This window comes from Ceratotherium simum, chromosome 31, assembly GCF_057802395.1.
Source record: "Ceratotherium simum simum isolate JZ-2026a chromosome 31, ASM5780239v1, whole genome shotgun sequence".
Classification (NCBI taxonomy): Eukaryota; Metazoa; Chordata; class Mammalia; order Perissodactyla; family Rhinocerotidae; genus Ceratotherium; species Ceratotherium simum.
In genome coordinates, this window is record NC_141930.1 from 10,895,703 (window position 1) to 10,967,791 (window position 72,089).

Below are 72,089 nucleotides of genomic sequence, written 5' to 3' on the forward strand. Positions count from 1 at the left end.
CCAAAGCTGTCTGCCACTCAGCCACTAAAGCTGGAGGATGCATTTTCTAACAAATAGACTATTTTGATCAATATGCTTTATTGTTACCTTGAATTTCGGTTTACAAAGAAATATGCAAATAGACTTAATGACAACTTTCAGAGGGTACTCCAAGATGTTAGTGAAAGTCTTCAAGTAAAAAATTTAGGATAATATGATATAAAGATCCCTTTTTTGATAGCTAAAGCTTTTATATGTAAACCTTCACTTATGTATTACACAACCACTGAAGAATTTTAATGTATTGCAGTTCATTTTGCAATATTTGCACAAACATTCAGAGTAGTATTATGTTGCTTAGTTATTTCATTATATTATATTTCACATTTAGATGTTCATTTGAATTTTCCTGTCTTCGACATTTGGATATCATCTCATTAACTATCACAAACCAGTAGTTTGAGGAGGAGTAATTCTGAAATGTAAACACTCCTTCTAGAATTTTACAGCATTGCCATGGAAGAGAAAAAGGGGACTAGCATTACTTTCCCCCAGAACATTTCCCTGTTATGATTATAAGAAAAGATCAGATGCTGTGGCAATTTTTTTCATATGTGATCTTTCTTTAGAATTATTTTCAAAGTCAAATGTCCTTAGACCTTATTTTCATCTCCAAAAAGCATTAAGTTTTGCTTCTTTGTAAAATATTTCTTCATAACCTATCTTAGTTTAATTCACTTTTAGCAAAAGAAACACCCAGACTCAATCTGGAGACCTCCTTCCAACATAATTTAGCTGGACTTTTTCTTAGTAAAGGTTTTCTGGTTTTCATTTTCACTTCATATTCTCAAATAAAAGATCCTTTGTTGTCTACCATTTGATTGGACTTAATGAAAAACACTCCATTTTAACTTAACAGTATTTCCTTTTGAATTTATTATATTTAAGAACACTGTCAAAAATCAAACATTTAATCTCAGGTTTTTATATTTCAAAATATATTAGTATCACATGGCTCAGCGAGGTGATGTAAAAAGTATACGGAAAAGGTTTCAAAAAGAAAAGCAAAAGCGAAAAAACCCGGTTTCATTTTAATATGAAACTAAATACTATGGCTAATGTGCACATTGGGTACGGCAGCTGACTGTAAGGACTAACATGTGACAGGGTGCCAACAGCGGAATTGTGCAGTATTGACTAAATGAGGTTCACTGATTTGTATTGAGGCTAATATCTTCTTTAAACAATTCCGTGTAAATTGTGCGTATAAAGTCATTGGAAGCTATTTCTCAGGACAGCCTCGCTGGCTAGCTACCTGCTGGAGTGAGGAAGATAATCAATAGGAAGAAATAGAGCTGAGCATGAGCCTAGGAAGCTTCAGAGCAGTTAATGCTGATAAAAGTAGATGATGTCAATATTTGGGAATAGCACAACTCGAGGATAATAGACAAAAGAGAAGTGCATATGTTGTAGGGTGTTCAAACAGGGGCAAAATTAAAACCTAAGTGGCACATGATGCCCTAGGCTGCAAAAGACATTATTTATTACAGGTATTGCTAACTTTCTACTGAAATCAGAAGAGAGCAAAATGTTATATGAAAAGGGTACCCAACTTTTATCAGAAGCTTAAACACCCAATTCCATTTCAATGGTCAGTAGGATTCTGCTGATGATTAGGATAGGAAAGACTGTCCTCAAAACATTCGGAAAATACATATTTTTACATATGTAGTAGTACATGTCTCATTAAGAAATTGGTTTTTTTAATTCTCGAAGTTGCTTCCAAGGTATAAAAAAATAAAATAACTTACAAAAGAGAAAATGGAAATAGGCTGTCAAGGGGCGATACCAAAGATATAAACAAACCTAATTGCCTTTTGCATATTCTTGTGATTATAGCAGACACCTTATTTTCCAAAGGTAGTAGACTTACTGGAAGTGAGGTAATGGTATATTTTTACTAATTTAATACTGAAAATCAGTTTTCCTCTTGCTGTCAGGTGATGAAATTTTGTTCTTCTGTGCTGATCTTTCTGTTGATGTATTATGACATAGTCTGTCAACATGAACAGATATGTGAGAGGAGATTGGGTGACTGAGACGTACAACCTGCATAGAACTCTTCTTGAATTTTAAGCATGCTATCATGTTTGGTTACAACAAGTAAGATTGTGCTTCCTTTAAAATGCTGTACTTTTATACAATTTAAGCCCAAGCAAAACAGGTGGACAATGACAAGGCTCTAAACCTGAATGAATGAGCCAAATCCAAAACATGCATTTCAGAATACCTTTTTAAAAAGCTCTTTCACATCATAAGTTGATTTCTTTAAAAAAAAAAAAAGAAAAACAACACCATTTGCAAAATATAAAAGTTTCTCGACAAAGAGGAGAAATCAATTTATGCACATGTGATTATCAAACATATCTATTTTCTCCCAAATTAAACAATTCCACAACTGTTACATGCTTTTATTGTCACAGATGTTTTTATTGTTTGGTGTTAGATATCTGGATTATATCAAACACATGATTCTGAGGTTAGGTAAAATAGCCAAGCCTGATAGTTTTTACTTAAAACCAAGCTAAGAAACCAAGTTTGTTATTAGAAAAGCAAGTATATTTATCTAGAACCTAACATTTTGAACATTACTTTTACCCATAAAAAATACAGAAATAAGTAAATTTTACCCCTGCTTTTCATTTTATGCTTTTATTTTGGGAATAACTGTTTATTTTGAAAAGAATTTTTTATCCTTTCCAAATCACACACTGGAGTTATTAACCCAAGACACTAGATTACAATCAAAATAATTTCATATTCCAAATATATCATCTTTGTATGCTGTCCTACAAATAAAAAAAATTTGCTTTTTAAAAAATGCTAGTATATTGTCATACTTCCCGTCTTTTCATCTTAAATACAGAAAAATAAAAGATTTTTAATCCTTATTGAATTCTAAAGAAGGTTTCATTTCAAATAAAGTATGAATTTTGATTTAGAGACAGAGAAAATCTTCTAAGATCTATACTTCAAGTAATTTGTTAATCTTGTGCTACTTTCAGCATTTGTCACACATATAGACCAGGAAATTGGCTCCATCTCATTCTAGCTCTGTATTGAATTAAAAACCTCCACTGCAAAGAAGAGCATGATGTGGAGAAAGAATAAATTTAGTTCTTTCTTTAGTAATGCACATATATTTCCATACATTTCACATCCTAAGGGAGCCTATGAATGCATTCAATAAATACAAAACTATAAAGTATAATTCCAGAAAAGGGAAAGGTTTACATTGTTTTCTGATTTTAGTATACCGTTTTAAGTTTGAAGACTGAAAATTAAATAATTTTATACATTGTATTTTATTCTTTTTTTTTTTTTTAGCAGACACCTTCAGTGTGAGAAATAAATCTAAAATAATGAATCTTAATTTCTCCTCCCACTTGGATAATGTTAGCAGGTTTAGATCAAAGCAAATTAAATATCAGCAGTGGCAAATTGAGAAAAATGTTTTATGCCATTTGAGTCTGAGTTTGGATTCAACTCAGCAAAGTCCACCTTAGTTAATTTAGTAGACATTGTATGCAAACTGCATCTGTGTATACATTAAAAGGAGTGTCCATGTCTGTTTCATGTTTCTAAGCTAACAGCAAAGGTGGTTTTCAATGAAGTATGATAATAATGGGGTAGCTTTTAAGCATCGTAGGTGCATTTCTATTAAGATTCTGTTAAAAATGCAATATGCCCCACAGGTGAAGGAGATTACTGACTCTGATATAGACTTGCTGTATGTATAGTTCACTATACTTTCAAGTATTTGAATCTGTGACTATGTTCTGAGGAGGCAGTGCAGTGGGGTAGATTTATGATGGCCTCACGGAAACAGAGCTAGCAAAGATTATGGCATACTTGTTTAGAAAAACGGTGAACTGAAGGTTCCTGATTTACACTGACATATATCTAGATGAAACCATAGTTTGCAAATTGCCTTGAGGAGTCATCTTTTATTAAGTGTTTGATAGGTACCGAAATGTACATATCTATTTTAAAACATACACATGAAGAATGCTATTATATTTGCAAGGATTCTCTTTCACATATTTAGGTTAAAAATATTTTTACTTATACATTTCTGTTTTCTAAATACCTTAAAAATTAATATCCAGTAAAAAAAAAATCATGTCATGTTAAGAAATGCATTTTGTAATATTTAAAAACTAAAAGGTCCAATAATAAGAATTTTGAAAATCTTCACAGTAAATCTGCGTATTAAGAGGTTCAAAGTCTTTAAGGTTTTTGTTTTTGTTTTTTACATTTATGTTCTTATTCAATGATAAAGACATAACCTTAAAAGACTGTGCCGAAATTGATCATCTTAAAACCTGTCATTCTCTGGCTCCTTCCCATTTTGTGTTTAATCAACATCGTCTTCATTTGAAAGATGTGGTTGTTTCTTCCTTGTTTTATAAGGCCAGTGAAAGTACTCTCTGACTAAATTCAAGACTGCAATTGTGAGTAGATGTGCTTTTAGACTTTTTTCCTATGAGAAGTCTTACCTGTGTATGATCAGAAATGACAGAATGCATGACACAAACTTGCAATCATTCTGCTATGCATTTCCAATTCCTGCGACCATTATTCCTTGCCACCCCTTTTAAATTTCTATAATAGCCCATAGTGTCACCATTCATGTTTAGGAGAACCACAAATTGTTTTTCCGGATCCCACAATACCAACTTATATGCTCCTACATAATCTGAGAAATAGATGTTTGAGAAAAGATGAGAGTGTTTTACAACTAAACAAAACATAGCTCTGAAATTGCAGGAATCACATCCCTTTTAAAATCCTCAGTCTATTGGTTTGATTATTCTTGTATTTTACAGCACTAAAGTTTGGATGCTCAATGCTGGTATTGTGTAAAGTGGGTATTCCTGAAAGCCACACTTGTGAATTATCGTGTGCCCCAACCGCTTCAGGGCGTAAAACTTCTCTAACAGACAGCAGCTGACAGATTGGAAGAATCTGGTTCAAAGCGTCAGACAACTTTTAACTCTAATGTAAGTATTGAAAGTATCTTTTGAGTCTCTTTTCTTAGGGATTTCATAAAAACAAATGGAATGTATAGAGAGCAATTATTTCCACTGTTGGCCTAACCTCTTCAACACAGCTCAGGATGCTCCTTTTTTTATTGTAGTAAAAACACAAAACATGAGATCTATCCTCTTAACAAATTTTTAAGTCTACAGCACAGTACTGTTAACTATAGGCACAATGTTGTACAGCAGATATCTAGAACTTTCTCGTTTTACATAATTGAAACTTTATAGCCATTGGACAGCAACTTTCCCATTTCCCCCTCCCTGCCCCTGGCAACCATTTGTTTCTGAGTTTGACTATTTAGATGTCTCATATAAGTGGAATCATGTACTATTTGTCCTTCTGTGACTGCCTTATTTCACTTAGCATAATGTCCTCCAGTGCATCAGAATACCTTTCTGTGTCCAGTCATTATCCCCGCCTTCGTTGGAGGGTCACTGAGAAGGGGCTCAGTTGGAATGTTCAACATGAAATAAAAGAGTTTATTTACTAGGAGGTTGTGGGGTGGGGGTGGGGTAGTCAGAATAGAAAGATGGATTAATTCTTATGGGAAACAGGCACAGTGAGGCTTTTTGCCACCATTTTCATCATTGTGGACTATTGAGAAGCAAAGTTAATGGTTAATTGATTGTCCTCCGAATGCCAGGCATGGAGATCAGGGCTTCACTTACATTGTCACATTCATCCACGCAGTTCTCCACTGAGGTAGGTCCTGTTATTATCTCCACTTTACAGATGAAGGAAATTGAAGCACAGAGAGGTAAAGTAACTCGCCCAAGTTGATAAAGCAGACAAGTACTAGTGGTAGGATTCAGCCTTCTCTTTGAGTGCTGTCATGCTGCTTCCCTAATAGTCACTTAGTAAAAAACGCTTTTTTCTTTGAATGCAAGGGAGTAAAATGTAGACTGTATCAATGGAGGAGAAACAGTCCTTTGTTCTCCTCTCCTAGCTACAATATAAGGAGAAGGTACCCTTGGCCAGAGTCTGCTGACTTTGCCTGGCGATCTTGTTCTGAAGAAGGGTAAATGTATTGGAGTTAGATGTACAGCCCAGGTACAGATGTCAGAATGTTTGAGGTGGTGTGTTTAATCTTTGAGGTTCTTTTCTGGTGGTATGGTGTCTGGACTCCCACCACTCTTGGCATAAATTTACTGATGGGTTTGTAAAGATGCACAAATTTAGTCAAATCCAAATATACCATGTGAAAGTATCTGTTTTGAATTACATGTTTCTGTGACATTAATAAGAGTTATTGATGGTGTGCTCCTTCCCAAGACTGTGTTCTTTAGTTGTGGTGTTGCATTTACATACCATTGTGTGGGATCAAATATAAACCTGTGGTACTGTGGGAGAATTTATTGTTTTTACTCCTGAGATAGGATTTAGTGGCTAACTTTCTATATTCTCATCAATGATTGCTTTTATTATTTCTGTTGCATTCACTTTTATTCAAAAAGATATTCACTAAAAATTGCTTGTTTCATTTCCTCCTAAGAGTTGCAGATTATGTGAAAATTGGCCACACCCATCAAGCCAAATCCTATTATAGGTATATACTCTGCTGAGGTAATATAAATATTTTGCATCATTAAAAAATTATGAAATCTACTCATGTGTAGAGAATGTGTCACAAATAGTAGGTGCTCAATAAGTATTAACCAAATAAATCCATATTTTCTTTGATTAAAATCTAATTTAAAGGGGCCATAGATCTTTGATCCCAACATTGGTCATTTGGATGTGTGAAGTTAAAAATTATTTTGTTTTCTCCCCCTAGGTTGCCATGAAGACAGAGATCTAAGCAAATGCAGTTTGCTGGCATCTAAAATGGTGGAAACAGAGAATGTCAGAGAGGTACACAATTATTATTAAGCAAGCAATAGAACAAAGTACCTAAGAGCGGAAGTGTTGGAATCAATGAAAAGAGGGTTAGAATTCTACCTCCAGTTAATATGGTGTTCTGACCCTAGACCAGTTATTAACCTCTTCATATCTAGTTTTCCTTTTCTATAAAGTGAGTATTATAATAACGGTGGGAGATACCTCAAGAGATGGTTTTTAAATATTCTATGAAATAGCACAGGGCCTGGCACTGTGTAAGGACTCAGTAAACATTACCTACCATTTTTAATTTACAGGATATTTTGATGGCTCTAAGTATATATTGGTTTGCTATTTGAAAAGTTCCATTTTTGGCATGTTATACTACTGAATGATATTTAAAATTGAAAACTATTTTATTTTGAGGATTCTCTTAAGAATCAAAGTAGACCCAAGCTGAGAAGAAAATCTTTAAAAACAGAGATGTAATTCAGAATATCCTGATTATGTAAACTTGTTGAGTTTATAAACATTAAACTTGAATAATTTGGTTTTATATGTGACAGAAATAATCTGTAAACAAAATTTAAAATTAAGTAGAGTTTTCTTTTCATAGTCAGCATGGGATTCACAGTTTTGAACTGCGCTGTGGCTACAATGGTGAATGAAATGCTGTCTCTATGTTTAAGAAACTTACAGTCCAACGGAATATTTAGTGACCAAAATTATGACATAAGAGCAGTAGGGGAAATATTAATTCCGTGAAACTAATTCAAGAGTGTAAAGCCAGCCATTTAATTTATGTTGTAGGCTGCTGAGAATGCCATGCTTTTCTCAAACCTACTGAAACTCTGCATCTGTCACTATTATGTATGTATGCCTGTGTGTGTGTATATGTGTGTTCATGAATTAACACAATGAAAAAGTCCTCTTTTATTCCAATTCTTATTGCCTTATTTGTAGGAAGAAAAATAGTGTTTTCTTTTCTCACCCTTAAGCGAGGGAACAATTATGTGCATGCATAAACTGACATGCAAGACTTCTATAACACAGTCATGTAAACAGCAAAATCGTTTATAAATAGCAAAATGTCTTCAACAGAAAAAGTAATATTTGTGATGCTTTCTACATTTTTTCATTTTTAAGTTTTCCGCTTTCTTTCAAAGTCTGCTGGACAGTGCCGTAAGTAATTTTAGAAAAGGAAAGGCAAAAATCTTTTCCTTGAACACTGACAGGAATAACAAATATTCCATCTCTTCCTCATCCTTTGACTTGGGTGACTTGTGCCCTCGTGTGTGACCAGAAGGCGCCCTTTCTGTTGACAGTTACAAGCAGAGGATAGAAGCTCTGACGGACTGTAGGCACAGTCCGCAGAAGCCAGGATGTTCGGGGTGAACACAAAAGTGTAGCTGTATAGGGCACCGTAGAGCCGTTCCGCTGGACGCTTGGACGAAACAGACAAAAGGAGAGAGAGTGAGCACTCCTAAATCTTCTACCGTATTTCATTCATGAAGGAGATGAAGGAGATGAAAAATGAGTTTAGACTTCACCTCGTATGTCATTACTTAGGACTTTCCAACTGCTAGAGACAAAAAAATTCTCAGATTAGATTATTATTGTTGAAATCAAACCCAATTTCCATAGTCTATAAGCTGTATTTAGTAAATTCTCTTTGTTTTCAAGAGAGATATTAGGCATTATTTTTTATTCTAATTTGGTATTAATGTTAAAAACATGTCTGACTGCCATCTGTTATCACAGGTGTCATCAGATGGAAATGCTGTTTTTTTTTTTAACAATTTAGTTTTTTGTGTGTGTGAGGAAGATCGGCCCTGAGCTAACATCTGCCAATCCTCCTCTTTTTGCTGAGGAAGACTGGCCATGGGCTAACATCCATGCCCATCTTCCTCCACTTTCTGTGGGACGCCGCCACAGCGTGGCCTGACAAGCGGTGTGGCGGTTTGCGCCCGGGATCTGAACCGGCGAACCCCGGGCCACCGCAGCAGAGCGCACGCACTTAACTGCTTGCACCACCAGGCCCGCCCCTAGGTTTTTTTTTTTTTTAAGGAAGATTGGCCCTGAGCTAACATCTGTTGCCAATCTTCCTCCCTTTTTCTCCTTTTTTCTCCCCAAAGCCCCGGTAAATAGTCGTGTGTTATAGTTGTACATCCTTGTAGCTGCTCTATGTGGGACGCCACCTCAGCATGGCTTGATGAGTGGTGCGTAGGTCTGTGCCCAGGATCCGAACTTGTGAACGGTGGGCGGCCCAAGCCGAGTGCGAGAACTTAACCGCTCCGCCACCGGGCCAGGCCCCATGCTGGTTCTTGACCTTGACTCTGACCTTCTGTACACCAAGGCAGATAGGAACTAAATAGATCTGTGGTGGTGACTTCCTCACCCTGAACTGTTGCTCTGTAAATGTAACCTCATCATAAAATTAAGGTGGCATATTTTCCAAACCTCTTGAAAATCATTTGTTCCTAACTCAAAAGTCCAAGATGAAAGAATTAGCTTACATGCTAACAAGAGAAAGAAAAACAACTAACTGGAAGAAAAAGAGATGAAGAACATGAGCAAAGCTTTGTTAATCGTCTTTAGTGTTTTCATTAGCAGATTTACTCAGTCAATCATATAATTGGCATAACCTGGGTGCCCACAGCGTGCCTGAAAAAGAGGCATTGCAGAACTGGAGGTGCAGGGCACCCACAAGCCTGGAATTCTTACCTATTAATGGGAGTAAGATGAACATTTAATACTGGTACAATGGAATGCACCAGGCGAAGTTTCTTAGAAGAGCTAAACTCTGAAGTACAATTTGATGGATAGACGTTGTGTAATAAGCATATTTCCATCATATGTAGAGTTTTTATTAATTTTTATAGCTAGATGTATTCTGTTTTAACCATTCATGCTATTAAACTTTTAGATTGTTTCTGAACTTTTGCTATTATAGAGACCATTATTATTTAAACAGTAGAAATTTGAAGATTGCCTCAATGTCCAATAATTAAAAAAAGCTGAAATAAACCATGGCATGGAAATAGCATAGAGGATTACATAATATTAAAATGATTCTTGCCAACACTTTTTAATGATTTAAAATGAAAAAGTAAAGTAAAAACTGTATTATACACACATTTATATATTATGAGCTCAACAATATAAAATTTTGTATATGTATGAAAATATCAAGGAAATTTTACCAAAATTTTATCTGTGGTTCATTCTGTATGGGGAATTACAGATTATTACTAATGCTTTTCCTTCTTATTCTTTGATTTTTAAAGTTTTTATCTAAATATCATGTCATTTTAGAATCAGAGAACATCTATATGCCTAAAATTTCAAGAAATTTGACTTTGGATCAAAAAAATAAATATTTTTATAGTTTTGAAAGATATTTCTAGTTTTTTCTCCAGATGACTTTTATGAATCTAAGCAGGCACCGATACTATCAATAATACTAGCATTGAGTCAAAATAAAATTAAAAAAAATATTTGCCTGATTTAATAAGTAAAAATACTCCTTTGTTACTTTAATTTGCATTTCTTTGACTCGAAGATATCATGATTATTTTTCCCTGTTAGATTTCTAATTTCTAAAAGCTATTTCCTTTAGCCTGAATTATATGTAATGCCCTTTGTCAGTACTTCTTCATTATTTTCTTCTCTTTGTAAGAATTCTTTATGTAACATTAACATTTGATGCAAATATTCTCCTTTGGCTGCATTCTCTTAATTTTTATATTTTTTATTCTTTAGCAGTTTTAAATGGCCATATTTGTTAATATTTTCCTTTGTGACTTTATTTATAATATTAAAAGTTTTTAGTCCTCCAGCGTTCCATAAATATTAAATTATTTTTGTAGTTTTGCAATTATTTGGCTAGTGTCTTATAGTTTTGAATTGAATATTTAAAATTAGCGTTTATAGATTATTGTTTGTTGTATTGCTCTATGTTTTTTCAAATTCTAATAAATTATTTTATCACCATTTATTTACATTTTTATGATGCTTCCTTTAATTATATATAAGTATATATATTCACATACATATACACATATATGTATATATATTCACGTACATATAAACATGTATAGATATATATAGAATGTGTGTATGAATATGTATGTATAGTGTTATTCTTGAATTTATTATTTTATTCTTTTAGTTTGTACATCTGTCTAAAATACACACTTTTAATTAGCCTTGCTTTAATCTTAATGAACTGTAATAGTCTATATGTTAGTACACACTCATTACTCCACTTTTCATACATTTTTAAATATTCTTGCCTCTACACTTCTAGATTAATTTTACTACCAATTTCTCTCATGCTCCAAGAAAAAAAATCCATTTGGGGCTATCTAAGATTGAGAATTATATTAAATGTACAAATTAATTTAGAATAATTGAATAACTTAAATAATTATGAATAACTTAATAATTTATTTGAACTCAACTGAATTTTCTGACTCCTTCTACCAAGAAAGATTGATAATCCCTGCAGAGGCATGAATGGAAACACAAACCCTCAAAACTCCTTTGTCTTTACCTTCTCCCTCATAAGGCTCTTGGTAGCAACAGCCCTCTACAAACACACTACAACTCACCTTCTCTGTGTTGCTAACAGTTACGAATGAATGTTCCACAACTCATGGGATTCGTTTCCCGAACGTAAACTATTTAACCAATTAAAGATTTCTTAAGTTAACAAATATCTTGAGGAGAAGACGTTAAACCTACAAGTGCTTCTCATCTCATGATCAATTATGACTTATCAGATTTCCTAATACTTGAGATTTCAAAATAAGGGTGTTGATTAGAAAGGAACAGTTAATTCTGGGTCACTGGTCAGTTGTGGGAGAAATACATCTAATCTGTATCATAAATGTAGAACTTGGAGTAGTCAGAGGGAATCACCGTGTCTGCAGGGAGAGGCCTGTGGAAGGGCTGTTAAGCAGGCAGCCTTTTTCTGTTGCAATTTTGTGTCGGGCCCAGGTGTTAGGGTAGGTGCTTATATTTGAGCAATGATGTCAGTTCATGCCTTGATTACCAATTTTCTTTTTATCCCAGTTAAGATCTCTGATATCCACTGCATTATATCTTAGATCCAACCCACTTCTTGGGTCCATCTTATTAGAGGCATGATTATCAGTAACTTTCTCCGTATCATTTGTTATACCACACATATACTTTGTGCCAAGCACTGGGTTGCATATTTTACGTATGTTATTTTATTTACTCCCTGGAATAAATCTGAAGAATACATATGATTCTGGATTCCCACCTAATTTTTACTAGTACTCTTGTTTCCCATGTGCCTCAGAACTTGCAGTTTTGCTGTTCATGGACAACTTTTCAGGTGATCTCTACAGCTCCATTGAACTCCAGAACCTACAATCCCTTGTTAGATTCCATCTGCTGGTATTGCCAACTGACTGACTCAGCGAGCTCTGGATGAACTGGTGTTCTCTCCATGGTTAGCATCTGGATCTAAGTCAGGTGTCTCTTATCCCTCCCAGATCTGTTAATAGTCTTGCTATCTTATCTAATCTTGTCTTGTCTTGTCAGTCTATCCATTTGTCCATTCACCTATTTAATATATTGTCAAGGAAAAGCAAAAGAAATTCTAATTCTAATATTTCCAAAGACCCATAAGGAGACAGTCCTTAAATTCAGTGTTAACACTAACATTGAAAAATGTGACCCATTACTAGTACTCATAGTTAAATATTCTTGGCCTAAATTATAACTAGTCAGATGCACTCTGTTGCTCCTATAGACCTAAGAATTTAGCTGGATACAGTTTCAATACATTACAATGTTCTATAGGCTCTCGATAAATAGTCATTGATGGTTGTTACCAAGGGAAAGCCATTTAGGAAGGAGTACGAAAAAACTGAACAGCAGGTAAAAGAGTACTAGACTTTGAGTAGGAGACCATGATCTGATTTTTGGCTATACTATATATTAGCTGACTGTCTGGGAAAATTTATTAAACTTTCTGAGTTTTTGTTTCTTTGTGTATATAATATGGATTATATTATCATCTTATTCATAAGATTCAACCAAACAATATATAGAAAAGACTGTATGAATTCAGGCATAGAGTAGGAGATTTTATCTCCCATACAGATGGTACGTTCAGTGGGACAAGTAATGAGATTTATTGAAAAATTTATTTACAAGACATGAATGCGGTTAGGAGAAACTGACAGAGAGGGAGCTGTTACTTAGGCGGGAAGGTGCAAGGGAAATCAGGAGTTACTGGAATGTGGAAAAAAAGTTCTACCTGTAGCCAAGGGCTGCCTTATAGGATATCTGGCTTAGGTAGAGTAAGCAGCAACTTCAAACTCTAACTTCATGCCAGTACCATTGTATTAGTCCAATCATAAGACAGAGGGATTGGAGCTCAATTGATCCAGACCATAAAGGCCAGCCTTCTAAGGCGATGAGGGAATAGAGAAGGATGGAAATTGGATTTGGAGGGGCAAAAAGACTGCTAACAGAATGTTCAAGAAATATTTGTTGAATAAACAAGTGGTTGAATCTGACTCCCTAAATCATTCCAAAGACAAAACAGTATGCTACAGACTGAGAATTGGATGGTAAAACAGAGAAAAAAAAGATGGGAGAAGATAATTAGGAAAAGACACTAACTTGTTAAGGATTGAAAAGAATGGATAAATTAAAAAGCAATGAGAAAAAGATTTGAAAAGATAAAAGGCAAAAAAAGGGACTTATAGTAAAAACAAGTATATTACTATAATAATAATAAAAAATAAATTAAGCATGGACCTTAAAATGAATATATCATACTATACAAAACTATACAACACTCTACTCTACTCTACAATACAATAATATACAATACTGTACTATACTATAAAATACTATATCATAATATACTATACTATTCTGGTAACCCTATTATTGAGATTAATAAAGGAAAATTTAATTTTGAAGCTTAAAATAACTCTAAGTAGAATGTTGTTTATTGTGCTCTTGGCTGAAAAGCGTAGTCTTCGTTCTATATTTACATAGTCTTCAAAAGTAGAGCAAAATTTTGAGTTAGAATTTGGAAACTAAATTCAGTTTTGCATTTCGTGCAGCAGTCAAATGAGATAGGTGTCCATGTTCTTGCATAATATAAGTTGAGATAGTTCAGCTTTCTAGGATGGTTCCACAATGAAGCTTTTTCTTAATGAGTGAAGTGAAGATTTTGCTAATTAAATTGTTTTGTATCTGTGTATAAAAGGGAGATTAAATTCCATTTAATTCACCTGTTCTCTGTGTATTTGATTAAATAAATATTGAAGTTTAACTGGTCAATTTCATAAGTATATATAAAACCTTGGTGTATGCAAGGCCTGGTGCTCATTGCTGTGGACTGTGCAAGGATAAATATGTAGGAGACCTTGCCCTCATGTTGCTTAGAGCTTTGCTGAGAATGGAAAGAGAAAATACATTTTATATATTATGAAAATGCAAAGGCAGAACTGGACTAAGCCAATGAGATATTTAAAAAAATTCTATCAAAGATTAGTAATCACTTTGATCTGAGGAGAGCTTCCTGAAGGTTGTGGTATTTGAGTTGGCTTGTAAGAAAGGACAAGATTTTGATAGAAATGGGGGAGTAGGAAAGGCTTTCTACATAATTCAGAACAATAATAATATTTACTGAGCATTTACTGAGTGCTTACTTTGCATCGAATACTAAATACCTAAATGCTTGACATGCAATTAACTAATTTATTACAACTCAAATTTACGTAGAAATGAATCATTGACTACGCAAGACTTCATGGATACCAAATCTGCATTTAACAGCATATTTTCCAAAACAGCAAACATATTTTTGATAGGTGGTAGAGTTTTTATTCTAATTACAGTGAATTTTATTTTATTCCGTGTTTGAGAATTATTCTTCATTGGTGATTTTTTTTGAGTTACTCATCTAATTTCCTTCCTTTTGTGATGTTTATTTTTCCTAGTGGTATCAGAATTAAGGCTACCAGAACTTAGCATATAAGGCAAAGAATATTTTTAATATAAATTCCCAAAAGATATTATTTTGTAGCCTATATTCAGATTTTGCATAGCTTTGGTGCAGTATTCAGATGAGACAGATGTCTATGTTGTTGCAAAATATAAGTTGAGCAGCTCAGTTTTCTAGAATGGATCCAAAATGAAGGCAGCTTATGTTTCACAAGAATTTATACAACTAACTGCTAACACGCGTTTTTTCTTGAACACTCTTAAAAACAAAAAGCTAAGAAATTATTAAAATGTCGACAATTGTTCAGAGAAATTCACCTGGAAGGAAACAAAGAAAGAAGTTAGTTGTCATAAAGAAGTGCTACATAACCTTATTTCAAAAGACCCAGGTACCTGCCATTTGGTAGGCAGAAAAATAAAAAAAATTCTTTTTTTCCAATAGCCAAAACACCTATTTCATACTTCATTATGAAATAATATTTCATAATTCACTGTATATAGTTTCATGATATCAGTATTTATCAAGTGTGGAAAAAATGTTCATAACATCTTCACTGCAGATGTGGCTTTTTCTTTTTTTACCTAAGTTAACATTCTCAATAAATAGAAATGATTGGCTTCACGCTTATAATAAAATTGGTTAAATTAAGTGGTTCGTGAATTCAGCTGAATTACCTTTAAGTATGAAGATTAAGCAAAAGTGTGAATCACAAGATAACTTGACATGGAATCTCTGATTATATTCTGTCAAAAGGGATAGCGTTTACAAAAAAGGGGAATTTTCATGAATCACTACATCTCCCAAAAAGTAAATATTCTGCTTTCCCAATTTTAGAAATCACGTATAAGTAAATTGAACAAAAGTACAATTCCTCAACATAAAAGGATGTTGTTTAAAAGGAAGTGTGGGGTAAGCTCTATTTACAGTCCCATGTCATCTACTTCATTTATTTATTTTTACCTTTAACAAAGTAGCTCTTCTGATGCAGACTAACTCTGGTGTCAAATTTAGACATGAACTGAGTAAATATTTCCAGAGACGTATCAAGAAAAGTAATTAGCAGGTAGTGTAGCTACCAGAAGAGAATGGGAGGTAGGCAGTGGGGGGAGAACAGAAATAAGCTTTGAACCAACAAAAGGACTTTTCTGTCCCTCTGATTAACCAAAGGTAATCTGCAGAATTTTTACTGAGAGACAATTATTGTTGATGGAATTTTTGATTAAAGGAAAATTATGGTGCATTTTGACTTATACTTAAGTCTCATTCTCACTACGTGAGTTTCAATATTTCAACGGGATTGAGTCAACTTGAAGTCCACATGAGTATTTCCTAATAGGGGAGATCTCTGATCTAGAGAGCTATGTGGATGCATTCTGAATTGCATGAAGTTCCGTGCAGATTTTGACAAGTTTATAGATACACAAAGAGAAATAAAAAATGTATAATCTGATGATACAACTCCTACAATCATTTTTGAATAATTACCCCTACCTATGAACAAATATGATCATACTAGAATGATTTTACTGATTGTTTTAACCCGGAGGATCTGATCAATGTCAAAAGTGGGCCCTGTTTTCCTTGCCTCACACTTTTTCCTATTTTTCTCATGCAAATTAATCTCAGATGCAAATTAATCTCAGTGTTGTTGTGGTGGCGGTCAGGGGTGGGTAGAGTGGAGATGTTTTGTTTGTCGTGGGAAACAAAATATGTGGTTGCTGACTCTCTTTGACAGCATCTCGGTATGGATGGCAAGGATAGTGATCTGACGTACAGACACGAGCAAGTGTTTCCTTAATTGTCCACCCAGCTGGTCCTCTCAGAATTTTCCCAGCTTTTGTGTTTTTGATCACATAAGCAGTGAAAAATGAAAATGCCGTGAGAGAGGCATTGTAGAGCAGTCAGTTGCTAATATATTGGTCCCACAGTTTCAATATATACAATACTTACAATATACAATATATACACTGTTTCAATATATACAGATACTTAGAAAGAAGAAGAATAGAGGAAGTGGGAAATTTTCTATAAGCTCATGAGAGCAACAAGAACTGGGTCTTGGACGAGGAGATGAGTGGGTAGTAGCACTTTAGTGACAAGAGCACCATCAACCAAATGGGACGAGGGCAATGGAAGAAAGAGACAGAGCACAGGAAACAAACAAACAAAATGTCTCTGTACGTTAACCTTAAAGGTGGTGGTGAAAATATATAGGTTCCAAATATTAGGTCCACGTTTGAAAAGCTTTTTGAGGTTGAAGATTTTTAATTAATTTCTGCTATGTTTGTTGTAATGAGACAATACTTACATTACACTTAGGAAATAAACCAAATGCAGATACTGTTTTATCTTAGGCTCTTTTGATTTTATTCACAGCGACAAAATGATACCATAATTTTTATGTGACTCATATGCAAAATGAAATACATTCCTCTATGTGGTCTACTGATGGGAAATAAAATCAGATATTTCACTTCTAACTTCATTAAGCAAGAGAAAAATCAGTTATGATTCCAAGAAGAGATGAACTCAATTGGTAAGGAAATATTTGTTTTACAATTTTCAGAAAGAATTATCAATAGCATACTGTAATAAGTGTCAAATGCCAGAGCATATTATCTATTTGTTTTTTAAGAAAATCATAACTGCCACGTGAAGGAACATATTCATATTTGACAAAGATCCAATTCCATGAATATTTAAATTTCCTTCCGTGTACATGAAAAACAAAGTTCAGGTATCATTGAAAAACATCATCTCCTATATTTTGAGCTCTTCATTAGTAAGCTGTCAACTTCTTGAAGACCAAAAAGATACTTTGGCTTCTGCTTTCTTGTGCTTTTTTTAAACTTACTTGGTTATATTGGTCTTATTTTGGTATATAGATAAAACCTCAGTTCATTCGTTCTGTTTACTTTAATTTCTAAAGTTAAATTCTATAATCTAAAAGTATGTGTCAACTTAAGACGGTGTTTTTTTCTATTTTGTTTTCATTTCTGTTTTCATATTTGTTTTCCTGGGACTAGGATATTTTGTGACAAGATGGCACTACATATGCATAAGTTTAATTACTACTTGTTTGATCAAATATTTGATTTGGGGATTGGTCAGAGGGATTGAGAAGAAGTCAGCCACAAGAGTTTTATATTAAAACTAATTTAGGAGACAGCTTCTACTTCCATTCGCTTCTGCTAGTCAATGACAGAATGAAATCTGAAGTCTTTCAGACACTGGGATGTAAGATGAAGATGTCAATCCTACCCTCAGATGTTTCTAGGTGGTTGTGTTAGACATTGTAGATGAAGCCTCTACCTATGTCCTCACAAAAAGATTTACTTTGGATGGCAAGTCTAGAAACTCAGCAATACTGACTATAGGTCTAAAGGCACATTCACTCAGTGCTATTTAGAATTTCTGCGTTTAATGGTTTGGGATGGGTAATTGAAATCATTAACAGAAGCTCTTTAAATTTACCTTTGGCACACAGGTTTTTGTAAACCGGTTTTCAGGAAAGAGGTGGGACCTAAAAAAGGAGAAATAAAATATTGTTTAGTATGCATGTTTGACACTCAGGTTTATTGATATGTTCTGCCTTTTATAAGATGAATACTATGACAAATGACAGAGAAGAGATTGCACATTACTATCTCTGTTCTATCTATGTACTGCCAGTGGGCAAAGATTTCTCATTTCATACATCATTTACAACTTCCTACAGTAATTTTGCACAGTTCATATCCTCAGTACAGGCATAGCAATTATCTATACACATATATGCATGCAGGCATACTGAATATGGAAACCATGCAGTTCTAAAGAGTTCCGAAGTTCACACGCTCCAACCAATAAAAGTTGGTAAAAGCCAGTAAGTTGCCCAATTAAAAAACTTTCCTATTTTAACTGAGGCCCCAATGTTACCTCTGAAACAGGTTGTTTCAGGAGGTCTTCTATTAGAGTACTGTTCGTAAGAGTAAAATACTATTTTCAGTTTTCTCTATTGCTTTTGTATTCCAAAAGTTACACTAAGAAAACAAAGTCATATTCCTTTTTCTGTCCACTTTTACTCTTTTGCCTTTAAATAGAATAAGAAAAATACAATATTGCATTCTGGAATGGAAAAAAAAAAAAACCCTAAAATAGGACCAGCCAGGTGGTGTAGTGGTTAAGTTTGCACGCTCTGCTTCGGCGGCATGGGGTTCATGGATTTGGATCCTGGGTACAGACCTACACACTGCACATCAAGCCATGCTGTGGCAGCATCTCACATACAAAAGAGAGGAAGATTGGCACAGGTGTTAGCTCAGGGCCAATCTTCCTCAAAAAAAAAAAAACCTAAAATATACAGATTTTCAATTTTAAATGTGAATAAACATCAAAGTTTGACAGCATTTGCTTATTTTGGAATTTCTAAAATTATTTTATCATAATTTTTCCACATTTCATCTAGTACACATAACATTTAGAGAGATTGTGAATTGTTAAATTGATACATAATTCATAGTCTGCAGAAATAAATTCTGAACTTTTTGTGTTATCAATAACCCATAATTAATTTTTAATTTTTGAATTTCTAATTATTTTCAAATTTCATTATTTTTCATTTTCTGGCTTTCATTACGTGTGGTTAGAATAATAAATAGTAACCATCTAGCTCCTTTTAAAAGTCTAGAAAATAATGTTTCAGATTCAGCAAATGCAATGAATCCTACTAGTTGTTTATTAATGAATTAATACCCTATCTCTTTTCAGAAATTATTGATATATTGACATAGTGTACTGCTACCCCTCCACAGCCATGACTTTTTAAAGATTCTTTTCTTTCTTTTGGGAAATTATTGTTCAAATTTCCTTTTGTTAACCTTTAGTTGGTATCCACCATGCATCAAAAAGCATAAATCTATATATAGAAGCTAAGGTTTCTCATATCCAGGGGTTTGTATTCTAAGTCAGGAAGATATCACCGGTACAGTCTACCTTTGTGACTCTTTCAGTTGCTAACTTTTGATAAATGCACAAGAAATTAGAGGTCTGTGTTCATTAGTTAAACGCAGGAGAAGCGATTTCCAGTACTATTCTGTCGCTGACCCCTGTCTTGTGCTTCTGTTGGTCTCTCTCTGGGCTTCAATATCTTCATCTGTAAAATGAAGCAAACTGGATAATTTTTAATTTTCTTAATATAGCTAAGATCTTTTATATTAGCCATGACACCAAAAATGTTATATGTCTGGAAACCAAACAATTTGGCAAATTTCTTTTCAGGGTACAAAATGAAGACCCTATTTTTAAAAATCAAGATTATTTTAATGGCTCTTATATTTAACTTCATTTGCCTATAATCCTAGTAATGTTACAGTCAATGACAAATAGTAAGTCTAGAAATAGTTCCATTTTATCTTAATTTTATGGATAGTCACATTTTAAAAAATAGGTCAGCATTTTCACTGAATGCTCAAATCCACATTTCTGTTTTTCATAGCTAGGTAGTTTTTGAAGACTTTTTATTAAGCATTGTAGAATGCCTGAATAACTAAGGGATAAAGTAAATGTCCATTCAAGTGTGATTTAGAGTTTTTAAAATGGAGAACGTAGTCAAAAGCAGTTCTTTTAATGAGCTTAAACATGGAAATGATTGTTAAAAAGCCACACTGATGAATTCTTCATAGCATTGACCCCGAAATAACAGAAAGAGCTATAATAGCATCATACATACTACATATGTAGAAAATCCACATTAGTAAATTTCTAGAGGCTAAGTAATCTCTTCCTTTCTAATCTTGAGATTCAAACCAGAGCCATTTTTGACTGCAACTCCATTCTCTATGTACACACAAATAAAAGAATGAGTGGTGTTGTCAGGCAATAATTTTTTTTTAATTATAGTACTATTAATTCTATCATCAAGTCTCACTTCTTCCTTACTGATGTTATACTAAAGATATTTTATCATTTCTTCATTCAACAGATATTTATTGAGGTCCTCTTATTTACATAAAAAATAACCAAACCTTACCTACCTAAACCTTACTTAGTTTGACAATAATTAAATTCAGGGTCAGATTCTTGCTATAATAAGGACAACCACATGTATTAGCTTTCCATTTTTGTATAAGAAATTACCATAAAAGTAGTGGCTTAAAACCACAGACATTTCTTATCTAACAATTTCTGTGGATCAGGAATCTGAGCCCAGATTAACTGTGTCCTCTCAAAAGCTGCAGTCAAGGCATTGTTCAGGGTTGAACTCTCACCTGAATACTCAACTGGGGAAGGATCCATTTGCAGATTCACTTAGGTTACTGCCATCATTAATTTCTTTGCAGTTGTAGGACTGATTGCCTCATCTTCCTGCTGGCTGTCAGCTGGAGGACCTTGCAGGCTACTTCCTGGAAGCTCCCCTCAGTCCTGGAGGCTTCCCTCAGTTCCTTACCATGTGGGCCTTCCAGCGTGACTGCTTGCTTCATCAAAGCCAGCAAGAGTGAGAGAGATTCCTGCAAAATGGGAGATAAGATCTTATGTAATGTAATCACATAATCACATACACGTAATTATGTATATCCCCTTGCTTTGTCCTATTTTATTGGTTAAAAACAAGTCACAGGTCTCATCCACACTCAAGCAAAGGTGATCACACAGTGTCATAGACATCACGAGGTAGAAATGATAGGGGACACTAAGAGTCTGCCTGCCATACTACATAAAGCTAACAATCAAGGTATGAGCAATTCATTTTCAAATACATGCATAAACAAAAATAAAAATAATAGGGTATAATTCAAATATTTTTGCCTGGAAATTAGGAAATTTGGCTTTGCTATTAGCAAGTTGTATGGCACTCAGTAATCTGAGTCATCTCTCTGGACCCAGAAGGGATTGGGTCCACATCTGAAAATGGAGGGGATTGGACTAGAATGATTGCTAAAATCCTTTTCAGCTCTAGACTTTTTACAAAGCCTGGAATATTTGGAATACATAGAATATTCGGAATACATAGAATATTCAATGAACTGAACATTTTACTTTTCCCCCCAGACGTTTATTCAGAAGTCTAAGTCTTCTTGACAGCTTATAATAAAAAGGCTAATCTATCAGGATTGCAATTTAATTTAATGCATTTTTGAATGTTTATCCTAAACAAGTCATAGAAAGTAGTAGAGTTAATGGTTAAGAAGACGGATTCTAGAGTCAGATGCTTGAGTTCAAATCCTAGCTCTTCCTCTCATCAACTGAGTGACATTGGATAAAATATTTAATCTCTCTTCATTGGTAACATGAAATGATAATAGTACCTCATTTATCAGATTGCTGACTCACAAATATTATTTCATAAATATTAGCTATTGTAGATTTTCTTATCATTGTCATATAATGTGTCATTATGCCAGGCAAAGAAAATACAAGTCAAATAATAAAGTTTCTCTGCTTTCAAGGGACTCACAGAAATGGTGCTTTATTGAAATATTTTCTTTTCTAGGTAGAATATGTCATTATTAAAAAATGTTTTATTTCCCTTGAGATTTATCAGTATCCAGGATATAGTGGAAATTCTTGTTTAATTTGATAAATATGGTTATATTAATAATTGAATAATTTCTGTTGGATTTTATCCAACATTCTCAGAAAGAATTAACTAGGGCAAGTTTTTTTAATGTAAAAATAATATCTGCCTTATGAAATGTTCATTTTGATTCTGTATATTCTGTTCTTTTGTGAGCAGATTTCCAGGTACAACACTTCATGGTTATTAATAAAAGGGCCATACATAAATTATGCATTAAGAAAAAATGAAAGACAAAAGCACTGAACATCCCTTTTGCTAGTTAGAGGAAACAGTTTCACTGTCTGACATTGAAGACAAGACAATCAGTACAATTTCATAGAATTACAAGCAGCCAGATTCGCACCCCACCTCATCTTTCAAACTCTCTTTTGTTCTCTACACAGAAAAATCACACAGAATGAGAAATAACCATGGAAGGACAATCATTTTGCTCCGGAGAAGAATCCTTTCCCATATACCTTTTCTGAAATTGTTTTTACCACACAGTCTCAAGTTTTCAGTCTTTGAACTTCTATGACACGGGGACAACTCAAGAGACCAAAAAATGCAAAAGTGAGATACTGAAAAACTCCAAGGAAAGTGGACATCCTTGACAGCTAGCAAACACACAATGTGAATGTAATAAAACATGGCAAATATTGATGCGTTTTGTGAATATGTGGCTTCCTTTTGAGGGAACTTGACCAATGAGATGGATGAAGGTAGGTCTACTGATGAACCCCTCTTTACTTTTAACTTCAAGGAGAGAAAAGGAGATATCAAAGGATTTGAGAAGAGAAATACTATCAAATAGCTGCATCTCAGTTGGTGAAAATCACACTAAGTCCTTTTGTATGCACCACAATCTGAAATTGTCTTTTTTCTTTACTCATTTCCTTCTTTGTTGTATCTCCCCATTTAGAATGTCGGATCCAAGATGGTAAGGATCTTGTATGTTTTGTTCATCACTTTAACCCATTTCCTAAAATTTCGTAAGGCCATTGTAGGTGCTCAATAAAAAAATGCTCAATGAATGAATGACGAATGAAGAGATTTAGATTTTAGTTTTCCCTGCAACTAAGTAGCTGGGAGACCTTAGGATAAGCACTTAACCTCATAGAGGCTCAATTTCTTCACCTTTAAAATGATGGAGTAGACTAGATAGCTAATGTTTCTTGCAGCAGTAATATTCATTAGCGGTATGCATGTTTCAAGGGTTCATATGATAACCAACTAATGTTTTTACAAGAAACTTTTTATTCCTGATTAAACCATGTTTTTTTGTCTGTTAAGTCCAGTTTTGGTTATATAGATGCCCAAATTAGGTAGAATGAAAGATTCTTGTAAGTTTACACTGAAGGTTCTTAAAAAAAATTTTTTAATAGTGATTTTTTAATGTTAAAATTAATTAATTACTGTAAAAGTTAATTTTTTAAAAATGAATTTCTAGAAAATTCTAAATACAGATAGATCTATTTGATAGAGGAAAGAGAATTGAGAGATAACTAAATGTTTCCGAATTTAGTAGTGCTATGAACATCTTGGATGAGTTGACATTAGAAGAATCTTCATTTGTCTCTTTATGTATGCTGTGTGGCGAACGTAAATTCAATATTATACTAAACACTGTTGAAGGGATTTCTTAACTGAGCATAACTTCACCACATCATCAGGTGATTGAATTCACAGTTGTGGAAAGGTTTTGCTGATAGTGCTGAAGAATATTTAGGTTCCTTTTGCCCCTTGGGGGATGTGTTTCTTCTCAATAGTCCTAAGTCTGATATATAATATTTTAATAAGATTAATATATAGAATTCCAAATATATTTCATTGAAAATATAAACAGCTAAATACGGTAACACAAAGGTATTTAATTTCAACATTTGTTGTATTGAAAATATTTTTAAAGCCTTTGATTCTGCTATTGTAATTGCAAATAGGAATGTGAGATATGAATAAGCACAAGGGGATAAAGAATGTTACAGTATTCATATTTAAAGAACACTATTATATTCATATTTAAAAACCGTGTCCTTTATTTAGTTGAATTACTAATTGAATCTCAAATGCTGTTAATTGTTGTTTGCTGATTTCTAACTTCTGGGCAAATGTATAGAAAATGTGGGCTTATAAAACTTGGGAAACATATATGTTAATCATTTTTATTGACATATCTTCCCTCCTGACCATTAGAAGGTAAAGGTAGTCAAAATTAGAGTTCCAAATAGAAAAAAATGAAACTAGTAAATTCTTCTGACGTTTAACTTCCTAAGAATTTCAGCATACAATTTGCCCATACAAGTTCCATTAAAGTTAATGGGAGGCGTGTGACTAATTCTCTCTGTAGGGTACTAAAAATGTACCCTGAAGTATTAAAAAGTCTGAAGCTAATTTTTACTTTCTCTTAACCTTGATTATGTTACACTAAAGATAGATACTTTCATTATCACACACATATATAGTAAATTTTATATAAAGATTCGACAATAATCTACTTGGGGGAGAGGCTGAATTTATATGGGTCAGAGTAGAATTTTAATTAGTGTTGCAAATATGAGTACTGCTTTCATTATAATGATAAAACAAGCATGAGTATCTGTAATTTACCCTCTAGCTATATAAATGAGAACTTAAACCTCAATGAATTCAATAAATGAAACATTTTCAGAACACTTACTTAAAATCAGGTCTACTTTTTAATCAGTCATGTTTTAAGTGAATGCTTATTAATAGATCATTAATAAAACATGCTTATAAAATGAGATTTCAAGAAAGAGGTGAGATGAATAAAAGACAAAGAACGTGAAAAGATCTAACGGATAATTTTTAACTTTGTTTTAAACAATTTAGTTTTAGTAAGTTACATATTTATTTCAAATTAAAAAGAGACTTCTAAATCTTCTTTTTTTCTGTTACATATGAAGGTAAAACACTACAGATTATATTGCCTGTGAATTCATGACCCTTTTATACTGCCCAAGTTCCCTCTGCTTTTGACATTCAAACTAAAATATTAATCTCATTTTTTTCCTTTAAATAATTTCTGCCTGACTTCTATCACTACCTGGGGGAATGATGTTATAAGGTTTTATTTTTAAAGAATGCAAAAAGAAAAAGAAAACCATATACATGAATAAATACCCCACCATACATTTTTCACTGAAATCAGCAGCTATGCTGCAGAAAAGAGACAAGCACAAAATATTTCCTAAGCACAAGGAACACTGGGAAAAGGCAGGCAATATTGCAGAACAATGAATAAAGCAGAACACTCTCCAAGGGTCCAGAATTTGGTTTGGATAATCTTTAGGAAGGCAGAATTTTTACCCAATACAACGTAAACTGCAATTAGGACTGATCTTTCTATGTTATACGTTTATCTTCTTCTCTGGATTTTTATTACAAGATTCTGAGTCTCAATCACAGTAGAATCCCATGAGTTTGGGTGGGGCTGAGGAGAATAGTTACTGTTACAAGTAAATTCACAGTTTCCAATTTATTGAACCTGATGTCAGACACTTAGCTATTGACCTTCAACAGATTTCTAGAGTACTGGCAGCTCAAGATCCTATTACTTAGAATTCGCATTGAAGCTTACAACCTTTTCAGTTGTGTGCTGCAACTTGCTTCCCTGATCTGTAGGCTCACCGCTGAAAGCTGTAAGCATCCAAACTATGAGGGCTCTTCGACCCATTGGATTCCGGCTTTCCAGGCTGATTTGCGGCATTGACCGCAAAGCAGCAGAGGCCAAAGACTTTTTAGCCCTCGTTACTTCTAAGTTACTCTTAAATGAGAGTGAGAAACTTAAATGCAGCTTTTTGGAGATACATCTGGCAGTCTGGGCTATACCAATAGCTAACTAAGCCACATAGCTCCCATAGGTTTTAGCATAATTCCAATCTGAATTGTTCTGCTTCTTGAGCTAACTTTATAAGGCCCCACTCTGTCTCCCCTTTTGAGGACATAATTAGGTGTACCTTGGATTAAAAATAATTCTCCCATACTATCTTTTTTTTGAATTTTGAAAAGAATGAAAATCGTGTTTAAAATTTCACAGTGCCCTTTGAAATAACTAGAAACACCGTAGGATGCTGGAGATTAGTTGTCACGACATAAAAAAAAGTGTTATCGTTGTATTTGTACTTTGTGACTTTCTAAGAAGAACAACAGGGGGCCAGTTCGGTGGTGTCTTGGTTAAGTTCACATGCTCCACTTAGTGGCCTGGGGTTTGTGGGCCCGGATCCCGGAGGCAGACCTACACACTGCTCATCAAGCCATGCTGTGGCGGCATCCTACATACAAAATAAAGGAAAATTGGCACAGATGTTAGCTCAGGGCCCATCTTCCTCACCAAAGCAAACAAACAAACAAAAAACAAAAACAACGGGATGAGTTGAGAAGACTACAGCTCAGACTCCGAATTAAGTACAATGTGTCAAGAATGTGCAGAGACCGGAAATGTTCTACCTGCACAATGTGTGTTGGTGTTTAGCAGAAAGACCAATCCTTTCTCATTAAGACAGCGTCTCTACTGTGGATTTTGCATCTGATACTGTTTTCATCACTCGAATTCTGTGACTCCACTGCTGTTTCTCATTCTGATGCACATCCACATGAACCTGCTTTGGTTCAAGGTTATTTGGTCCTTCATTTGTATCAGGCTGGAAAAGTGCTCTTCTCTTTCTCCCATAAGTACCTAAATTATACTGAAATTATGTCTTTAAGAGCCTGTCTCTTTCCTTAAAATGTAAGTACCCTAAGGGTAGGGAACATGTTTCACCAATGTTTACAGCCTGTTTTACAACTGGTGCTCAGACTTTATTGAGCCAAATAGCGTGGGATATGTGCTTCCAGAAAGTTCTCAGTCTTTCAGTCTGTAATTGTTACACATTGAATTTTTAAACAGAGAGACTTAATTTTCATGACAAAGCCTCTGTCAAGGATATTTCTTTCAGCCTAGCTATTTCTGCCCAAATTCGCTTTTCATTAATTCTGTACTATGCTTAAAGGTGAGGTTTTCTTTATGCCCACGTTATATAATGTGCCCTGCTCAAGTCTTCTGCAAAATGTTCCTCAAGATGCCTGCTGCTGGTGACCATCTCTAGATTCCCTCTACCCTTGATGCGTGTTCCAAGTATGTTATGAGAGTGGAAGCCAGAGGCCCTGGCACAAAGAGCTGCCTTTATAGCCTTCCCTGTGGCAGGGACTGCTAGGTCTTCATTACCATGTGTTATGTGATGATTCAGTTCACCCCAATTTGCCCTTTGGGAACTGCTGTGAAAACTTCTTTTGTACAGTAAATCATGACAGCATTTGGCCTTCATTTGGGGGTGAATGCATGGTTTATATATTAAAGCCATTTCTTTTTTCCCTTTAGAAATACCATGTGGCATCAATTTGTTTGTAAGCACAAATCAAATGGCAGTTTAGGATCCTCCAGATGATCCAGAATATGCTGTATTAAGTTTTTAAAGGTTATCAGAGCAATGAAAACTAAACACTGAAAAAAATTAAGAAACCACTTGAATCCCCAAGAATACTTCATATACCCACAGAGGTCCTTAGACACTTGGAGAAACTCTGAAACTTTAAAAAATACCAGGGCATTAATAATACAGCTCAAGAATTAATATCCCACTTAGAAATATGTACGTTTTCCACATATGTTTGTGTGTGTATCTGTAGAGCTGAAATCTGTTCCATCCAGCCAGCAGAATTTTATATTGTTGGTCTTCAGCCACTGGTGAGATTAGAGTACAGAACAAGGAGCACTGTCAATTTCATAGCTTCAATTTTCCACTGTGTCATATATGGATAAATACGGTAATTCCCTGAGTAACTTGCTCACTGATCTGCCTTCAGCCCCCCCCAAGGACTATCCCAGGCTCTCCGCTATGGGTTTCCAAATTCATCCATCCAGCCATACTTGTGGCCTTTGCGGTTGGTCTGTGGCCTGAAGCTTAACTTGCCCAGCAGTTCCGGTTCCCCAAATAGGCTCAGGAAGTTTGTGACCATGTTTGTTTGTTTTGTTCCAAAGGGGCTGCCGTATATTTAATGAGGTTGTGAACATAGACTAAGATTTGTATATGGCTCATCACATAAAATACATCTTCAACCCTCTTTCACTTCAGTACATGGTTTGGAATGGGCTGTTTTACAAGCACATGTGTTTATCATATGACTTTATTTGGGGACAAATAATCACTTCTTATGTTTAGGATACAGTTTCTGAGTAGCTGAACACTGCTTCATTCCTCCAATGCAAGAAAAAATGTGAAGCTGGGTAGTCCTTTCCCCTTATTCCGGGCAGGTTTCTCTGGAGGCTAACATGTCTTATTTAACTCAAATGTGCCACGCTAGCATGGTAGGGAAAGAAAAAACCTGTGGCTTAAAGTCCCTTTTCACCCAGAAAGGCGTATAACTAATGTCTTTCTGTGTGCCGAGGGGAATAGGGAACTTCTTATCAATGACATGCATTTATGAGAGCAGTGTGTTTCCTGGTTTGTGCACCAGAGGAGGAGCCAGGAGACCTTGATCTCCCTCTGTTGCTCAACCTGTCTGTGACATTAGGCAAATCATTTACCTCCTAGGTCACTGGCTTCTTTTATTTTTCTATAAATATCTGCCCCTCGCACAGCAAAAGGGGGCATTGTGACTAATATTGATAATAGCTATAAAATGCATTTTTCTTCCCTAAGTCTCTATCATAACATTTAGAGCAACGGAGGTGGTCTTTTACTAAATGAACCTTGGTGAGTGGTTAAATAACTCACCCAATATCTTCCAGTTTACTATATAATGTAATAAACCACATTCTATGAATAAGCCAAATGGATAAAATGTCTTTCATTTGATGATTCAGATGCAATCCAATAAGGCAGAATATTCCATAGAGTTTATTTCCTGTAATTGCAGGAGACAAAATTGATTTTCCCATTTTTTTTTCTAGTGTTTGCTACAGTTACTGATTGTGAGAGAAGACTAGAAATAGAATTTGTCATGAAATTTAAAACTTCACAAACCTCATGGTGCTTCTTCTGAAAAAAATATAGAGCTGGTAGTCTGTATGAAATTTTGATGTGGACTCTTCCTTAGAACTTTACAAGAAAAGAGAAAATGTGTGAAATGGAGATTGCACAATCTTGTCTTGAAGCAGAAGACTCATCTGGAAGCTCCTGGCATTTCCTCAATAAAATTCAAATGATATTGAAAAAGTTAATGTGGTCTTTTTGGCTTTCCCTTGGTCTGGGTCAAGGATTTGGCCAGCGATCCACTGCATTCAGGGGATGGGGCGAAGGATTTGGCTGGCACTGCTGGTGTGTTGGGCGGGTAACTTACATGAACAAATAAGTATGCTGAGGATAATGAGAGCCAGGTACTATTTTGGCAACTTATCTGTAAAGTTTTACAGTATTTCAAACTAAAAAGAAAAATAAAATAAGTTGATGTGGTTAAGAAGAATAATTTTACCAGAAGAATAGCTTACTTTACATTTGTCTCATATAGAAAATTATATATATATGTAATATATATACACACATACATATATATGTTATATATTATCTTTATGTTTTTCATGTGTGCATACATTTATAGCTATATTCCTATTGTTCCAGTTTCTCTAAGATTCTGATACATTCCAGAGCAAAAGAAAAAACCTTACGAAGCAGTTCACTAAGACAATAAAAAGGAAGACTTTTGAATGTGTAAAAGATTTATTTTGAGTCTTAGCAGTTATAATGTATTGGTCTAAATGAACCATCATGTTGGATTTGAGTAGCAAATTAGGATATAGCGAAAAGAGAAATATATTTAAGTTTGTACTGATTTTTGAAGTATCACTCAATTAAAACTTTCTCTAATAAAGATGAGTGCATTAGTTAAGGCTGCTTAAGGGAAAGTCTGATTTGTTTCCTGGCTATTAATGAATGCTTTATGTGACTATTTACTCCTCTATGAAATAAAAAGAGAGCTGTTCCCACAGCAACCCCAACAGTAGATGTTAATATTTTTCCTTTTTCCCTCATGGAGCGCTTAATGCAAACCTTATATTTCTCTTTTAAATCATCAGAAACAGAATTTGGGAATATTTTAGGGAATGTATTTTAGTTTGCATTTGCTCTCCAAATTAATTTCATTTACTCAGAAACTATAATGTACAGTTGAAGTGCTGAATCTAAGCTAATTTTCTTTTTTAAAATTACGTTTTAAATAAATGAAACAGTACCTAACGAATTTCTGACATCGCTCGTGGCACATGGTGCATTCCACCTGGCCACGAAAACATAAGGTCCTTGCCCTGAGGTGACACTTTCTTCAAAAGGATGTACACTGTACAAGCTGTCTTACAATAAGGTATTGCTGCCATTGGCTTGCAGATTCTATTTTGAAAAGGAGAATTCTGCAGGAAGCATGTTCTATTTTTTTTTTCATAGTTAGTATGATCCATGAAAACAGCACATTTCCTTCTTGCTAGCTGTAAGAAGCTGGAGCAGTGCATGAAAGCTGTAGTTATTAGTCAGCAAAGATGCTACCGCTCTGCAAAACAATTACAGCCCTTATACAGATTGATGTTGAAAGAGTCCTTAAGATACAGTGTTTAAAGGGCTGTTTGTTTCTTTCTTTTTTTTTTTTTTTTGTGAGGAAGTTCAGCTCTGAGCTAACATCCATGCTAATCCTCCTCTTTTTGCTGAGGGAGACCGGCTCTGAGCTAACATCTATTGCCAATCCTCCTCCTTTTTTTCCTCTCAAAGCCCCAGTAGATAGTTGTATGTCACAGCTGCACATCCCTCTAGTTGCTGTATGTGGGACGCAGCCTCAGCTTGGCCGGACAAGCCGTGCGGAGATGTGCGCCCGGGATCCGAACCCGGGCCACCAGTAACAGAGTGCGCGCAGTGCGCACTTAACCGCTAAGCCACGGGGTCGGCCCAGTGCTGTTTGTTTCTGATGGGAAATTAATGAAATGGTAAGAGCAGTGTTAACATGAAGTATCCACTCCAAAATATTCACGTTAGCCTGGCATGTGCAAAAGCAGTTCCTAAGGCAAGAACACCTTTAGGAAACTCACTCTTCTCCTTCAAACCTCATCTTCAATTACAATGTGGTTACCACAAAATAAAGGACTGCTAGCTTCTCTCCAGAGCTGTGCTGCTGAGGAGCACACAGCCCACAGCCCACCAAGGCCTAAAATAGTGACTGGATTCAATGGGAGGGAAGGTAACAGGAGTGGCATAAAGCTCATTGGCAACAAACTTTATCCAACTACCCAGAAGTATCATATTTTTAATCTGAAGACTGAGTGAATTCTTTAGTTTGAATGTCAGACTAATTTAGTTTTGCTTCTGTATTTCGAATACAATATAGGAATGTTAAAGGAGAACATTTTTACTTCTCTTATTGTGTACTTCATCCTTTTAAAAACTTTTACCGGGTCTGGCCCGGTGGCGCAAGAGGTTAAGCTGCGCACTCCACTGTGGTGGCCCAGGGTTCCTGGTTCGGATCCCGGGCGCACACCGATGCATTGCTTGTGGAGCCGTGCTGTGGCGGCATCCCATATAAAGTAGAGGAAGATGGGCATGGATGTTAGCTTAGGGCCAGTCTTCCTCAGCAAAAAGAGGAGGATTGGCATCAGTTGTTAGCTCAGGGCTGATCTTCCTCACACACAAAATACTTTTACTAACATGGGCCGGCTGGGTGGCGTAGTGGTTAAGCTTGAGTGCTCTGCTCCCTTGGCCCGGGGTTTGCTGGTTCAGATCCCCAGTGCGGACCTATGCACTGCTTGTCAAGCCATGCTGTGGCAGCGTCCCACATCTAAAATAGAGGAAGATGGGCACAGATGTTACCCCAGGACCAATCTTCCTGAGCAAAAAGAGGAGGATTGGCAACAGATGTTAGCTCAGGGCTAATCTTCCTCACAAAAAGAAAAAAAAAATGACTTTTACTAACAAAATCTTTGGATTCAGAGTTATTAGAAAATTTCTTCTTCAAGGTAGTCTCTTTATAGTAGCTCTATGTGAACAGAAGGTGTACATATATATATATAGATAGATAGATATAGATAGATTGATATGTAAAACCATATCAATTGCAATACTTTGTAATACGAATAAAAATGTAATGACTATTTTATTATGAAATGCTCTAATAACAAGAAGAGATCCAGTGCTCTTTCCCTTAAATATACTACCATATGCTACTTCTGTTAATAGATTTACTATTGTTCCCATATACAACACTCTTATTTTGCAGATATTTTAAAATGTGACTCAGGAGATTTGTTGTAGACTAGGAGATTTCACTCACGTTCTTCATGAACCTACTGTTCAGGGGACCTGAACAGTAGGGATTTTGGTTTTGCTATCTTTTTGGGTCATTTAAATCCTCAGTGAGATCCGGCAATGGCCTGAGTCTTGTAGAAAATTCCACCCTTGGTGGATCACCTATTTGGGAATTTCTGGAGGAAATCTCATAGGATTTTTGTCAGGTTAGATTTCCTTACATAAAACCTGGTCTTCCAGGTGAGAACTTGACAGAGAGCCTAGCACTTCTGGTCTGGAGACTGGGAAAGATGAGAAGAGAGTGGCAGTGATTTTCTTCATGGATAAGAATTTCTGCTTCCTTAACAGCTCCGGGCAGAGAGCCACACAGATATTCAAAAAGGTGTGAACCATAGCAAAAGTCCTATATTTAGGGGAATCCGACAGCTGGCTCTGGAAAGCAAGTGAGAGGGAAGTGACTCCATCAGTTGGTTCTGCAAATATGTAAGCCAGGTTGATGCACAAAGATAAAATCCCCATAGTCACGCCAATCCAGATGGTGTGCTGTGAAAAGATGCAAAGGCAGCAGGAAAGCCAATCACTTCCCTTGACGAACCTATATGCAACTAATGTCTTAAGCATTAAAAACTATTAAAACATTAAAAACTAAGGCAAGCAGAGAATAATTATGGGGCAACACTGGAAACACTGTTTTAAAGAAACGTGGTGGATGTGGGAGTTGGTCAAGCAATATTAGGAAAGCTGCATAGCTGCTGTCGGAGATTTATAATGCACATTAACATATTAATGAGACTGAGAACGCTCTTTAAATTTTCCTTTTGCATTTCCCAAACATTTTAACGTATAATTTTTTTTTTAATATAAAGAGGAATACACAAGAGATCCATAATATATTAGGGAACTCTAATATAGAGTAATACAAACAAGTGTCATACACTAAGTACTAACTGAACCCAGAAATAGTGAAGGGATACAGAGGAAGGGAATGTTAAGCACAGTCTAAATTCCACTTTGTTGATTATATACTGCGTGTCAGGCACAGTGGATGTTTTACACGTAATAACAAGGAACATATATTGAGCAGTTACTGTATTTCAGAAGCACTTTATATTCATTATTTGATTCAGTACTTACTTTATCCCTATGAGGTACATGTCATTATTATCCCCACGTGATGCATGAGAAACTGAGGCCTAAAGAGGTTAAATGACACCCCCTTGGTAAGAAGGTAGGTCACTCGATCCCAATCTATCAGGAAAGACAGTCATATTTACAATTAACCATAACACAAGGTGTTACATCCAATACTAGCATTAGGAACATCAACAAAAAAAAGTGAAGTTTTTGATTTAACTGATGGGAGAGTTGTCACAAGAAAAGATAGGCAGATTGTCACAGAGTTAATAGCTTAATTATACATGACCTGCTGGAAGATGGAAAAGGGATAACAAAAATACTAGCATTTCTTCTGGAAACAAGTTCATAGGAGAGTTTGGGAAGGTTGCTATTATCATTCAACCTATAAAACAAACAAAACTAAACAGAGTTTGTTGTTGTTGTCTGAAAGAAATAGACTATATTCAAAATAAGTGCTGCCTGATCATGTCTAAATGATGGCATACTTTTTTCAAATGTTGGCTTCTAATACAAAGATTGTAAGGATTCAGTCCATTGGATGAGATGTTGTTTTTAGAAATGATCTGCCTTCTCTGTTCATTCATATCGAATTTGAGGAATAGGAAATTATTCTGGAATCTTTTTTCTCATTATGGTTTTGATGTGAAATTCATTTCGTGCCTGCTGAGCATCTTGAAAATACAGTGGATGATTGCAACTACATATTTTTCTCTGGTGATTTTACTACAACTGCTCAAAAAACAAAGGATAAGATGTTTTAGATTGCATGTTATTTATTTCACTTGTCTTAGTGTTAAATTTACTTAGTGTTTTCAGCAGCAATTATGTTTTAGAATATAAAAATAGTATTCTAAAATTCTATGAAATGTGGATAATTTATAAATATAAATATAATTTATAAAAATGCATAAGTATGGTTTGAATGTATAATAATAAAAATATTAAAAATATGATTTTTATAATACTTTACTCTTCTATTTAATCTTTTCTGCCTTTGCTAATTACACTAAATATGCATTGAGGTAGGTAGAAATAAGTTAACTATGTTTAAATTATAATTAATTTTTGGTCAGAACTTAGTAGAAAAAAATATTTGAAAAGGAAATAGAATTGTGACTTTCAGATTTCCATTTTCAGGCCGTATAGGCTAGGAAGCAACTATAATTAATTATTAGAATAACAATCATAAATCAAATGCATTTCAAAGAGAAGTTGGTTTTTTCTGACTTAGGCAGCCTTTCTTTTTTTTTTTTTTTATAATTTTATTTATTTTTCCCCCAAAGCCCCAGTAGATAGTTGTATGTCATAGCTGCACATTCTTCTAGTTGCTGTATATGGGACTCGGCCCCAGCATGGCTGGAGAAGCAGTGCGTCAGTGCGCGCCCGGGATCCGAACCCGGGCCGCCAGCAGCGGAGCACGCGCACTTAACCGCTCAGCCACGGGGCCGGCCCTAGGCAGCCTTTCTAAAATTTGAAAAGGTTTTTAAAGTTACTTTACCTGGAAAAACATTTTTATCAGATGGCAACAGTTTTATTCACACTTTGTAAAGCTGTGATTATCCAAGTCGTGATTCTTCTAAAAGCAGAACTTAAAAGATATGCAGTAATAATGCGTTATTTCCACTTTTATTGATAAAGTACTTCTCCGGAATAATTTATTTCAGCCCTGTCTAACATTATTTTGGGTCTAGAGATCAGGAACAAGATGGATGAGATACTTCAAGTAAATTTCGTCCTGAAAATGTAGGTCTTGAAATACTTTGCACTAGTTTTCAAACAATTAAGACAATGAAGTACACGGTCTTGGATAAATACATACATTTTCTAACTCACAGCAAGCTAAGTGCTCCTCGTACAGAAAATGTAACCGAACATTAGCAGTTGTTTGATAATGCATTTACTTATATTCCTGCAGAAAAGAAAATGCTGGCTGGCTGATAATATTGCGTTAGAACCCCCTATTGTATGCAAATCCTCCTGGAACAGTCTCTAATGGCAGAGGGCAGAGCTCTCACCTTCTTGGTCTGTTCAACACAGTGAAGGTGTGACTTGCCTATTTACAGATGACCTCAGACTGAGCGAGACAGAGATAGAGACAGAGACAGAGATAGAGCATGAGAGAGCACACAAGAATATTGTTGGAAGGCCAAATTAGAATTAAAAAATAACACAACCATTTTCTGAGTTAAATGGAAAGGCCAGACTATAAGTTTGAAAATGGAGTGTACATTGCAAGGTTGTAGGAAATTTACATTTGAGAACATCACATAGAAAGGAATTAGGGTTTTTTTTGTTGACAGTGAAGTCAATAAACCAACAATAAAATGTGGCGTCCAAACGCTTGCTTTTGTTGTTGTGCTTAACGTAATATTAATAGGAGAAGAGCGCCTAAAGAAAAAAGATGATGATATCCTGGGAAAGCACATTTGGTGCATTGTATTCAATTCTTGTCAGCACATGTTTGGAGCAAGAAGCATACACCAGGAGCTTATGAAGGAGAGACTGCCAGCATGGGGGAGGGTTCTAGAATCAACATTCCATTGGTTTAAAAAGGTGAGACTATTTGCTTAAAAAAGTGAAGACTGAGGATGTAACAACTGTCTTCAAATATACGAAGAATTCTTTCTAGAGAAGAGATTAGGCATGTTCCTTATAGTGCCTTAAGGAAGCAAAAGGAATAATAGGCCAGAACTGTAAAGAAGGACATTTTGACGTCACTCGGGGCAGTTTTTTTCTTAATTGTTATTGCTATTCATCAATGGAATAGCTTGCCTCACAAGGACAGTATGAGTTTTGCATTACTAGAAATATTCAAAGTAACCTTTACAATTTAGTTTCATTTTTTTACAGAAATCTTTGTAAGACTATGCAGTTTGAAAATAGATAGCCACATATAATGTGACTAAAACAGGACTGAACAGAGATATTCTACAATATCGCCCTGCATTTTGCTATCTGGATGTAACAACATTATTAAGAAAAGAGGAAAGATGGAACAGTCTAGTTTCAGGGAGGTTCTAGAGTGATGGAGCACCTGAAGGGGAAGTCCCTGCTTTGGTTACATGATATAAGATTTAATAAATCAGGAAATGCTCATCTGGGAGGCTACTAGGTAAGGTTGTATCTCACTCTGTGGTAGAACTTTCTGTTACAAGCACGTGACATAGAAGCTCTCTCAAGAATCATTATTGGCTCTGTTTGCTTTTGCGTTTTGTTCTATTTTATAAGGTCTGTGGTCTTACTTTTAGTGATAAAGCAGTTTTCTGAGGTTCTCAAGAATATCTTATATTTACAGCATGCCAAGGCCACCATTGTCACTGGATTATCATGCTGTTTGATTGTTTCGTCTTCCTCCACTTCATATTAACCTGATGACTACATCTGATTCTTTGAAGCACTATGAAAATCTAACTAGTAAAGGCAATGGCTGGTCTTACTGGATACCATGTACATTAGGTTGAATAACCCCAGGAAGTTTGTTACAATCATGTCATGCCTAATGATGACCTACTCAACCCCTGCGAACATCATTCAATTACTCATTTCAGCATTGATTTTTCTCATGCTTTTCTTTACGGCATTTAAACTGCCCTCACATCTCTCCTTTTCCTGAGGTGGAAGGTTGTATAATGGCACAGATGCTTTGCTTCCTAAATTCATAATGCTACACTCTGCTTCAAATCCCTTTGAAAACAAGTTGGGGTATCAATACATAAATAATGCCGTGCTTATTTTTAATTGAAATCACTGCCTTCATAGAAATTGTATGTTAAAACAATTTTCACTGAAAAATATTTTAAATGCCTTTGTATAATAAATAAAAGATTAGCAATGCTCTCAAAATGTATCGAGAATACAATTTGCCCCAAACAGCTTTTCTATAGAAGTAGAATTATTAAAGAGAACAATAAATACATACAATTTCAAGATCTAACCATAAAAATGGAAATAATGTACCAGTTTTTTAAGAACAAATTATATTCACTTACATGGTGTTTATTAGACTTTTTTTGGAATAAAAATTCTTTGCAACTAAGATCAAATTCATTTATTCATAACTGCAACATTTTTTCAGCTGAATGCTATACGATACTCTGCTAAAATCGTTTTTTGTCTTCACTCAAGTAGAGGCAAATCTAGTTTTTTTCCAGAGCATTACCAATTTTCTCCTAACTTTCTTTAGCACATCTCCATTTTACGTGAGATATGCACTTTAATATTTTCTGCTCATCATTATAAAAAATTCCAGAAATGGCATTTAAAAAATTACACTGGCCTATTTAACTTCACCTCTACCAACTGCAAGAAATTACACAAAGAACTAGAGCTGTTACTCTGGAAAAAGGTGGAACATTTAACTCACTGGATTTGGTTTCATAAACACTAATAATATTTTTAAAAACATTATGAGAACATTTATTCCACTTATTTTGTAATATATTTTTTCTCCCTAGGCTTTAAAACTAGGCTTTATATAGTCTCATTTTTAATGTCTCAGTTGAAGGAGCTTTCATACGCCTTAAACGACATCCTGACTTGAATTACTCTTGCTCAAAAAATTATTTCTGATGTTTAACTTATATTCTCCTTTACTCAATTGTAGCTCTTCAGACTATCTTAGAAAATTAATTTTTCCTCATAATTTCCCTGTTAAATCACTGTAGGTAATCTCGATATTTCATCTTTCTTAAGCATGTGTGCTATTTAACTTTGCAGAAAATCTGAAGATGACCAAGATTTCCTTCAATTTTTCATTTTTGTTGAAATGACGCAGATTTTCTCAGTTAAGTATTGTATCTTAATCTCATAAAAAATGTAAGAAAATCCCATAGGACCTTTAGAATTTGTAAATTTCCTGGTTTATTTGATATTTCCACTTGAGGTGTCTAAACCACACCTCAAAATTATTATGCTCAGAATGGAGCTGTTGATTTTCTTCTCAAAGCTTGATCCCAAAATAGAACCCCTGGACATCTCCCTTTACCCCTTCCTTTTCCTCAGCCACCTCACATATTTATGTATCATAAATCCTCATGTTTTTAACTCCGAAATGTAATCTGCATCCATCTGTATCTTTTGTATTTCTGCCGACATTGCCCTTGGACAGGCCACCAATATTTCTTGCCTGGGTTTTCACAAGAGCCTCCTCTCTGGTTTCTTTGTTTCCATTCTCACACCCTTTCTAATTATCTCTCACAAAGCAGCCAGAGTGATCTTGGGAACTCATGAGTCAGATCATGTCATGATCCACGTTAAATCTTTCCAAGACTTTCCCATCGCACCTAGACTAAAATCTGAATTGCTGGGTTTACCAGCTCATGCCTGTCTTTCCAACCTCACCTAACACCACACTTACATTCTCCCAGCATCCCCATCACCCCAGCAGTAGTGCGCAGTGCTATGTCCAGCCATGGTGGCTTCCAAACCAAACATTTTCAACATTAGGGTCCTTTTATGTTCTGTTCCTTGTGCCCAGAATTCTCTTCCCCACATTCTTCACAGGGTTGACCTTCTACTTCTTTGATTCTCACCTTAAATGGGCACTTATTTAGGGAGTTCATCTGTATCCACCATAACAAAAGTCGACTTCTCTCTTACTGTCGTATCACCCTTATTTCATTATAACTCCTCTCACAATCGAGAATTATCTTATGTAATTTCCTTATTTCTTATTTGTTTTTCCTGCTCCTAGTAGAATATAAGCTCTAGTGCCATAATTAGCCATTTCTCCAAGGGACTCTGGTTCCTTTTACTGGGAAATGGTATTTAGAAACCATGATCTGGGTGCTAGATGTACGTATTGTTATCGAAGTATCACTATCTCCAGTCCCTCCCAGCGGATACAGCTATATACATCCATTTATCTGTTGTATACTTATGCAACTCTCTATTATTAAAAACCATGGCCTGTATTATTCAAAAATGTCAAGGTCATATATGACAAACAAAGACTGAGGAAATATTCTACGTTAAAGGAGATTAATAAGATATCATCTCTAAAGGTAATGTGTCACCCTGGAATGGACTCTGGATTGGTAAAAATTTACAGTTTTTACATATAGTATTGTATTGGCAGAACTGACGCACTTTGAATATGGACTGTGGAATAGATAATAACATGGTACAAATGTTAAGTGTCTTGATTTTGTGTTGTGGTTGTGCATGGGAATGTCCTTGTTCTCAGGATATATATACTAAAGCATCAGAGATAAATGTCACTATGCCTGCTACTCAGTCTCAAATGGTTCACAAACACACACATACCTCCCCCCCTCCTCTCTCTCATCTATCTATTGAGAGAAATAGAGAAAGAGAATAAATTACTAGCAAATGGGGCAAGTTGTAAATAATTAAAGGATATACGAGAGCTCTTGGTTTTACAACTTTAATATGTTTATATAAAAATAAAAATTTATAAAAAATTTTCGAAATGTGTGTTATGGTTGCATATTTTTATTTTTTCTATTGACGCTGCCTTGAATGAATGAGGACTGAGGCTGCACTTTTTTCCTTTACCAGGTAAAAAAGTAAATGACATAAAAGTGAATAGCAGTGTGTGCAACATGCAAAAACAGAATTTTTCACAAAGGACAAGTGAAAACAAGATTTATTAATATCACTTTATTCTTAATTAAATGGATTTTATAACCACTTTACTCCACCATTACTAGGCCATCAGGTGCAAAACCACATAGAAGAATACTACTGCTTAGTTTTTTTTCCTCTCAAAGACAAGAATCTTCTGAACAGCTTAAACTTGCCTAAAGCAATTTCAAGATGACCCAACTCTCCCCAAGTGACTTCTCAAATTCTTAAGCTATTATCTTTCTGCTCAAACCCTTTTTCTAACTTTTTCCCAATTACACCAGCCGTATAATTGCTGAGCTAAGATTCCTATAGACTATCTTTATCAAAGGATCAGGATAGGGAATGATAAACCTCTTAACAAAAACTTAATTCTGATTCTTTTCCCAGATTAAGGTATCTTAGCAACCTGTGAAGCATTTTATCTGCTGATTCTATCATTTTGAGCACTTTGTTGAACCCTTGAATTAACCTTATACCTGTGTGTTTCTCTTCTTGTTGGTTTTGTTGGTCCGGGTTACATAAAATGAGATTGGCAAACAAGAGGCAATGTGACCACACATGTCTAAATGTATTTAGCCTTTAACACCAAATTGCTTGTTTATAAACTTATGAATGGGAATCTTTATTTCTGTTCTCTGTCTCCTGGGATTACAGGTCTAGCTTTGCTCCGTGGGTGGCAGTGATGAGAAATAAGAGCTTGGTTTTAGCTAATACAAGGATCTGAGATGAAAAAAGGGTGGAAGCTAAACACAGCCCCAGTTGCTCTAGCTGGGGAAGCCTGAGCAGCAAAGCATGCATTGCGATCTGACTTTCAAGAGAATGTTCCCGGTTACTCTGCTCCAAGATGGGCGACTAATTGTAAGAGAGCATCTGACCTCTCTAAACAAGTTCAGATATTCTGGCTTTGAGTTTCAGGAACACTAGCCGATGGGATCAAAGACTGCTGTCAATGGTACTGAGAAATGCTTGTGATGCAAGCAACCACATTTATCAGTTGTAACACTGTCTTCATCTTCCCTTCTCCCGCACTGGCCACTCCATGTCAGTCTCAGCCATGAATCCGCAGCGTCTTCCTGGCTGTGTGGGAGGGTTGCAGATTCAATCTTTCATCCTCTTTTTCCTCTGTCTCCTCTCATTTGCTAAGTGACCACATTCACTCCCATGGTCTTAACTGTCATCCATTCTCTAGACACTCTCAAATTTCTTCTTCCTGTAGCCCAGACCTCTCCGGACTTGGATTCCAGACTCCTATGCAGAGACCTTCTCATAGTTTCCAGGTGGATATATGTGATAGGCATCCAAACCTTAATAAGTCCAAAACGATCTCCTGATTTTAACTCCTAAAATCTGTGATCCCTTCCACAGATTCTCAGCTTCAGTAACGGACAATTCCATTCTTCCTGGTCCCCAGGACAAAGTTAATTCTTGACTATTTTCTTTCTCTCACACCCCATATGTAATACCGTTAGCAAATCCAGAGGCACTGCTTTCAAAATATCCAAAAATCAGACCCCTTTTCATCTCCTTCATCATTAACACTTCAGTCTGAATAACACGATGTCTTCTCTGGATTATTATAGGAGCTCCTCACTGATGTCCCTTATCCCATCCTTGCTCCTACAGTCCACATTGGCTGCAGCAGCCAGAGTGATCCTTTCAAAGTATAGGTCAGATCATGTCACTGTGTCCTCTGGTCAAGTCTCTCTGATGGTTAATCCATACTTCTCATGGCTTAGAAGCCCCTGCCTGGTGTGGCCCCCCGCCTATCTGATCTGTCTATACCACAACCACTACTCTGTCATTTGCTCCACTCTCGTCTCTCTGACCTTCTTGCTGTTCCTTAATCAAGCCAAGCGTACTTCCGCTTTAGCGCCTTTGAACTTGCTGAGCCCACTGCCTGGGGTGCAGTTTCCACAGAGAGACTCCACTTCTACTGGTCTCCGCATAGGCGGCAGCTTATCAGAGAGAGTTCTTCACCACACTTGTCTAAAGGAGCGCCACCTCCATCATTCATGTCGCTACATGGGCTATTTCCCCGTTTTCTTTTTCTTTTTAGTACATATCATCCCTTGTTATATTTATTAATTTGTTTGTTTCTTGTTTTCAATCCCACCAAAATATCCATGAGAGCACGCACAGACCTTTGTCTGCTGCGTTCCTTTATACCTAGGACAATGTCAGGTATAAGTAAATACTCACTAAATATTTGTTTAATGAATTAATTACAGTTTTTTCTATGTGGAGGAAGTAGACATAATAAACTACAAACCTTTTCACATTTGAGATAACATTCTAGAATGGGTAATTGAAATAAAGATTTGTGATTATTGAAGAAAGGGTGTGAATGACTTGTTATTTGTGTGGCCTCCTTGAAGATCGTCTTTAAAATGGGGAAAATGATATCTTCTTCATGTACTACAAAGGGTTGCCATGAGCATTAAATGAGATAATATATGGGAAGCATTTGGATTCTAGCCAATATTACAACAGCCAGTCTTTATAGGACCATCTTGTACGTGAGAAGTCCTTTTCGTTTCACTAAATATTGGATGTTTTATTTTGCCGACATTTTTCTGATCAGTAAAAGATTGGTTAACATAAACTTGGAAGGTTTCTTTTTAGAAAACGTCACTGTTTGCTTTGTCTTATTAGCATTGGTATCAACAACTTAGATGAAAATTTGAAAGCGTGTTAAATTTCATAGATGCTAAAATCCTGGGAAGAATAGCTAATTCATTGAATTGTGAAATTAATGTAGAAAAATATTGATGAGCTTGACCGTGGGCTGAGATAACATGCTGCATAAAAGGGAAAAGATCTATGCTTCTGGCATCATGCTGGTTATTTTACATATATTATTGCCTTTACGCCTCATAACAAAGCTAAACAACTTGACAGTATCACACTCTTATCTAAACATTGAAACTGAGTCTCAGAGAGGTTAAGTAACTCTCTTAAGGTCACAGAGCTAATACAATGTAGACTGCATGCACATGGATAATTCTCTAACTTTCCATTATGCTGTTAAGATTCACTTGTAGAATGTAAAAAAAAAAAACAGTCGGATTCAAAATGAGGGTTAAGCAGCAACACAGATAAAAATTGATATTACCCTTAAGCCATTTGATATGGCTGTCAAAGAATGACTGAACTACAGCTTAGATTGTGTGACTAGATTGATGCACCCACAGAGACGGAGGTGACATTCTACACTGTACTGGTCACGTCATTCCTGGAATTAGGTTTGGCTGTCATACTTTACAGGTTATACAAAAACTGAAAATTATTGCAGGGAAGGTAACCAGGAAGACTAAAATTCTCACAAAATATCCTAAGAGAAATGGTTGATGGAATTAGGGATGTGTGAACGGCGGTAGGAAGAGGAAAGAGTCAGAAGTTACGGCAGTCATATACACTAGAAATTTCAGTCATTCGATATGGCTCCAAAAACAAAACTATGCCTATGAGTAGAAGCTAAGTTTCTTAGGTGAAAGATACTGCTTCAGGGGCCATAGAGTTCTCTGTTACTGGAAGAGTTTAAGGAAAAAAGAAAAAACATTAATTTAGTTTATATTTAATTCCATAGACAAACATGATAATACTTGTTCAACAATATATTTCAGCCTAGCATCACAACATGTACATAGCATGTGCAACGTTTCTTCATGATTGGATATTGCAACATTCTCCCAGAATAACAATCTCATAAATCAGAAAAAAAACAAAACAAAACAAAACAGATGATCACGGTAGGGAAGTTTTAAGAGGAATTCAAGTATCAAAGGGGAGATTGAACTAGATAACCTTAGGGTCTCTTCTGACACTGGATTTCATGCTTTGTTAGAAAAGACTGTCAGGTTGCATCCACCCATTAGAGGGTTAGAGCCCTCAATTAAGTAGCTATCTCATCATACTTATGATGGTAAATATATATTTCATTAAAGTGTTATCCAGATCACAGCTGAGGCCTTTCTGCTCCCAAGGGCAGGACAAAAAAAAGACTTAAACCCCAAATCCTATGCCCTGAGGAAATTCAAGATACTATGTAATGTGAATTATTGGAGTGGAAGGTGGATCAGGAAGAGAGGTTTGCATTCTTTATATTTCCAGGTCTCTGAGCTAGCAGAGAATTGAAACCATGTTTTCTCGACAAAACAAAACACAACAAACAATACTCCCACAGACGTTAGTGAAATTTAATAAAATTTAAGGGAGACTGGGTGGAAAGGAGGCAGGGTTTATGTTGCAGCAAAGCAACTAAATTAGGCAAGAGGTTATGTCTGAGTTTAAAATGTCTCTGGGCCACTCAATGACAAGGGAATACCACTGGCCCTTTAACCTAAGTTGGCCCATCCTCATAAAACTCAATGGCCCTTCTCTCTTCTCCTTCCTCCCCAGTCCAACTCTCCTCCTCATTTCCTACCTCAGAACTGCCCTCAGGAACTCCAGTTTCTTTCCAGTCTTGGAGGTCAGCTTTCCCCGCACTTGGACTCTTAAATATAGCTCAGACCTACCACACAAACCCAACCTTACCAGGTACTCAGTAAAGTTGAAGAACCTGCTTACGACAGAAACCATCATCTTTAGAAAGAGTATTAGTATTAAAGAACAAGTATTAATTTTTCAAATTTTATTATTTTAATTGTTGTATAGTAAAAATACTAAATATCCGAGGAAAGTTTTGGTCAAACTCAATACTCCAGGGTTAAATAGAAAGACAGACAGCATAGCGTAGTGATCTGCAGGCAAACAGACCTTGTTTCCATCCTTCGTTCACCTTGACTGGCTGTTCAACTTTGGGCAGGTTACTTACCTTCCCTGATTTTCTGTCCTCTTATCTCAAAATGTTATTAATAGCAATACCTTCCTCATGGTGTTGTCTGGGTTAAACTAATGTATGTAGAGCCCTGAGCACACTCCTTGTCATGTGGTCAGTCGTCCATAAGTGTTGGCCACTTTTGAAGTATCCTCACTCAAAATCTTTTTAAATTTTATAAACTCACAATAATGTTTTCAATGGCCACTGAAAATTTAGCTTGAAAAGCTTTGAAGAGTTTACTAAGGATATTTACCACCAATATTGTTTTTCTGCCTATCATTTGCCAAACTGTCATGAAGATTTCTTGAAAATACACTGCAATGGTTTCTGTATTGAAGGTAATTTATTTGACTGGCAGAATGATAGAGGAACTATTAGTAAAATACATTTTACCAATTTTACAACTCTCCCTGGTAGCATTATATCAAGATTTTATACTGTGAGCCTAAATAACAAAGCTGACTTTTGACAAAATTGTAAATTAGAAATTGTTTAATTTAATATCAACATTCTTTTCGTCAAATCCCTATCCCAGGCTTGGACAAAGCTCCAACCTCGTGCTCATTATGGATATGATAGCCACCATCACATGTGGCTATACACACTTAAATTAAAATTAATTAAAATTAAACAAAATTTAAAATTCAGTTTCTTAGTTGGACTAGCCACGCTTCAAGTGCTCAAAAGTCATGTGGCTAGTGGCTACTGTATTGGAGAGTGTGCATATGAAACATTTCCATCATTCCAGAAAATTCTATCCGACAGTGTTGTCTGAGACTCAGATAATTTGTATCCTTCCTTGGTCTGGTGCCTTCAATATTGCTTCCTGTTAGGTGTCATCACTCTAATGCCTTCTCCCTGGGATTTTCCTGTCCTTTGTCTTATACTATCAACTAGTAGAAAGTCAGCTGCTGAGGTGCTAATAGGGAGAGAGCTTTGGGATCATTTCTAGGTAAATGAATGATCAACCTTTCACCTCCTATAGCAGTATTTTTCAGAGAGCGGTCCTAGGATGGTTGCTATGATAATCAAACGGAATAGTTACTTAAATTTGAGATTCTCAGATCTTCCGAATCTACATTTTGAACCAGCTTTCTCAGTCATTGTTACATAATGCTGAAGTTTGAGAACCATTGCTGGGAGGAACAATCACTATTGGTGTCCAAGTACCAAGAACCTTCTAGTTGGATGTTAACCTGCATTGGATTAGACAGCAATGTCAACTTCAGGTACCAGAGGAGATATTTTTGGAGCAGGATTATGTTTCTTGCTCTTCAAATTATTCAATAGAAGGCCATCTACATGTAGGCTCATTGCAGACCTATTGACTAGTATGGTTCAATGTGATAAAGCCCACTTACCTACTAAGAGAAGTAAAAAAAAAAATTTGCTCTTGACCTGAGGTATTTGCTTTGTTAGTTTTTTGGAATCATGTTTACTTTTTTAATGCTTTTATTTTATTTTATTATTCTTTTTATTGAGGTATAGTTGATAAAATTATAAGATATTTCAAATGTAAAGTGTGATGATTTGATATATGTATACATTGTGAAAGGGGAAATCATATTAACTTTTGTAATTTGGTTTTATGTCATTTATAATTTGATTTTATATCATTTAAAAATATTCCCTTGAGAAGAAAGAAATTTTATGTAAAAATTAATAAAAGAGGAAAAAACAGGGAAAACAAACAGAAATAGAGTTATTAAATAAAACTGAAAACTATTTTACTGACTAGACAAAAAAGAAAAAAGTTAAAACCAGAAGCAAAACCAACAGTGGAAAATCCTCCAGTAAATCTCATCAAGGAAAAAAAAGAGAGAAAATATAATTAAACAATACTAAGAATAAGAAGGGAAAAATATAAACATGGATACAAGCAATATTTGATTATTAATGATGATCAATAATAAAAATGAGACAATTTGGTAGAAAAATCTTAAGTAAAATTCAGTTTCACCAGTTATCAAGACATACTATAAAGCTATAATAATTAAAGCAGTGCAATTTGTCAGAAACAGACTAGAAGAATAGAACAGAGAACTTAGAAACACACTTTTGAAGATGAGAGAGCTGTCCTATAGGACAAAGGTGGCATTGCTAAGCACCAGGGAAAAAATGGTATGAGAAAAAAAGTGACTATCTACCTTGAAAAATATAACATTAGATCCTTAGCTTAAACCATACTACAATTTCAGATGAATTAAAATCCTAAATGTGAAGCCAGTAAAACAAAATAAAAAAAAAAACTAGAAGCAGTTAAAAGAACTACTTTATCTTCCCTTCACCAAATCTTTCAACTTGTCTACCTCTGTATCCTGTATTCTGGCTACATGGATGAAGTCTTCCTTTTTCAAAGTCCAAGCTTTTTATTTAATTATACACTAGGTCTCGTCCTCTTGCTACTCAAGTCTGAATCTCCTCTCTTTTCTATCTCACCAATTTCTCACTGATTTGATGAAATTCCTGCAACACACAACATGCTGTAATAGCGCTTAGCTAAGAAAAAGAAACCCACTCTAGATTTCTTGTTCTCTTTTAGTTTCATTTCTCTCCTCCTTTAAAGCAAAACCCATCAAGAGTTGCCTCCAGTTACTCACTTCCCAACCTCTCCCCAAAGTCTTCCCGTCAGACTTGCATTTCCAGCACTCTTTGGAAGCCATTCTTGACAAGATCCCAAAGACTTCTATCTCGCCAAGTTCAATGGTACTCCTCAGTCCTGGACATCGCAACAGCATCTGACACAAATTGATCACTTTTTACATTGTATAACTCTTTCTTCACCTGCCTCCAGAAATGGATTTGCCTTGGAAGAATAAAGCTTAGGCTGCAAAGAATTACATATTTGTTTTTCTTTTTAAAGACGGATCTCAGAATTGTATTAGCTTCTGGCCTCCCGAAAGACAGATTTGTACCTGCTTAGCTCTTATCTTTCACTCTCCTGATTTTCACTGAAGGGTAGTAGTTAAGAGCATAGGCTCTGGAATCAGACTAGTTGAGTTTAAAATGTTGTCTAGATTTTCTATATTTTTGAATTGTTTCATATTTAAAAATAAAAGTTATTAATTTGTGTATAGTAAGAATTAAATAAATAAATTGCTTTTTTTGGGGGAAAATGCAAATTATCCATTTCTTGAAAAATATAAATGACTAAATGGACTCAATAATAGATATAAATCTTTACTAAAGAATAAAATTAAAAGAAAATGACTGAAGAAGTAGTCAAAGGCCTATGTTCCTTACCAGCACCCTCTTTCCACAAAGTAAAGGCACAGACACACACACACACACACACACACACACACACATTCAGATGGTCTTATATATGAATTTGATCCAACCTTTAAAGAACAGATAATTCTTATGTAATTTAACTCTTCTGAACATAGAAAAGTGGGAGCCCATAAAATTCATTCTCTGAAAACAATGTAACACTAGGTTAAAACCAGGAAAAGAATAGTGAAAGTGAACAAAAAACAAAACACTCAGCCTTCAATCTAATTTATCAAGAGATACAACATTTCTAAATGAAATATTAGCAGATCAGATACAGTGGTATATTGAAAATGTGATACTTTATAACCTAATACAATTTGTTATAACAATATAACTATGATTGTACATTAAGAAACCCATCAACACAATTTAATCATTAACTAATAAGGAGAAAATAAATATAATCATCTTAGAAGATCCTGAGAATATTTTCAACAATATTCATTTCTCATTTGTGAACAATATTATTATTATTATTTATAAGCTAGATATGGAAGGAAAATTCCCTACCTTGATGAAGAATATCTATCAGAAACCAAAAACAAGTATCAAAATTAATGATGCAATCCTAGTAAATATTAAAGTTTGTATAAAGGATGTCTGCTTTCACTACTGTTATTCAACATTATTCTGTAGGTCTTAACTAATACAAAATGTGATAAGAAAAAGAAACATGATTTTTTTTTTTTTTTGCTGAGGAAGAGTGGCTCTGAGCTAACATCTGTGCCCAGCTTCCTCTATTTTGCATGTGGGATGCTGCCACAGCATGGCTTGATGTGTGGTGTGTAAGTCTTTGCCCAGGATCTGAAGCCATGAACCCCGGGCCACTGAAGAGGAGCATGTGAACTTAACCACTATGCCACTGGGTTGGCCCTGAAACATGATTATTACCAGAAAGAAAGAGAAACATTTATTATTATAGAAAAATGACATAGTAAAAGAGCTTAGTCAGTTACAGGATAAACATATACAAGTCAATAGGTTTCTTATAATCTATGAATAACCAATCAGAAATGTAATGAAAACAACCCAAAATATATGAAAATACTCAAACCTATATAAATTAAATGATAAGTCTTTAGTGAAAGACAAAAAAGAAAACCTGATTAAGTGGAAAGTCATACCAAGTTCTTAGGAAGTATTCCATAATAGTGTAGAGATGCTAATTCTTCTAATATTAGTCTATAAACTCTACCTAATTAGCTGACTGTATCTCTAAAAAGAGTCAAGGAAATTTTGCAATGTAATAACAACGAAAAGAGACTTGCCTTATCAGATATCAAAAATATACTCTAAGTAACAGTAATTAAATTATGTGGTCAGTTACAGGCAAAAGAGACTCAGAAAATCATGCACTTCTAGAGGAGAATTCAGTAAACAATAAAGGTGGCACTTAGAATTAGTGTAAAGGAAAAATCATGCAAAAATCATATTGAGATAACTAGCTATGTATTTGGAAACAAATGGAATTAGGATACTATATTATAGCAGACAAAGTCCACGAAAGAAATAAAACTATAAATATTTATTTATTTATTTATTTTCTCTCTGTGTGTGTGTGTGTGTGTGTGTGTGTGTGTGTGTGTGAGGAAGATCAGCCCTGAGCTAACATCCATGCCAATCCTCCTCTTTTTGCCGAGGAAGACTGGCCCTGGGCTAACATCCATGCCCATCTTCCTCCACTTTATGGGATGCCGCCACAGCATGGCCTGACAAGCCGTCTGTCAGTGCAACCCAAACCCAGGCCGCCAGCAGCGGAGCACGTGCACTTAACCACTACGCTATGGGGCTGGCCCCAGAAATAAAATTATAGAAGTAGCAAAAAAACAAAAAACAAAAAAAAAAAAAATAGAGGATGAGAACTGTCTGAGTATACTGTGAACCTTGGAGAGTAGAAGAGAAAAATATTGATAAATATGACACATGAAATTGAAAAGTATCTACTCTGTAAAGATCCTATAAGAAGATCTAAGGAAAAATACCTTTAAAAAAATATATCTCAGATGTACAAGAAGTAGCCATATGCTCATTTTGTGAACCTAATTTACTTGTATATAAATATGAAATAAAATAGATAACACATACAAATATGTATTATATAAATTGGAAAATTATACTCTATGTATTTGATAAAATGATACTATTTATGCAGAAATAAGTCCTACCTACAGATTGACAAAATTTATAAAAATGGGAAAAAATGGAGAGAAGCAATTCACTATAGAAAGATATTGAGGGCTAAAAAAACAGAGAGAGATCCTAAACCTCACTTTTTTTTTTTCTTTTTTTTTGGTAAGTGCCTTTAAGTTGATCCTGACTCCTAGCGCCCCTGCGTACAGCAGAGCGGAACCCTACTTGGTCTTTTTGTGCTCTCCTCTCACCTTCCGGCGTTGTATCAGACAATGCTCTGCTGCAATTGAGTTTCCATGGCCAATTTTTTCAGAAGTGAGTGGCCAGGTCCTTCTTGCTAATCTATCTTAATCTGGAAGCTCTGCTGAAACCTGTTCACCACGGGTGACCATGCTGGTATTTGAAATACTGATGGCATAGCTTTCAGTGTCATAGCAACACGCAGCCACACAGTATGACAACCAACAGATGGGTAGTGAGGTCCCCTGACCAGGAAACAAACCTGGGTGGTGGTGCTGAGAGCACTGAATCTTAACCACTGGACCCCCAGGGCTGGCAAACCTGACTAATGACAGATAAATGTTAATTAAACAATAGTAAGGTAACTTTTTTGTACATTAAATGGATAAGAAATTAAAATTCCGATAAAACACAATGTTAGAACTTAAAATTTGAGAGCTGGACAGAAGGACGTATGTTTGCCTATGAATCCCAGAGTTTTTTGTTCTGGGAAATAGAAGGGGCAAAGAGCCAAGTGGCCAGAGACATTCGAAAAAAGTAGTTGCTTCGGCAGAAGGATAGGGATTCTACAGGTCACAAACCAAGGACCCTCATGACACTCAGGAACCTGGAATGTACAGATTTAGGTTGAGGAAAGACATTTTGTCTCTTAACCTAAAGCAAGTTCGTGCCACCCAGTTGGACCAGGAGAAGATAAAGCTAAGAACTAAAAGCATTTTTTTAAAGCTCCAACTGATGGTAGTTTGAGCAAATTAGCCACCAGCAACAACAAAGAAAAAAAAGGTATGCATGATATACCATAAGTTTATTACATCTTTAATATTAAATCAGAAAATTTCATCATTTCAAAAGGGATGAAATAGTAGGATCATGTAGTGGTGTTAACAAAATACCATCAGATCCCTGCTTTTCCAAATTCCCAGTTTTGCTGCCAAAATTGAGAACAGAACAAAATTGTTGGCTCTGGTCTCTGCCTCCCTCTCTGACCACATCTTCCATCGTGGCCATAACTTCCCCTCTTGGTTCTGCCCCAACTATCCTGTCCTCTTTGGTCTTCTTTGAACAGGCCATAGTCTGCCTGTGAAATGTCGCTCCTTTAAAACAACAACAACTAAATTCGAGTGTAGACTGCATATTTGAATTAGGAACAATGACCCAAAGTCAGTGAGGCAGAAGTTATTTCATAATTAAAAATGATAAATATCCTGGATGTTAGTATGAGCGCTAACATTAATTGAGCGTGTCACTGTGTACGTCCTCTCTCATTCAATGTTCCATAAGGAAGGTGTGCTTTTTATTCCCATAACACAGATGAGAAAACTGAGAAAGGCTAGGAAAATGTCAGAGCAGAGAGTGTAACTCTGCCATCTTTTTTTATAATTTTTTTATTTTTTTTAAATTTTTTGTTTATTGCAGTGACATTGGTTTATAACATTGTATAAATTTCAGGTGTACATCATTATACTTCTATTTCTGCATAGATTACATCATGTTCACCACCCAAATACTAATTACAACCCATCACCTCACACACATGTGCCGAATTATCCCTTTCGCCCTCCTCCCTCCCCCCTCCCCTCTGGTATCCACCAATCCAATCTCTGTCTCTATGTGTTTGTTTATTGTTGTTATTATCTACTACTTAATGAAGGAAATCATACGGTATTTGACCTTCTCCCTCTGACTTATTTTACTTTGCATTATACCCTCAATGTCCATCCACGTTGTCACAAATGCCTGGATTTCATCGTTTCTTATGGCTGAGTGGTATTCCATTGTGTATATATACCACATCTTCTTTATCCATTTGTCCCTTGATGGGCACTTAGGTTGCTTCCAAGTCTTGGCTATTGTGAATAATGCTGCAATGAACACAGGGGTGCATGTATCTTTATCTTTGGTGTTTTCAAGTTCTTTGGATAAATACTCAGCAGTGGAATAGCTGGATCATATGGGAGTTCTATCCTTGATTTTTTGAGGAATCTCCATACTGTTTTCCATAGTGGCTGCACCAGTTTGCACTCCCACCAGCAGTGTATGAGAGTTCCCTTCTCTCCACAGCCTCTCCAACACTTATTGTTTCCTGTCTTGTTAATTATAGCCATTCTGACGGGCATGAGGTGATATCTCATTGTAGTTTTGATTTGCATTTCCATGATAGTGATTTTGAACATCTTTTCATGTGTCTGTTGGCCATTTGTATATCTTCTTTGGAGAAATGTCTGTTCAGGTCTTTTGCCCATTTTTTAATTGGGTTGGTAGTTTTTTTGTTGTTGAGATGCATGAGTTCTTTGTATATTTTGGAGATTAAGCCCTTATCAGATGTATGTTTTGCAAATATCTTCTCCCAATTGTTAGGTTGTCTTTTCGTTTTGTTGATGGTTTCCTTTGCTGTGCAGAAGCTTTTTAGTTTGATGTAGTCCCATTTGTTTATTTTTTCTATTGTTTCTCTTGCCCGGTCAGACATGGTGCTTAAAAATATGTTGCTAAGACCAATGTTGAAGAGCGTACTGCCTATGTTTTCTTCTAGAAGTTTTAGAGTTTCAGGTCTTACATTCAAGTCTTTAATCCATTTTGAGTTGATTTTTGTGTGTGGTGTAAGGTAAGGGTCTACTTTCATTTTTTTGCATATGGCTATCCAGTTTTCCCAACACCATTTGTTGAAGAGACTTTCTTTTCCCCATTGTGTGTTCTTGGCTCCTTTGTCAAAGATTAGCTGTCCATAGATGTGTGGGTTTATTTCTGGGCTTTCGATTCTATTCCATTGATCTGTGTGTCTGTTTTTGTGCCAGTACCATGCTGTTTTGGTTACTATAGCTTTGTAGTGTATTTTGAAATCAGAGAGTGTGATACCTCCAGCTTTGTTCTTTTTTCTCAGGATTCCTTTAGCTATTCAGGGTCTTTTGCTGTTCCATATACATTTTAGGATTCTTTGTGCTATTTCTGTGAAAAATGTTGTTGGAACTTTGATAGGGATTGCATTGAATCTATAGATTGCTTTAGGAAGTATGGACATCTTAACTATGTTAATTCTTCCAATCCAAGAGCACGGAATGTCTTTCCATTTCTTTGTGTCTGCTTCAATTTCTTTCAGCAATGTTTTATAGTTTTCGGTGTACAGATCTTTCACCTCTTTGGTTAAGTTTATTCCTAGGTATTTTATTCATTTTGTTGCAATTGTAAATGGGATTGTATTCTTAATTTCTCTTTCTGATACTTCGTTGTTAGTGTATAGAAAGGCAACTGATTTTTGTATGTTGATTTTGTATCCTGCAACTTTACCGTATTTGCTTATTACTTCTAAAAGTTTTCTGGTGGATTCTTTAGGGTTTTCTATATATAAAATCATGTCATCTGCAAATAGTGACAGTTTCACTTCTTCCTTTCCCATTTGGATCCCTTTTATTTCTTTCTCTTGCTTGATTGCTCTGGCTAGGACTTCCAGTACTATGTTAAATAGGAGTGGTGACAGTGGGCATCCTTGTCTGGTTCCTGTTCTTAGAGGGATAGTTTTCAGTTTTTCACCATTGAGGATGACATTAGCTGTGGGTTTCTCATATATGGCCTTTATTATGTTGAGGTACTTTCCTTCTATCCCCATTTTATTCAGAGTTTTTATCATAAATGGATGCTGTATCTTGTCAAATGCTTTCTCTGCATCTATTGAGATGATCATGTGATTTTTATTCATTTTATGAATGTGGTGTATTACGTTGATTGATTTGCAAATGTCGAACCATCCCTGCATACCTGGAATAAATCCCACTTGATCATGGTGCATAATCTTTTTAACATATTGTATGCAATTTGCTAGTATTTTGTTGAGGATTTTTGCATCGATGTTCAGTGATATTGGCCTGTAATTTTCTTTTTTCGTGTTGTCCTTGTCTGGTTTTGATATCAGGGTAATGTCAGCTTCGTAGAATGAGTTAGGGAGCTTCCCCCCCTCTTCAATTTTTTGGAAGAGTTTGAGAAGGACAGGTATTAAGTCTTCTTTGAATGTTTGGTAGAATTCTCCAGGGAAGCCGTCTGGTCCTGGACTTTTATTTTTGGGGAGGTTTGTGATTACTGTTTTGATCTCCTTACTGGTTATTGGTCTATTCAAATTCTCTATTTCTTCTTGATCCGGTTTTGGAAAGTTGTATGATTCTAAGAATTTATCCATTTCTTCCAGATTGTCGAATTGGTTGGCATATAGCTTTTCATAGTATTCTCTTATAATCTTTTGTATTTCTGAGGTGTCTGTTGTAACCTCTCCTCTTTCATTTCTGATTTTACTTATTTGTGCCTTCTCTCTTTTTTTCTTGGTGAGTCTTGCTAAAGGTTTGTCCATTTTGTTGATCTTTTCAAAGAACCAGCTCTTGGTTTATTAATTTTTTCTATTTTTTTAATCTCTATTTCATTTATTTCTGCTCTGATTTTTATTATTTCCCTTCTTCTACTGATTTTGGGCTTTGTTGGTTCTTCTTTTTCCAGTTCCTTTAGGGACGTTGTTAGATTGTTTATTTGAGATTTTTCTTGTTTGTTGAGATAGGCCTGTATTGCTATAAACTTTCCTCTTAGAACGGCTTTTGTGTATCCCATAAATTCAGGCATGTCATATTTTTTCATTTTCATTTGTCTCCAGGTATTTTTTGATTTCTTCGTTGACCCAGTCGTTGTTCAGTAGCTTTTTGTTTAATCTCCACGTATTTGTGGCTTTTCTGATTTTCTTCCTATAGTTGATTTCTAGTTTCATACCGTTGTGGTCAGAAAAGATGCTTGGTATTATTTCAATCTTCTTAAATTTATGGAGACTTGTTTTGTGGCCTAACATGTGATCAATCCTGAAGAATGTTCCATGTGCATTTGAAAAGAATGTGTATTCTTTGGTTTTTGGATGGAATGCTCTGTATATAACTACTAGGTCCATCTGTTCTAGTGTGTCATATAAGGCCAATATTTCCTTATTGATCTTCTGTTTGGATGATCTATCCATTGGTGTAAGTGGAGTGTTAAAGTCCCCTACTATTATTGTGTTACTATTTCTCTTTTTATGTCTGTTAATAATTGCTTTATATATTTTGGTGCACCTACATTGGGTCCCTAGATATTTACAAGTGTTATATCCTCTTGTTGGATTGTTCCCTTGATCATTATGTAATGCCCTTCTTTGTCTCTTTTTACAGTTTTTGTTTTAAAGTCTATTTTGTCTGATATGAGTACTGCTACCCCAGCTTTCTTTTCATTGCCATTTGTGTGGAGTATCTTTTTCCATCCCTTCACTTTCAGTTTGTGAGTGTCTTTAGGTCTGAAGTGTGTCTCTTGTATGCAGCATATATATGGGTCTTGTTGTTTTATCCAATCAGCCACCATATGCCTTTTAATTGGGTCATTTAGTCCACTGACGTTTAAAGTAGCTATTGGTAAGTATGTACTTACTGCCATTTTTCTCTGTTCCTTTCTCCTTCTATACAGAATTGATGATCTCTTTAGTTTGACCTCTGTCTGAAAGCTCTACTCTTTAACTCCCCTCCTCCCTCATTTTATGTTTTTGATATCATATTTAACCTCTTTTTTGTGCATTTGTATCCATTGCCCTCTTATCATGGAAATAGATAATTTTTCCTATTTGTGGTCTTCTCTTTTCCCCTTAAATCAGTCCCTTTAACATTTCTTGTAGCACTGGTTTCTTGGTGACAAACTCCTTTAATTTTTGCTTGTCTGGGAAATTTTTTATCTCTCCTTCCATTTTGAATGATAATCTTGCTGGGTAGAGTATTCTTGGCTGTAAGTTTTTTCCTTTTAGCACTTTAAATATATCGTGCCACTCTCTTCTAGCCTGTAAGGTTTCTGTTGAGAAGTCAGCTGATAGCCTTATGGAGTTTCCTTTGTATGTAACTTGTCTTTCTCTGGTGGCTTTTAGGATTCTCTCTTTATCTTTAATTCTAGAAATTTTGATTATGATGTGTCTTGGTGTGGGCCTCTTTGGGTTTATCTTGCTTGGGGCTCTCTGTGCTTCCTGTACCTGGATGTCTGCTTCCTTCCTTAGATTAGGGAAGTTTTCATCTATTATTTCTTGAAATAGATTCTCTGCCCCTTTGTCTCGCTCTTCTCCTTCCGGGATACCTATAACATGGATGTTAGTGCTCTTGATGTTGTCCCAGATGTCCCTTAGACTGTCCTCACTCTTTTTAATTCTTTTCTGTTTTACCTGTTCAGCTTGGGTAATTTTTTCTAGTCTTTCGTCCAGCTCGCAGATCCGTTCTTCTGTATCCTCTACTCTGCTTTTGAGTCCCTCTAGTGAACTTTTCATTTCCAATATTGTATTCTTCATTCTGATTGGTTCTTTTTTATATCTTCCATTTCTTTGTTGACATTCTCACTGAGTTCTTCTATTCTTCTCCCCACATCAGTGAGCATCCTTAACACTCTTAGTTTGAACTCTCTGTCGGGTAGCTTGCTCATTTCTGTTTCACTTAGTTCCTTTTCTGGGGTTTTGTCCTGTTCCCTTACTTGGAATGTATTCCTTTGCCTCCTCATTTTGCCTCTTTCCCTGTGCTTGTGTCCACGTATTAGGTAGGTCAGCTACCTCTCCTGCTCTTGGATAGGTGACCTTATACAAGTGATGCCTTAGGAGGCCTGCAGTGTGCTTCCCTCAGTTCTCAATGTTCCAGGGGTGACACCTATGTTGGCTACATGTGTCCTTCTGTTGTGGCCTGTTTGCTCTCCCTGTATGTGTCCAGGTAGGCCGAGTTATGCTCCTGGTCAGCTATTGTAATGCTCAGCTGCTTGTAGTTGTTGTGGGCCCTTCAGTCTCTTTACCAGGTGTGGGGAGCCCCAGCACAGTTGGCTGTAAGTTCTAATACCACATTTGTGTTGCAGTATTTCTTTTAAGTGTGTAGGCCCCCAGCGTGGCAGGAGGTTCTTAGCCTCAGGGGCTTACAATTGCTATAAGCCTCCAGCCTTTAGATCTCTTGTCAGCTCTCTGAGGATTGCAGCTGGGTGGGGCTGGCCTCAGGCACAGGAGCACCCAATTGTTTCAGACTTTGGAAGGTGGGGAAAACCCCCTATGGGTCTTTGAGAAACACAAGTCTTCTGCAGCTGACAAGCCCTGCTGCCCACAGGTCCACACACACAGTCAACACAGTCCTGCCCCATGTGCGCGCCCCGACCTCCTGATGTGGACCCAGTCTCTCCACGGCGCGAGCCCCACACACTCCACCACCACCCCACACTCTCCACCCGCTCCTTGTGCATGTCCTGCCCCACTGAAGTCGGCTCAGTTGCCAGGCTGCAGAGAATCCAGTCACCAATCTATGCAGGCCCACAAGTTGCCTGAGGGCTTGTTGTTGGGTGGGGCCAGTCTCTAGGGTGGGCTGCCTGCCCTGGCTGAGCTGGATTAAATCCGTGCTCAAGTGGGTGGTGCTGACCTGGGCTAGCAGGTCCCAGGGACAACTCCAATGGCGTCTGTGTGAGCACGCCCACACCAGGCCACAACAATGGCCGCCACCAATGTCCCAGTCCCTGGAGAGTTCTCATCTCTCACTGAGATGCACTCAGGGCCTATCAGGTGAGTCTCTTTTCACCAAAGCACTGTGCACCTTTCTTTCTGGTGATTTTAGGTTGCTTTCTGAAACGGGTGAGTTTGTGCGTGGGCCCTTTAAGAGCCGGTTTTAATTTCTTTGTGAACCAGCTTTTCTGGGGGTACTCCCCAATGTTTTAGTAGCAGGTAAAGTCAGATATTCTGCAACTCGTCTCGATTGTGTTGGGGCCACAAAATGCCCACAGCGGGGGCGCTCCCCAGCTCAGGGCCCAGCTCCTCCAGGGAGGCTGCAGACCTGTGGGCTGCTCCCGGGTGGCCGTGAGGCGCTGCGGCTTGTGAAGGCGGCATTTTTCCTCTCCAGAAGGGAGTCTCTGCCTCTTCCACCTCAATTAGGATTGTCCTTTGTTGCAGGAGTTCCTCTTATCCAGTTTTCAGTTCTGTCTCAGGGGTAATTTTTCCACAAGTAGTTGTAAATTGGCTGTGTCTGCGGGAGGAGGTGAGTTCAGAGTCTGCTTACGCCGCCATCTTGACTTCTCCTCTAACTCTGCCATCTTAACCAGTGTTCTATACTAATTCCTCTATGAGTATATGTGAGTTGGGCTGATATATGTATAACTGAAGATCCCTTGTAGACCTTTAAAAGAAACACAAAACTTTCAGGGTTTTCTTGCAGTGGTTGGCATAAGGTTTTACTCATTCTTAATATAAAAGAATTCTTTGTCAATGTACACACACACACGCACACACACACACACTGGAGTACTATCCATGTTTTCCCCCAAAGCTATAAAAAGGTTACCTAATCTAAAAAAGATATTTGGCTTCACATCTTATGAGCTCCTATATAGTTTTAATATCTGTCCTGCCCTGCAGCTATCTCCCAACAATAAACTATACATAGGAATCATAGTGTAAGGGGAAAATAAAGATATATAGTGACACCAATATGTGAAAGCAAAACATCTGGAAATTCAGTGAAAATATTAATAAACTCAGTGAAAAATTCAGTAAAACTTTTTGATACTATGTAGACAAAAATAAATGAATAGTTAGCTCAGTTCAATAGGTATATTGGTATTGTTTAAAAATAAAATGACTCAAAGTGTTCTAACTATTGTTTCCAGATTATTCTTTCGTAAGTCTGACCATTTATTTTTAGCCTAAGGTCTGTTTACAAAAAGGTGGCATATAAATAAATCTTAAAGTTTTTGCTCAATGGATTGTATTCTACTCAGAAGAGCAATAAATTAGCTCCATATTACTGGGGTTTTTATTCCAAGTAGTATATTTTAGAATATGTTTGGGGATGATGTAATGTTTGTAAGATGGTCGTGTATGGTGGGCAATAACTCAAACCTCCTTATCATATTAAACAAGTAGAATCTTCTAAAGATACTCTCTTCTACTCCTAAAGGTGAAATAGAGCCAGCCCAGGGAAATTTTGTCATGTGGCCTTGAGGTAAAGAAGATGGCCAAAGACAGAAGGAAATCCCAGAGATGGAGCCTGAGCATGGTAACTGTGGTGGCCTTGAAAATCGCAACTTGGGTGAGATATGTGAGAATTTGTCTGGAGGATCCTGTGGACAGGGGAGCAAAGTCCTACTGAGAGAGAAAAGAAAGACTCGTGTCTCCATTCTTGTTTTTTATTATGGTAAAATACATATAATGTAAAATTTACCATTTTAACCATTTTTAGATGTACAATTTATGGCTTTAAGTACATTTGCATTGTTGTGTAACCATCTCCAGAACTTTTTTATCATCCTAAACTGAAACTCTGTACCTATGAAACAATAATTCCCATTCCCATCTTCCCTCAGCCCCTGGTAAACACTATTCTACTTTCTGTCTCTATGAATTTGACCACTCTAGGTACCTCATATGCTCTAGACTGAGTGTTTGTGTTCCCCACAAATTTGTATGTTTAACTCCTAATCCCCAATGTGATAGGATTAAGCGGTGGGCCTTTGGTAGGTGATGAGGTCATGAGAGCAAAGTCTTCATGAATTGGATTAGTGCCCTTATAAAAGAGACTCCAGAGAGCTCCCTGGTACCTTTTGCCATGGAAGGACACAGCGAGAAGATGACTCTCTATGAACCAGGAAGTGGCTTACACCAGGTACCAAATATTCCAGTGTCTTGATCTTGGACTTCCTAGCCTCCAGGACAGAGAGAAATGAATGTTTATTATTCACAAGCCACCAAATTTGTGGTATTTTGTTATGGAAGCCCAAACTGACTGAGACATCATATAAGTGGAAAGATATAATATTTATCCTTTTGCTTCTGGCTTATTCCACTTAGTATAATGTTTTCAAGTTTCCTGCATGGCACAGCATGTATCAGAATGTCATTCCTTTTTAAGGCTGAATAATATTGCGTTGTACGGATATACCACATTTTATTTATTCATTCATCTATTGGTGAACATTTGGGTTGTTTACATCTTTTGGTTACTATGAATAATACTGCTATGAACATGAGTTTACAAATATCTATTTGGATTCCCGCTTTCAACTCTTTTGGGTATATACCCAGAAGTGGTATTTTTAAATTTTTTATTGAAATATAACATTGGTGCAGAGATCATGAGTGTACAGCTTAAGGGACTGTCCTCAAGCAAACACAGCCATGTGATCAGAAGGCAGATCAAGAAACAGAACCTTACCAGCACCTGAAACCCCACCCCCTTCTAGTCCCTGTGCCTCCCCAAGGGCACCCAACCTCCTGATGTTAACCCCCTACATCAGTCTTGTCTGATTTTGAACTTTATATAAACATAACCATACAACACGTACTCATTTTTTTCACTCCATATTATGTTGGTGAGACTATAAAAACTATCTTTCTGAGGTTAACATTGCATTTGTGAGATCTTAAAAAATCCATATTGTCACAATGCAGTTTTAATTTGTCCATTCTCACTGATAGATAATATTCCACTATGTGAATAGTGCATGATTTAAATGCTCAGTCCATGATCAATGAGAATTGTGCTTCCATTCTTAACTTTTTTATTCTTACTAAAGAAAAGGTGGTTGAGAGTTCTTATAAAAGGAATCAGGTGTTGAACTTCAGGTCCAACCACTTTACTTCTGGTACGTTAAGAGAAGAAATCAAGGAGGCAACTATATACTTAAAAAAAAGCAATCAATTACCATTTTTCTTTCAACCCATATTTAGGGTTCTCCTTGATCTACCAGTACCCCCATTCAGCAGGGGCTCCCTGATGACTGGAGAAATTATCTTCCCTTCTTTTATCCTTCCCTTAGGGATACTTACCTAGGCAACCTGGAAATGTTTTTTCCCTTCAATATCAAAGGGTGATCCAATATTAGTCATTCTATATTTTAATGTGAATGCAGTTTAGAGGCCTTTCCACTGAGTTTGTATTCCGTAGAACTGTATTGTTGTATTCCGTAGAACTGTATTGTTGTATTCCGTAGAACTGAGGTGGGGTGGCAGCGAGGTGATGCGAGGAAGAGCAGGTATCCAACCTGAGCAGGCATCTCTTGCTTCTTCCATCACAGCCACAGGATTTATAGCTTCTGGTACATTCACTGGGCTCCTTTTGACTCGACTCTCCCTCCAAACCTCTTCTGCATTCTATCAGTACCAGACCACCAGATTCCAGGGTGATTCACCAGTTTTCCCTACACAATCTTCCTCAGAAGTATTCTAGCTTGTTACTCTAGTTTCTGCAGCCCCTTGCCCCCAGCCCCCACTCCTAACCCTGGTGACTATGTCAAAGAGCTGGATATTTTCAAACTCATTGTCCAGCATGTCTTCTGCCTTAAATTATTTGTCCCTTAGGAGTTTTTTTTTTTTTGGTGGAGGGATAGCACATGACTTAGACCTACTGTTTGCTTTACCAACACTTACTTTATATTTTGGGTGATCAACAAATTCCAGTGATAGGGTATATGGAGTAAAGGGAAAATGGCTAAAAAGCCTCAAGCTTTTGGATAAATTGGATCCAGAGGTTCTGCCTTTACAGATTACAGCAGTGATCTCTGTTCATGTTGGTTCACCTTGTGTTTAGGGCAGTGAGATTCCGTGCAAAGAACATGTGTGCTATGGGCTGAATTATGTCCCCCCCACATCCACATGGTGAAGCCCTAACCCCAGTGTCACTGTATTTGGAGACAGGGATTTGAGGTAATTAAGGTTAAAGGAGGTCATAAGAATGGGGCTCTAGTATTGATGGCCTTATAAAAAGAGGAAGAGAGATCTCTCCTCTCACTGCCACGGGAGGACCCGGTGAGAAGGTGGGCATCTGCAAGCCAGGAAGAGGGCCTTGACCAGGAATGGATTCTACAGGCACCTTATCTTGGACTTCCCAGCCTCCAGAACTGTGAGAAATAAGTTTTTGTTGTTTAAGCCACTTAATCTGTGGCCTTCGGATAGATATGGCAGCCTGAGCAGACTAATGCAAAGCATCTGACAGCTGGAGCTCTACTCCCTTTGAAGGGGTCACTTATGCTTTTTGACATTCAGTTTTCCAATTTGTAAATTGGCAGAAATAGTCCTGATTCCACCCAAGTAGCCGACAGGATCAGTGAGACAACATATCCAAAGTATGATGGATACAGAGTAAATTCTTAAACTGTAATTTCCTTTCCCCTTCTGTCTTTCGTTTCTTATCACCTGAACACAGTTGTAAAAATAAAATGAAACATAATTCCACCACCACTTTTCAAACAGACATAATAGTAATAATGGCTAAAAATTATTGAGGACTGACTACGGATCAGGCACGATACCTCACACTTTATTTGCATTATGTTGTTGAATCCTCACAGAACACTTTAAAATAAATAGTTATTCCCTTTAACTGATAGGGAAACTGAGGCTCAGAGAGGACAAGTAACTCCTCAAGGTGACATGGTTATTATATAGTGGGGCTGGATTCATTTCCATGTCCGTCTGAGTCCCTGGGCTGTGTTCTTAATCATTTTCTTATTCCCAAGTATATGATTATTGTTCATTCAACCCTAAGGGCACAGGAGATTCAATCACTGCTCTCCTGCACCTCACTGTCTCGTAGGAAAGGCAGAAGTGAAAATCAATAATTAGTAAATAGTGTGATAAATGTTAAATTTGCACAGGATGTTATTGAGTGCAGAGGACAGATGCCAACTGTCTGAGGAGGCCAGAAAAGAGTTCCAGAATTGGTTTGCTGGACTGACAAGGTTGAGAAGGACATTTCAGGCTGAGGGAATAAAGGCGCGGAGGCATAAGGACAAGGCTCATTGGAGAGTTACACGTGGTTCTGGGCGCCTGGAGTGAAGGACACACACCAGGGAAATGTAGTAAATGAGGCAGGAGAGGTTTGTAGAGGCTGGATTATGAAGAACATTTATATGACAGACAAGAGCATTCAAACTCCCTGCTACAGAATTCATGTGTTAGAAAGCCATTCTTGTATGTCTTCCTTTTAAGACAGTGTTTCTTCATAGAAAGGTCTGTGTCTTGTGTATCTCTGACTATCCCAAGTTTAGCAGGGGTAGTTACTCAACAAATATTGGTTGAATGAAAAAGTGAATGAATGAAGGAGTAAACGAACACATTAATCACATCATAATACATACTTTGACTGCGGGGGTACAGGGTTAGAGGGTGCCAAGAATAGGGTCATAGATAACAGTGAGGAGAGAATTATATAGCAAAAGCATAGAGAGGAGGATATTGGAAAGTTATTCAGGAGAGGAACTGTCATTAACCAATACAGAAAACCCAGAGGGTTGGTTGGGGGCAGGGAGAGATGAGGAGAGGAGGAGAGAAGCAGATTTCAAGAGAATACCGTTGGGTTTTGGATATGTTGAGTTGGAAATGGTTGGAACCTGTAAGTTCAAATTTCCAATTGTCACTCAGGTTTGGAACCTAGAGCTAAGGGTCATGCTACTGAAACCATTGCAATACCTGTTTACGTTGAGAGAGAGAGTGTAGCAGCAGACTAGAATGAGTTCTGGGGTTGAACCTTAGGAATGACAAGTGCTTTCCAGAGATTAATACATGTTATAGAATCTTATTTGTCGTCAAGGGCAGAGAAAGAGGAGCCTGGAATGTGAGCTTAGGAGGAGTAAGAGGTGAGATGAATCTTGTGGTGTGAAATCTTAGGCAAATTCAAGGGGGTATGTATTCAACAGCATTAAACTCTGCAGAGAGGAGTAAATGTAGCACTATTTGCTTTGTGTTGTTTGGCGGTATATTTATTGGTGAAATTACACAATATCTATGGAATTAATTTTAAAACAACTTTAAGGGTCTGCTTTGCTTGGTGTTATATTTTTTCCATGAGTTGGATACATTTTATACTCAGCAGTGGAAACTGAGCATTTTAAAAAAGTAAATCATACTCAGAAATGCCATTTTCATGAAAAAAAATGAAGGATGTTAATACAATGTAATACCAGGAGGATACAGTGAATGTTGTTTATTTTCTCAAGGCCTCATTAAGTAAGCTGTTGGTAGGTGCAAAAAATAAGAGACCCAAATGGAAATTTCAGAGGAACGGGTGAACTGGCTTTTCTGTTGGGAAGCTCTTTAGGATGACTATGGGAATATAATATCGCTTGAATATGTGGGACTAGTCTTAGAAACTGAATAAAATGAATTATTACGAATAGACGTATCACTGAAGATTCACTATAGTAATTCATTTATGAAAGTAAGGATTGTTTTTGTGGCTGTTAAAAAGAGTTACTACTTTTTAGTTTTTATTTTTTTTGAAATTTAAATTATAATTCAATTTTTAAAACATTTGTTCAGACTATGGAACATGAGGACCTATTCAATGTAAAGTGTTCTATGCAAAGGAAAAAGAGATTTATATCTTTGAAAAAGTTTAGTGGAAGTATAATACAAGAAAAGTGCACATAAGTGTGCAGCTCAATATTTTCTTTCACAAATTGAACAAAACTGTGAAACATATACTCAAACCAAGAAACAGAACACCAGAGCACCCAACATGTTCTCTCTGAGCTCCCTTTCAGTCACTAAGAGTATACACCATCTTTCTTCTACAACAGAAAATCTAAATTGTTAAACACTAGATTTCATCTGATTCTCTACCATGACGTTTCACCGAAGATGGTGCATTTGTCGGCTCACTTGTTCTCCTCCTTTATTTATGCTCTCAGCTTGTCCATGGCAGGAATTACGGTTTACTCGGCTCATCTTCGCCTAAATGGCCTAGCGCAGGGTTTAGAACATGGTAGCCATTCAATAATTAAATTGACTAATAAATATGGAAACCAATAGGAGTAACGAAAACTTGAGGACAATTGGGGCCAGGAATTATTCCTCGTGGTAAAGGTGTTTTGGTCTTGGTGCCACTGAAGCACCAACACATACCTGGACCAGTGCTCATTCTGAGCATGACTCAGAACAGAGCGGAGAGAGGAGAGTAATTCTCTAGGGCTGGTTTTAGTTCTCCTATGATAGTACATGAGAGAGGACGGTTGGTAACTGCACCATTTCTGATTCAGTTATGACACAGAGTGAATCTCTAACACAATTGGACAAAAATCATCTATAGTAGAGATGGTGGGTAAGTTTTTTCCCTTTCGTTTCTCAGGGAGGTTAAAACAGACACTTTCCAGAGACCACAAGAAGGTGACAGTTAAATGAAATGAATTTCAGTAATAATATTTTATCATTGTTGCTTATTCTACATATATTTTAGAATGTTCTCTCAATCTGTTTACTGATAAATATTAGACACATATAAAAGGAATACAAAAAGAACAATCAACTATATATTTTGCCGCATTTAATTACCTAAATATTGTCAATAACCTTGATTTTTCTTATTCTTCCACTGTACAAATGATGTTTGGCTCGATACTAATAATAACTAAGATTAAGCGAATGCTTACTATAAACCAGCCCTGTAATTTACATAAGTGACCCCATTATAGCCTCACAATTATCACACTTTGTGTAATCCCCATTTTAAGGAAATGGGGCTTAGAGAAGTTCAGCTACCGGCCAAAGCCATAAATCAAGTGGGACATTGACTAGAGATTCAAACCCAGATCTTCCCGGCTCCAGAACCCAGGATTCTGCCTTCTGTAGGATACTGAAAATCTGATCAGTTCTGATATTTGGGGTTTTTACCCACTATCAGATACTCAATACTGTTTACCTAAGTTTTTTTTTTTTTGATTTAATGACTAAACAGATACTCTTTTAACTAGAAAATACAGCAACCCTGGGGGTTTTACCTGACGGGTTGGTCGTCATTCACAGAGAGATTTCTATATCACACCAGGAAGGCTGGTTGTGAACGCAGAACTGGAAGACGAAAGTCCCAAGTATTACATTCAACTGAAAATGGAGTGTGGAAGAACGTCTTGACAATTCTATACATGGAAACAGCCCTTGAAATTCTCCAATTCAGTCATTTTTTGGGGGTAAAGACATTGTCTCTGGAAGTTTCAGTTAAAAATAAAAAGCCATCTGTTGCTTTACATGATTACTTTAGCATGAATTAAACTAACAAACTGTAAGAAACAGCACAAAGGGTATTACACCAGTGCTATGCTGCCTCTTAGGGAGGGGTACTCAGGAAGGAAAATTAGTCCCTTGAGATGAGATGTCAAGGATTTCTTTGGCTCTGATTATCTCCCCAACCAGGAGGGTTGAAAGAAGAGGTGGCTGTCTTCTCTGGAGATAATGGAAGCATAGACCAAAGTGGCTTCTTGTTACTCTCCCAGAACAGAATTGGGAACTAAGATCAGGCTCTTTTCCATGTAGAACCTTTCCCAGGCTCCCCTTAGGTTAAGTCATCCCCTTCAGCTTGTCACACAGAACCCTTGGTGGCCTATTCTCCAGCCTTGTTTCACACTTTGCTTCCACTGTGGTTTTTCCCACCTCTTTGAACTTCTCCCAATGCACCTTCAGGCATTTCTTAAAAGTGCTTGAGAATCACTTTAAAAACAGCAAACAGATTCATACTTGTGTTTGCTAAATTTCCTAAACTACTAAGAATCCATGAAACAGGGGTTTGACTGCTGTAATCTACAACTTTCCCATGTGTAATTTTAAATACAGCAAGACACCAAATAGGTGACTAGGAGGCAGGTAGTAATAAAAATAAAGTACTGTTACTTTGTATTTTAAAAATGAATCACACATGTAAAGAAATAAATCCATTCTTTTAAAATCTGGTAGATTATTTTAAGCCATATCAAGAGAGAAATGGAATGTGTTCAATTAAAAATATCGAGAAATGTTATCCTTTACTTTAAAATAGCTGTCACTTTAATTATTTATAATTTTTATTCTCAGCTCAAAAGTAAAAAGACAAATTTTATATAACCAGATAGCTCTTATAAAACTAACCAGATACCTTTGTCTTTCTTCTTGCTTTTATATTAAGCCCTATAGACTAAGCGCCTGGCTATAAATAAAACTATTGATGTTAAAAGGTCATGGCTGTGACCTTTCACATGTTTCTTCTCCGCTGTATCTATATACACTGTATACTTTACCCAGAGAAAAGATTCTTTATTTAAGAGAGCTTAAACTGTTCAAATTTGTAATGTACTGGGGATTTTGGAATGTCTAGGGGACTTAGTGGATAAAGAATTGACCTTTCATCTCTGAACCCAGACACAGTCCAACCTCAGATAAGTGAAAAAGTTTTGTGTCAGTTGCCTGTATGATAAACTGGTGCTATCCGCTATCTTCCAACCCAATTAAGCATTACTGGCAGATCTGGCCTCAAGAGGCACATAGAGTATAGAAATGGAATTACTTGTACTCCTAGAGAGGGTGTCTGAACCTTCAAGATAGGATTTTAATGTTATAAATGGGAAGCATTGGCCAAAGTAGCATCTACAGATAAAAATCCATAAACCCGTGTGAAAGCCACCCCTCACTCCCACCATCACATGCAAATTTGAGATACCCAGATACTTTTCAAGGTTCATACTTTTAGCTTTTATTTGGTATGACTTCAAATGCAATTTGTAAAATATTTTGGTTCTATTACTTCACAGGAAAGAAATAACTTGAATGTAGAAGGTGGTAGCAGTTGTGGGTGGTATTAGTAGCACGCAATGCAATTTGATGCTACAGAGTCAGCTTAATGTTCACAGAAAAGTGCGGAGTGGTTTCTAAAATATTAAGTAACACATAAGTCCCTGCATTTTATTTTGGTATATGTGATATGAAGTTGTAACAAGTTTTAATTTTATTATTTAAATTTTACTTACCTAACATTAAGATGAATTCCCTTTTAAAATAATCATTGGAAATTATTAAAAGAACACGTAAGCTTCTTGAGGACATGATTGCTGTTTATTACATCTTTGATTTTTCAAATAGACAACCCAACAAATCACTCTAGGTGCTCCCCATCTATGACGAATGAAGGAATGAGTAATGATTGAATGAGGTATTATTGCAGGTTGGGAGGCCATTGTAAGCTGAAAAAAATCTGTTAAGTATTTCAGTTTTGCAGAAATAATGAGGGAGGGGAGGTTGAACAATTCTTACAAAAATATTCAAATAATTAAAAATTTCAGCAATGAAAGGCATCAGGTTTAACTTGAGAAGAGTCTTTACTTTAATGGAAGGTAATACAGTGATTAAGCATCATTATTTTTCTCCCTTACAGAGAAGACAATGGCCATTGACATTTAACTTAAGTAGAGCTTACATTTACATACTACTAGGAACTTTATAATATGCAGTTATACATCAACTATTTTAAAATTAACAAAAGAAAAAGAAATAATATTTTTTCCTGCGGATAAATGACATATGACAAGGAAGGAGAAAGTGGTGAAAACCAGTGACTTCATCTCTTTGGTTGGATTACAGGTTATTTTCATTTACTTTTTTACATTTTTCTATATTTTTGCAAATGTTATACCATAAGCATATGTATTATTTTTTTTTAACCAAGAAAAGTAATCTCTGAAACAAACACTCTCCTTAAATTCTACCTCATTACAACCTTCTCTTTAGCCATCATTCACGTTTGGAAAACTAAATACATTATTCAATCTGTAAATTTGAAAATCACTAAGTCCTTTGGACATTAAAGGGAGAATACTTGAAAATTTTTATGCTATGAGTAATCTGATTTGAAAGTTGAGTGAAGGTGAACTCAAAAAAGGTGAAGAATTCAAGTTACAAAGCAGAGGCAAGTATGGCTGGTAGGGACCAGGAACTTGAAAATACTTGAGGGGAGTTGTGTGGAGTGGTTTGAGAGAAAAGAAAGCAAGCTTATTTTGATTTATGTACACAGATCATCTGGATACTTTATATTACTGGGTTTGGCCAAAAATGATCATATTAACCGAATTATTACTCAGTCATACTTTAGTGAAGACATGAAAATGTGAATGGCAAAATTATTAGCTAAATAGGAATAACAATCCGAAGAAAAGAAGTAAAATCCAGAGGGAAGGGATTGAAAAGATCAAGATATGAAATATTCAAACCATTACCCAATTGGAGTCGAGAAAATGATGCGACTCTTGGCCTTCAAAGAATAGATTAGAAATATGGGCTGAAAATCTGAGAAGGATTGGAGTAGAATATTGATGTGAAAAAAAATCAAAAGCTAAAATTCAGGTTTTGCAACTAAGGATTTTTGGTTTTATTTTTGAAGATGATCTATTTTCTCCATATGGCTTTTCAAAAGGAGAGTGGGTATAATCAGTAAGAACCATTTAGAAACGGCTTATTCTGGAAATATTATCTTCTTACACTCAGTATTTTTCCTACCTACCATGGGAAACTAAATATGAAACCCAGAATTCTGACACCAGCACACAAAAATTTCAGCCTTTCCAAGTCTTTTGTGTATAGTTAAAGTTTTTTTTGTTGGTTCGCTTTTAGAAAATATAGAAATAAAGCTTCTAGTTACTTTACTTGGGGTAAATCACTGCATGCCCCAGGCAGAGCTACACAACCACAAGTATCTGCAAACAGCACATTCATGTGAATTCCATATCTTCGTGACCCTTCTCTATGCATCCCCTTTATAGCATGTGTAACAATTGTAGTTTAAATAGCTACTTACTTAATTACTAACTTAATACATGTGTATATCGCTGGACATGAAGGCAAGATTATGTCTATTTTGGCACCATTTATCTCAAGTCCTAACTGCCTGACACACAGTAGGTGCTTAATAATTGTTGAAAGCACAACTGAATCAATGAATGAATCAAGCGCCCCTGTGCTTTCGTTTTGACTTGAACTCACGTGTAAAAGAAGAGTTGCCTGTAGTGAAGTGCCTTTCCACTGATCAGAAACGATTTTTACTATTTGAAGGATAAATAATACTTTTTCATTTCATTGACTTGGAAATAAGCATTTTTCTAGAAACTAAGCAAAAAGCAGATAGACAACCACAAATTCCACAAGAAGATTTAATGAATAAAATACCAAGTGACCTAAGAAAATGCAAGTCACTGATGATCATGATGCATTTTTTCTTTAAAATGCCTTCCTATTTCTCATATATAAAGGATTGTTTAGAGATGTCATCAATTGTCATTTTAAACCGTGTCCACTTGGTCCAGGTCTGCAGGAACTCCAGGCAGAGGAAAAGGCAAGAGAAGACTGCTTACCCTAAAGATGAGAACACCTTTGGAATGTTAATAGTGAAAACCTTTCTAAAGGAAAATTATTTCTTTACTGAACCAGGAAAGAGTCAGATTGGCTTAGCCCATTTTGCACCTTTGTGCGAGGGAATCTCTAGGTTTAAATTATAGCAGCTTCAGTCTTTGCTTTTCAATCCCTTAATCCTTAAGGAGCATAGGTTTCAGTTCAAGACAACTTCACACAGAACATAAGAAAAGACTGTGAGCCTACCTCTAGTATGATGATCTTTTTTTCGGCTGTGATCTTTCCCTTGCATCCTATAGTAAAAATGACTTTGAGGCAAACCAGTGTCAAATAATTAATGCATTTTCAGCGAAGGACTTTTTTCCACTATGCTATAATGCAATGCATGAAAAGCAATAAATGCTTTCATGTAAAGCCACTAGTACCTGTGGTTTTCATCACTGTTTCACTGGGATCCCTCACATTAGAGAACCTTTGTGAGGTGCCTAAGCTGAAATGGAAAGAAAAGCTGGCCTGGGAGGTTTTCCATCTGGTAGCCTACCCCATTACTTAAACAGGCTACACCTTAAAAAAAAAAGTTATTCAGGTTGAATTGGGGCAATTATGTTCTGATCTAAGACATATATATTTGTCAATTATTTCCAGGTGTTTCTTAAAAACCATGTTTTCTTGATCTATAATTAATATTTTGCTAATAGAGCTCCAGCAAAATGCCACAAAACCACTCACCATTTCTCCACGCCATAAATGATAAGAACTAATAGTAACCATATTAAGATTCTTAGGTTTTTAAGCATTATCCTAGTTTGTGTCACAACTGTTATTTAAAATTATAATATCCAGGTGCTATATATGGTATTTGATCAAAGGGAATGGAAATGTAATGAGTTATAAGTTTTCTCCCTGAGGACTCAAACTGTACATAATGGGAGAGGGTGTGATTTATTTTCTGAGTCATTCTGGAAACAGTTATGAAAACCTTTAGTTAAATGCTGGTAACCGGGGTTATTGAATCTGCTGATATTTATCACTTACAGGGGGGTTATAGGAGTGCATTTTTT